This window comes from Pseudophryne corroboree, chromosome 8 (genome assembly GCF_028390025.1).
Source record: "Pseudophryne corroboree isolate aPseCor3 chromosome 8, aPseCor3.hap2, whole genome shotgun sequence".
NCBI lineage: Eukaryota > Metazoa > Chordata > Amphibia > Anura > Myobatrachidae > Pseudophryne > Pseudophryne corroboree.
Window position 1 is genome coordinate 437,421,551 of NC_086451.1, and position 72,089 is coordinate 437,493,639.

General features: G+C 47.5%; 1 protein-coding gene, 1 long non-coding RNA gene and 1 pseudogene across 2 annotated transcripts in view; 2 read left to right on the plus strand and 1 right to left on the minus strand.

Annotated features, from left to right (window-relative positions):
* Positions 1-14,830: 14,830 nt before the first annotated feature.
* LOC134949479 (suppressor APC domain-containing protein 2-like) lies at positions 14,831-58,311 on the plus strand. Its single transcript, XM_063938073.1, has 6 exons — positions 14,831-14,896; positions 24,025-24,149; positions 34,019-34,153; positions 35,618-35,716; positions 37,934-38,017; positions 57,489-58,311. Exons 3-6 carry the CDS (start codon positions 34,028-34,030, stop codon positions 57,591-57,593), a joined length of 414 nt encoding a protein of 137 aa, XP_063794143.1. The 5' UTR covers positions 14,831-14,896; positions 24,025-24,149; positions 34,019-34,027; the 3' UTR covers positions 57,594-58,311.
* LOC134953841 (U8 small nucleolar RNA) lies at positions 38,822-38,946 on the plus strand (annotated as a pseudogene).
* Positions 58,312-65,091: 6,780 nt separating the features above from the next.
* LOC134947932 (uncharacterized) overlaps positions 65,092-72,089 on the minus strand; it is a 9,477-nt gene continuing 2,479 nt past the window's right edge. The window contains exon 2 of the long non-coding RNA XR_010182868.1: positions 65,092-65,478. This is a non-coding gene — a long non-coding RNA (uncharacterized LOC134947932). The remainder of the gene's footprint in view (positions 65,479-72,089) is intronic.

The following is a 72,089-nucleotide window of genomic DNA, read 5'->3' on the forward strand; positions in this document are numbered from 1 at the left end:
CTAAAAGGTCTCAATCATTACGTCACTTACCACAGATTCAAGATGGAATCTCTCAGGTCAGTAATTGCAGGGTTAGAGCCACAGGAATTCATGATTGCACTGGATCTCAAAGATGCGTACTTACACATTCCGATTTGGCCACCTCACCAGAGTTTCTTAAGGTTTGCAATAAGGCGAGACCATTACCAGTTTCAGGCTCTGCCGTTTGGCCTCTCATCAGCGCCTCGGGTATTCACCAAGGTAATGTCCGTGATGATAGCTCATCTCAGGTCCCTAGGAGTAATAATTGTTCCGTATTTGGACGATCTACTCATAAAGGCTCCGTCTCAACAATTGCTTCTCCAGCATGCTTTGCTAACGTACAATGTACTAGTTCAGCACGGTTGGATAGTCAGTTTAAAGAAATCACATCTAATTCCGTGTCAACGACTTCAATTCCTAGGGATGATTCTCGATACAGTAAATCAAAAGGTTTACCTGCCACAACAGAAAGTACAGGTCATTCGTCATCTGGTGCAATTAGTGCTCAAGCCACGCACAGTCTCAGTACATTTGTGCATTCGCCTTTTAGGCACAATGGTGGCGGCTTTCGAAGCACTTCAGTTCGGAAGATTTCACTCACGTCCGTTTCAACTGGAGGTGTTAGCGCAATGGTCGGGATCACATCTGCAGATGCACCACAGGGTGAGATTGTCGCCACAAGTCAGGGTGTCTCTTCTCTGGTGGTTAAAAATACACAATCTATCTGCAGGGAGACGATTCGGCGTCGTGAATTGGATAATTCTGTCAACAGACGCAAGTCTCAGAGGTTGGGGAGCTGTAGTTCAGAGTTATCGGCTCCAGGGCCTCTGGGCAGATCACGAAAGATCGCTATCCATAAATGTTCTGGAACTCAGGGCGATTTACAATGCTCTAAGACAAGCAGTGTACATGTTTCGTTTTCAGACTGTTCAGGTGCAGTCAGACAATGCGACGGCAGTCGCATACATAAACAAACAAGGAGGAACGAGAAGCCGCATGGCAATGCGGGAAGTAGCTCGGATCCTCAGATGGGCCGAATATCACCAGGTGATATTGTCGGCAGTGTTCATTCCGGGAGTGGACAACTGGGAGGCAGATTTTCTCAGTCGTCGGGATTTTCATCCAGGAGAGTGGGCATTAAATCCAGAAGTGTTTCAGATGTTGATCCAGAGGTGGGGTTACCCTCAGGTGGATCTGATGGCATCCCGCCACAATCATCAGGTGTCACGATATGTGTCCAGAACAAGAGATCCAAGGGCAGTGGCGGTGGATGCTCTCACAGCCGCGTGGCCGTACAGCCTCGTGTATCTGTTTCCACCGTTTCCGCTGCTCCCGCTGTTGCTAAAACGGATCAAGAGAGGGTCCGTCACAGTCATACTAATAGCGCCTCATTGGCCTCGGAGAACTTGGTTCTCGGATCTCCTCGGTTTACTCGCAGACGATCAGTGGCCACTCCCACTACGTCCGGACCTGTTACAACAAGGTCCGTTCCTTTACCCCGATTTAGCGCGGCTGCGTTTGACGGGTGGCTGTTGAAAAGGCCATCTTGAGAAGAGAGGGCATTCCGGAGTCTGTTATACCAACCATGGTACGAGCTAGGAAGCCGGTTACGGCAGCTCATTATTACAGAATCTGGCGTACTTATATAGGTTGGTGTGAAGCTCGGAAGTTTCCGACATCATCTTTTAATTTATCCCGTCTTTTGTTATTTTTACAGATGGGGTTAGATGGAGGACTACGTCTTTCCACACTAAAGGTGCAGGTATCTGCGTTGTCAATTTACTTTCAAAGGAAATTGGCCTCGTTGCCGTCAATACATACGTTTCTACAGGGTGTAATGAGGATACAGCCTCCTTTCATTCCACCTACAGCACCATGGGACTTGAATCTGGTTTTAGATTTCTTACAGTCCGATTACTTTGAACCCTTACAACAAGTGGATATTAAATTTCTCACTTGGAAAACGATTTTTCTTTTAGCCTTAGCTTCGGCTAGGCGTGTTTCAGATCTGGGTGCCTTGTCGTGCAAGTCACCGTATTTAGTTTTTCATGATGACAGAGCGGAACTTCGGACGAATCCCGCTTTTCTACCAAAGGTAGTGTCGTCTTTTCACATCAATCAACCAATAGTAGTTCCGGTATTAACAGAGAATGCTGAAACGTTGGATGTGGTTCGCGCATTACGCGTCTATGTATCCCGAACGTCTACGGTTCGTAAGACGGATACGTTGTTTGTTCTCTATGATGCGGCTAAGAGGGGTTGACCAGCCTCTAAGCAGACCTTATCCAGATGGATCAAACTGACCATACGTCAGGCTTACCTTCATGCTAGGTTACAGCCACCTACATCAGTAACAGCTCATTCCACACGTTCTGTGGGAACGTCATGGGCAGCGAGTCGTGGGGCTTCTACGACACAGCTTTGCCGTGCGGCTACTTGGTCTTCAGTGCACACGTTTGTGCGCTTTTACAAGTTTGATACGTTCGCGGCATCAGCATCTAGCTTTGGCCGTTTAGTGTTACAGGTGCCAAACAGCTCTCCCGCCACGGAGGAAACTTTGGTACATCCCAAGAGTACTCCAGTGACCCCTAGTGGATGAAAAAGAAAATAGGATTTTGGTACTTACCAGGTAAATCCTTTTCTTTGAATCCATAGGGGGCACTGGACGCCCACCCAGAGCAGTTTATCTGTTTTAGGAAGTTCAATGGTTCTTATGGTAACACACTTTCACGACTGGTTTAAATTTAACAAAGGTTAATCAGTTAGGGTGTCAACTGTTTAGTTGTCTGTTACGTTTTGTGTCAACTTTATTGTTGTCCGTGAGATTATAGGTAATTCTCCTTTTGTCAATCTCTCTATCGATCCTGTTCGGCTCAGTAAAAAACACTGAAGTGCTCGAGGATATGGAGGGGAGGAGTAGTCTCAAAAATTAATTTATTCAGTGCCTTCTTCCGGTGGAAGCCGTCCATATCCCAAGAGTACTCCAGTGCCCCCTATGGATTCAAAGAAAAGGATTTACCTGGTAAGTACCAAAATCCTATTTTTTTTATCCAAGAGAGGTATGTGTGTTTTGTGAACCACAACAAAAAGGATTGGGTAAGAAAATTTGACAGTCATTATGTTGACTTTTCATCCTGATGACCTCGTGGTGACTTACCTTCTCCTGGCAGCTGTAGCTGCCTCTTCTGGATGTCATGTGATGACCACTTCCAGGTCAGACCACCGTTCCTCCTGCATTCTGATAAGTATTTCTTAGATAAACTCAACCCTAAGCCTATCCCTAGTGCCTAACCCTTACCCCACCACTACAGCCTGACCCTACCTCTAGTGCCTAACACTACCACCCCACACACAGCCTAACCATACCTCTAGTGCCTAATCCTAACTCTAGTGTCTAACCCTAACCCCCACAACTGCAGCCTAACACTATCTCTAGTACCTAACCCTACGCCAGCCACACAGTCTAACACTACCTCTAGTGCCTAACCCCCACAACTGCATCTTAACCCTCCCCCCCAGCCTAACCATATCTCTAGTGCCTAATCCTACGCCCCCCACACAGCCTAACACTACCTCTAGTGCCTAGCACTAGCCCCCCAACACACACAAAGCCTAACCCTGCCTCTAGTGCCTAATCCCCACTGCTGCAGCCTAACCCTTCTCCCCCACACAACCTAATCCTACCTCTAGTGCCTAACCTTAACCCCCCACCACAGCCTAACCCTTCCTCTAGTGCATATCCCTACCCCCCCCCCCCCCGACACACACAGCCTAACCCTACCTCTAGTGCCTTACCCAACCCCACAACACAGCCTAACCCTATTTCTAGTACATATCCCTAACCCCCCAACACAGCCTAGCCCTACCTCTAGTGCCTAACCCTAACCCCCCCACCACAGCCTAACCCTACCCACCCCCACGCAGCTTAACACTAACCCTATCTCTAGTGCCTAAACTTAACCCTCTCCCCCCCCAAGCCAGATTAAAGGGGCGGGGGGGATGTAGGGCATACTGTACTCCCGGGCTCAACTCTGTCAGGAAGTCCCCTGGACGGTGGACACTGACATCACTAGCTTTCCCTCTTATGCAGCAGCAGAACCAAGAAGCCAGAATGCGTGCAGAACAGTATGCAGTGCAGGCAGAGACACAGGAGAATCAGGTTTCATGAGATATCGACAGAGCTTCCCGACCAGAGGTGAGATAGGAAGTGGAGAGAGCTGTAAGTGACACAGCGATCCCAGCTTCTCCTCCTCCCTGCTTGGGTGTCTGGGTCCTGTGTAACCTGTTATCTAATGAAAGTTAGAGAGAGACCTCCTGAGTCCAGTCCCAGTATGTAAGTAGCAGAGAGGCTGGTGTTATTCTTGCATGTGACAAAATAAAATATAGATTTTTTTTCTATGTGTATGTTAAGGTTGTTTAGGTTGTCTTTGTTCCACTACAAGAAAATTTTATAAAATAGCTTTCTCTCAATTAGTTGGAGCTATAAACAGTACCCAGGCATTATTAAACTATTACAGGTTGAGTATCCCTTATCCAAAATGCTTGGGACCAGAGGTATTTTGGATATGGGATTTTTCCGTATTTTGGAATAATTGCATACTATAATGAGATATCATGGCGATGGGACCTAAATCTAAGCACAGAATGCATTTATGTTACATATACACCAGATACACACAGCCTGAAGGTAATTTTAGACAATATTTTTTATAACTTTGTGCATTAAACAAAGTGTGTGTACATTCACACAATTCACTTATGTTTCATGGGGGTAATTCCAAGTTGATCGCAGCAGGAATTTTTTTAGCAGTTGGGCAAAACCATGTGCACTGCAGGGAAGGCAGATTTAACATGTGCAGAGAGAGTTAGATTTGGGTGTGGTGTGTTCAATCTGCAATCTAATTTGCAGTGTAAAAATAAAGCAGCCAGTATTTACCCTGCACAGAAATAAAATAACCCACCCAAATCGAACTCTTTCTGCACATGTTATATCTGCCTCCCCTGCAGTGCACATTGGCCCTCATTCCGAGTCGTTCGCTCGGTAATTTTCATCGCATCGCAGTGAAATTCCGCTTAGTACGCATGCGCAATAATCGCACTGCGACTGCGCCAAGTAATTTTACAATGAAGATAGTATTTTTACTCACGGCTTTTTCTTCGCTCCGGCGATCGTAGTGTGATTGACAGGAAATGGGTGTTACTGGGCGGAAACACGGCGTTTTAGGGGCGTGTGGATAAAAACGCTACCGTTTCCGGAAAAAACGCAGGAGTGGCCGGAGAAACGGGGGAGTGTCTGGGCGAACGCTGGGTGTGTTTATGACGTCAAACCAGGAACGACAAGCACTGAACTGATCGCAGATGCCGAGTAAGTCTGAAGCTACTCTGAAACTGCTAAGTAGTTTGTAATCGCAATATTGCGAATACATCGGTCGCAATTTTAAGAAGCTAAGATACACTCCCAATAGGCGTAGGCTTAGAGTGAGCAACTCTGCTAAATTCGCCTTGCGAGCGATCAACTCGGAATGAGGGCCATAGTTTTGCCCAATTGCTATCAAAAATCCTGCTGCGATCAACTTGGAATTACGCCCCATATACACCTTAAACACACAGCCTGAAGGTCATTTAATACAATATTTTTAATAACTTTGTGTATTAAACAAAGTTTGTGTACATTGAGCCATCAGAAAACAAAGGTTTCACTAACTCACTCTCACTCAAAAAAGTCCGTATTTTCTAATATTCCGTATTTCGGAATATTTGGGTATGGGATACTCAACCTGTAGTTTAAATCTAATATACACCATTGGTTTAAATTTAATATACACAATTCATACCTCTCAACGTGACCCATTCCAGGAGGGACAAAATGCTCTCTACCTGGACTTCCCTCTTAATTTATGATTGCAATCACCTGTGTTGAAGTACCTTTCTTATCAATTAAATAGTTCAACACAGGTCACACCAATCATAGGTAGAGAGAATTTTGTCCCTCCTGGAATGGGTCATGTTGGGAGGTATGCACAATTTAATATCCCCCCCCCCTCCCTTCCACCGGGGCCCCCCTTGTCTTAAGTGCCCCGGGCACCCCCAAGGCTTAATCCAGCCCTGACCCCGCCGCAGCCTAACCCTACCCACCCCCCACACAGGCTAACCCTATCTCTAGTGCCTAACCCTCCACCGAAGTCTACCCCTACTCCCCCCAGCCTTACCCTACTATTGCTACAATGCTCACATTTCAGAATGTTGACGTGTTGCACGTTGACATTCTAACAATGTCGACATAATAACTGTCAGCATCATTATTGTTGACTGTTTGACTACATCCCAACAAGTGGGATTCAGTGCTGCGGCACGTACACTTTAGTTATGGGGTATACTGTGGTGTTTACGTTGGGAATATACCAGTCTGAAAGGTTACTCCCAGCTCAGATTTATAATGATGTGACGGTGCGTTATGGACAGACGGAGATGTTGCATGACAGCGGTGAGACATTGAGCTGCCTTACATTGGCTGTTCCTGGTTGCATACACTGGGTATGATGTACTGTGCGTGCTCAGTCACACTCTCCTGCTTCATTCTGTATGTAGATTAGCAGCATCCAGCACTTACAGCTCCTTACACCAAGAGGCAGACTCAGGAGCATGTTCCATGAAGTCATGCGTTACTAAGCCGTACATATCGCAAAATATTTTTTTAGATAAAATCAGACCAGCCTGCAAAATTAATTACCTGTCAGGTCATGGATATCTTGCACTAAGGGGGTTATTCAGAGTCCTTTAGCAGTTTTTCCTAAATTACCAAAAACTGCTAAGGATTAAATTGCATGGGGGGGCGCCCACAATGTGTAGCGTCACCCTGCAGTGCAATCACAATTACATTGCAGACAGTGTAGGAGGCTGCCGGTATCCGTAAGTACAGCATAGGAGGCTGCCTGTGGCCATAAGGACAGTATAGGAGGCTGCCTGTGGTCTTAAGGACAGTGTAGGAGGCTGCTTGTGGCCTTAAGGACAGTGTAGGAGGCTGCCTGTGGTAGTTAGGACAATGTAGGAGGCTACCTGTGGCCGTTAGGACAGCATAAGAGGCTACCTGTGGCCATTAGGACAGCGTAGGAGGCTACCTGTGTCCATTAGGATAGCGTAGGAGGCTGCCTGTGGCCATTAGGACAGCATAGGAGGCTGCCTGTGGCCGCTAGGACAGCATAGGAGGCTGCCGGTGGCCTTAAGGACAGCGTATGAGACTGCCAGTGGCCGTGAGATAGTGTAGGAGGCTGCAGTGGTAGTAAAGACAGTGTAGGAGGCTGCCAGTGGCTGTAAGGACAGTGTAGGAGGCTGCAGTGGCTGTAAGGACAGTGTAGGAGGCTGCAGTGGCAGTAAGGACAGTGTAGGAGGCTGCCAGTGGCTGTAAGGAGAGTGTAGGAGGCTACAGTGGCAGTAAGGACAATGTAGGAGGCTACAGTGGCAGTAAGGATAGTGTAGGAGGCTGCCAGTGGCAGTAAGGATAGTGTAGGAGGCTGCCAGTGGCAGTAAGGACAATGTAGGAGGCTACAGTGGCAGTAAGGATAGTGTAGGAGGCTGCCAGTGGCAGTAAGGACAGTGTAGGAGGCTACAGTGGCAGTAAGGACAATGTAGGAAGCTGCAGTGGCAGTAAGGATAGTGTAAGAGGCTACAGTGGCAGTAAGGACAATGTAGGAAGCTGCAGTGGCAGTAAGGATAGTGTAAGAGGCTACAGTGGCAGTAAGGACAATGTAGGAAGCTGCAGTGGCAGTAAGGATAGTGTAGGAGGCTGCCAGTGGCAGTAAGGACAGTGTAGGAGGCTACAGTGGCAGTAAGGACAATGTAGGAAGCTGCAGTGGCAGTAAGGATAGTGTAGGAGGCTGCCAGTGGCTGTAAGGAGAGTGTAGGAGGCTGCAGTGGCAGTAAGGACAGTGTAGGAGGCTACAGTGGCAGTAAGGACAATGTAGGAAGCTGCAGTGGCAGTAAGGACAATGTAGGAAGCTGCAGTGGCAGTAAGGATAGTGTAGGAGGCTGCCAGTGGCTGTAAGGACAGTGTAGGAGGCTACAGTGGCAGTAAGGACAATGTAGGAAGCTGCAGTGGCAGTAAGGATAGTGTAGGAGGCTGCCAGTGGCTGTAAGGACAGTGTAGGAGGCTACAGTGGCAGTGTGGACAGTGTAGAAGGCTGCAGCGGCAGTAAGGGCAGTATACAAGGCTGTTATAAGGTTCACACAGTTGAATATTACAACTTTCTCTATCGTCCTAAGTGGATGCTGGGGTTCCTGAAAGGACCATGGGGAATAGCGGCTCCGCAGGAGACAGGGCACAAAAAAGTAAAGCTTTACTAGGTCAGGTGGTGTGCACTGGCTCCTCCCCTATGACCCTCCTCCAGACTCCAGTTAGATTTTGTGCCCGAACGAGAAGGGTGCAATCTAGGTGGCTCTCCTAAAGAGCTGCTTAGAGAAAGTTTAGTTTAGGTTTTTTTACTTTACAGTGAGTCCTGCTGGCAACAGGATCACTGCAACGAGGGACTTAGGGGAGAAGTAGTAAACTCACCTGCGTGCAGAGTGGATTTGCTGCTTGGCTACTGGACACCATTAGCTCCAGAGGGATCGAACACAGGCCCAGCCATGGAGTCCGGTCCCGGAGCCGCGCCGCCGACCCCCTTGCAGATGCTGAAGCGTGAAGAGGTCCAGAAACCGGCGGCTGAAGACTCCTCAGTCTTCATAAGGTAGCGCACAGCACTGCAGCTGTGCGCCATTTTCCTCTCAGCACACTTCACACGGCAGTCACTGAGGGTGCAGAGCGCTGGGGGGGGGCGCTCTGAGAGGCAAATAAAAACCTTATAAAAGGCTAAAAATACCTCACATATAGCCCACAGGGGCTATATGGAGATATTTAACCCCTGCCTGACTAAAATAATAGCGGGAGAAGAACCCGCCGAGAAAGGGGCGGGGCCTATCTCCTCAGCACACGGCGCCATTTTCTGTCACAGCTCCGCTGGTCAGGACGGCTCCCAGGTCTCTCCCCTGCACTGCACTACAGAAACAGGGTAAAACAGAGAGGGGGGGCACATTAATGGCTATATATTGTATATATTAAAGCAGCTATAAGGGAGCACTTAATTATAAGGCTATCCCTGTTATATATAGCGCTTTTTGGTGTGTGCTGGCAGACTCTCCCTCTGTCTCCCCAAAAGGGCTAGTGGGTCCTGTCTTCATTAGAGCATTCCCTGTGTGTTTGCTGTGTGTGTCGGTACGTGGTGTCGACATGTATGAGGACGATATTGGTGTGGAGGCGGAGCAATTGCCAAATATGCAGATGTCACCCCCCAGGGGGTCGACACCAGAATGGATGCCTTTATTTGTGGAATTACGTGATAGTTTATCTTCACTTAAACAGTCGGTTGAGGACATGAGGCGGCCGGACAATCAATTAATGCCTGTCCAGGCGCCTCAAACACCGTCAGGGGCTGTAAAACGCCCTTTGCCTCAGTCGGTCGACACAGACCCAGACACAGGCACTGATTCTAGTGACGACGGTGGAAATTCAAACGTATTTTCCAGTAGGGCCACACGTTATATGATTTTGGCAATGAAGGAGACGTTACATTTAGCTGATACTACAGATACCGTAAAACAGGGTATTATGTATGGTGTGAAAAAACTACCAACAGTTTTTCCTGAATCAGAAGAGTTAAATGACGTGTGTGATGAAGCGTGGGTTGCTCCTGATAGAAAGTTGATAATTTAAAAAAAAATTATTGGCATTATACCCTTTCCCGCCAGAGGTTAGGGCGCGCTGGGAAACACCCCCTAAGGTGGACAAGGCGCTCACACGCTTATCTAAACAAGTGGCGTTACCCTCTCCTGAGACGGCCGCACTTAAGGATCCATCAGATAGGAGGATGGAAGTTATTCAAAAGAGTATATACACACATGCAGGTGTTATACTACGACCAGCTATAGCAACTGCCTGGATGTGCAGTGCTGGAGTAGTTTGGTCAGAATCCCTGATTGAAAATATTGATACCCTAGATAGGGACAAGGTTTTGCTGTCGTTAGAACAAATAAAGGATGCATTTATCTATATGCGTGATGCACAGAGAGATATCTGCACACTGGCATCTCGGGTGAGTGCTATGTCCATTTCAGCCAGAAGAGCCTTATGGACACGACAGTGGACAGGTGATGCGGATTCAAAACGTCATATGGAAGTTTTGCCGTATAAAGGGGAGGAGTTATTTGGAGTCGGTCTATCAGACTTGGTGGCCACGGCTACTGCCGGGAAATCCACCTTTTTACCTCAAGTCACTCCCCAACAGAAAAAGGCACCGACCTTTCAACCGCAGCCCTTTCGCTCCTACAAAAATAAGAGAGCAAAGGGCTTGTCGTACCTGCCACGAGGCAGAGGCAGAGGGAAGAGACACCAACAGGCAGCTCCTTCCCAGGAACAGAAGCCCTCCCCGGCTCCTGCAAAAACCTCAGCATGACGCTGGGGCCTCTCAAGCGGACTCGGGGACAGTGGGCGGCCGTCTCAAAAATTACAGCGCGCAGTGGGCTCACTCGCAGGTAGACCCCTGGATCCTGCAGATAATATCTCAGGGGTACAGGTTGGAATTAGAGACGGATCCTCCTCATCGTTTCCTGAAGTCTGCGTTACCAACCGTCTCGTCCGAAAGGGAGATGGTTTTGGACGCCATTCACAAGCTGTACTCTCAGCAGGTGATAGTCAAAGTACCCCTCTTACAACAAGGAAAGGGGTATTATTCCACTCTATTTGTGGTACCGAAGCCGGATGGCTCGGTAAGGCCTATTCTAAATCTAAAGTCCTTGAACATCTACATAAAAAAGTTCAAGTTCAAGATGGAGTCACTCAGAGCAGTGATAGCGAACCTGGAAGAAGGGGACTTTATGGTATCCTTGGACATCAAGGATGCGTATCTCCACGTTCCGATTTACCCCGCACACCAGGGGTACCTCAGGTTCGTTGTTCAAAACTGTCACTATCAGTTTCAGACGCTGCCGTTCGGATTGTCCACGGCGCCTCGGGTCTTTACCAAGGTAATGGCCGAGATGATGATTCTTCTTCGAAGAAAAGGCGTATTAGTTATCCCATACTTGGACGATCTCCTGATAAGGGCAAGGTCCAGAGAACAGCTGGAGACAGGATTAGCACTATCTCAAGAGGTGCTAAGACAACACGGGTGGATTCTGAATATTCCAAAATCCCAATTAATCCCGACAACTCGTCTGCTGTTCCTAGGAATGATTCTGGACACGGTCCAGAAAAAGGTTTTCCTTCCCGAGGAAAAAGCCAAGGAGTTATCCGACCTGGTCAGGAACCTCCTAAAACCAGGAAAGGTGTCAGTACATCAATGCACAAGAGTCCTGGGAAAAATGGTGGCTTCTTACGAAGCAATTCCATTCGGCAGATTCCATGCAAGAATATTCCAAAGGGATCTGTTGGACAAATGGTCAGGGTCGCATCTGCAGATGCACCTGCGAATAACCCTGTCACCAAAGACAAGGGTGTCACTTCTGTGGTGGTTGCAGAAGGCTCACCTATTAGAAGGCCGCAGATTCGGCATTCAGGATTGGATCCTGGTGACCACGGACGCCAGCCTGAGAGGCTGGGGAGCAGTCACACAAGGAAGAAACTTCCAGGGAGTATGGACGAGCCTGGAAAAGTCTCTTCACATAAACATTCTGGAACTAAGAGCAATCTACAATGCTCTAAGCCAGGCGGAACTTCTCCTGCAAGGGAAGCCGGTGTTGATTCAGTCGGACAACATCACGGCGGTCGCCCATGTAAACAGGCAGGGCGGCACAAGAAGCAGGAGTGCAATGGCAGAAGCTGCCAAGATTCTTCGCTGGGCGGAGAATCACGTGATAGCACTGTCAGCAGTGTTCATCCCGGGCGTGGACAACTGGGAAGCAGACTTCCTCAGCAGACACGATCTTCATCCGGGAGAGTGGGGTCTACATCCAGAGGTCTTCAACATGTTAATAGACCGTTGGGAAAGACCAATTGTAGACATGATGGCGTCTCGCCTCAACAAGAAACTGGACAAATATTGCGCCAGGTCAAGAGATCCACAGGCAATAGCTGTGGACGCACTGGTAACTCCTTGGGTGTACCAGTCAGTGTATGTGTTTCCTCCTCTGCCGCTCATACCAAAGGTATTGAAGATCATACGGCAAAGAAGAGTAAGAACAATACTAGTGGTTCCGGATTGGCCGAGAAGAACTTGGTACCCGGAACTTCAAGAGATGCTCACGGACGAACCGTGGCCTCTACCTCTGAGAAGGGACCTGCTACAGCAGGGTCCCTGTCTCTTTCAAGACTTACCGCGGCTGCGTTTGACGGCATGGCGGTTGAACGCCAGATCCTAAAAGGGAAAGGCATTCCAGAAGAAGTCATTCCTACCTTGATTAAGGCACGGAAGGAAGTCACCGTGAAACATTATCACCGCATTTGGCGAAAATATGTTGCGTGGTGCGAGGATCGGAGTGTTCCGACGGAGGAATTTCAACTGGGTCGTTTCCTACATTTCCTACAATCAGGATTGTCTATGGGTCTCAAATTGGGATCCATTAAGGTTCAAATTTCGGCCCTGTCAATATTCTTCCAAAAAGAATTGGCCTCTGTCCCTGAGGTCCAGACTTTTGTCAAAGGAGTACTGCATATACAGCCTCCTGTGGTGCCTCCGGTGGCACCGTGGGATCTAAATGTAGTTTTAGATTTCCTCAAATCCCATTGGTTTGAACCATTGAAAAAGGTGGATTTGAAATATCTCACATGGAAAGTGACTATGTTACTGGCCCTGGCTTCTGCCAGGAGAGTATCTGAATTGGCGGCTTTATCTTATAAAAGCCCTTATCTAATCTTCCATTCGGATAGGGCAGAACTGCGGACTCGTCCGCATTTTCTCCCTAAAGTGGTATCAGCATTTCATCTGAACCAACCTATTGTGGTGCCTGCGGCCACTAGCGACTTGGAGGACTCCAAGTTGTTGGACGTTGTCAGAGCTTTAAAAATATACATTTCAAGGACGGCTGGAGTCAGAAAATCTGACTCGCTGTTTATACTGTATGCACCCAACAAGTTGGGCGCACCTGCTTCTAAGCAGTCGATTGCTCGTTGGATTTGTAACACAATTCAACTTGCACATTCTGTGGCAGGCCTGCCACAGCCTAAAACTGTAAAAGCCCACTCCACAAGGAAGGTGGGCTCATCTTGGGCGGCTGCCCGAGGGGTCTCGGCATTACAACTCTGCCGAGCAGCTACGTGGTCGGGGGAGAACACGTTTGTAAAATTTTACAAATTTGATACCCTGGCAAAGGAGGACCTGGAGTTCTCTCATTCGGTGCTGCAGAGTCATCCGCACTCTCCCGCCCGTTTGGGAGCTTTGGTATAATCCCCATGGTCCTTTCAGGAACCCCAGCATCCACTTAGGACGATAGAGAAAATAAGAATTTACTTACCGATAATTCTATTTCTCGGAGTCCGTAGTGGATGCTGGGCGCCCATCCCAAGTGCGGATTATCTGCAATACTTGTACATAGTTATTGTTAACTAATTCGGGTTATTGTTAAGGAGCCATCTTTAAGAGGCCCTTTCTGTTATCATACTGTTAACTGGGTTTAGATCACAAGTTGTACGGTGTGATTGGTGTGGCTGGTATGAGTCTTACCCGGGATTCAAAATGCCTCCCTTATTGTGTATGCTCGTCCGGGCACAGTACCTAACTGGAGTCTGGAGGAGGGTCATAGGGGGAGGAGCCAGTGCACACCACCTGACCTAGTAAAGCTTTACTTTTTTGTGCCCTGTCTCCTGCGGAGCCGCTATTCCCCATGGTCCTTTCAGGAACCCCAGCATCCACTACGGACTCCGAGAAATAGAATTATCGGTAAGTAAATTCTTATTTTTATTAATAAAAGAAAAATGACCCACATCATTACAGCCATTTCCCATCAATATAACAACACGACATACATGTCAGACATCACTACACACATTTACCACCAATACAAGACCTTAACATACTGTACACCTCCCACTTATGTTGCCGGACGGTGATGGATCTCTGAAATCCATTCCTCCCTTAACTTCTGCACTCAGTCTGAGTGCACTCACCCCTCTCTCTCCTCCAGTTGGCCAGATGTCTCATCTGCAGGATGACGAGCACCGTCCGACATGTGCGCACTGTCCTGATGTACAGTGCAGCAAGGACTCCTGGGAGAAAGGGGGGAAGATAGACGAGTCTGCCTCTCCAACACAGAGCACCAAGGAAAGAAGGTAAGTGTGAGATGGAGGTCTCACATGGAATTACTTTGGGGTTGACAAGGAGGTATACAAATTTTATGGTGAGGGTAGAAGCTCATTTTTTAATTGGTGGGAAATATTATTTTTTGATGGGTTGAATTTATTACATGGTGGAATAATTTTACTTAATAGTGAGGAAATGTTGGTGCCTGTAAATTTAAGGTGGGCTGGATGGGACTTTCTATGTATTTCTGAGTGCTTTACTGAATTTGGGGATAGATAGAGTACTTAAATTCTGAGAAAATCCATTTATTCATGACAGGACACTTTGGTTGGAAACAGGTTTCTGTGTTACCTTTGAGTACTTGTTCTTCAATGGGGGGGAATCTGGGCGATAGGCCTTTGTTTTTAAATGTGAACCCTATGTTCTCCTTGCAGGTAGGGCGGCCTAATTCTTAAACGTCGGAGCTATTGATTGAACTTCAGGGTTTGTTGAAATCATTGTTAGGCTGTCGTTGTTTCATGTACCTATCTAATTTCTCCAAAAAGGGCCTGGACAATCGCCAGCTGAACTTAAGATTAGAGCAGCCGCAGATAATGAAGCTTCAAGGACAGGTAAGAGAGAGCGGAACATTCTGCTTCCTGTCCCGATTCTGTCTGGGAAGTCCTGAAATTGGGTGACTGGCCTGCTCAGTATATGGAAGTAAATAAGTAGGTGGTAGTGGATCAGTAGGCGGTAGTGGATCAGTAGGTGGCAGTAAATCAATAGGTGGTAGTGGATCGTAGGTGGCAGTGAGTCAGTAGGCGGTAGTGGATCAGTAGGCAGTAGGAGATAATGGATCAGTAGGTGGCAGTGGATCAGTAGGCAGTAGGAGATAATGGATCAGTAGGTTGCAGTGGATCAGTAGGCAGTAGGAGATAATGGATCAGTAGGTGGCAGTGGATCAGTAGATGGTAGTGGAGATATAGCTGGTAGTGAATCAGTAGGCAGTAGGAGATAATGGCTCAGTAGGCAGAAGTGGCTCAGTTGGTGGTAGTGGATCAGTAGGCAGTAGGAGATAATGGATCAGTAGGTGGTAGTGGATCAGTAGGCAGTAGGAGATAATAGATCAGTAAGTGGCAGTGGATCGGTAGGCAATAGTGGAGATGTAGGTGTAGTGGATCAGTAGACAGTTAGAGATAATAGATTAGTAGGCAGAAGTGGATCAGCAGGTTGTAGTGGATCAGTAGGCGGCAGTGAATCAGGCGGTAGTGGATCAGTAGGCAGTAGGAGATAATGGATCATTAGGTGGCAGTGGATCAGTAGGCAGTAGGAGATAATAGATCAGTAAGCGGTAGTGGATTAGTAGGCAGAAGGAGATAATGGATCAGTAGGTGGTAGTGTATCAATAGGCAGTAGGAGATAATGGATCAGTAGGTGGCAGTGGATCAGTAGGCAGTAGTGGAGATGTAGGTAGTAGTGGATCAGTAGGCAGTTAGAGATAATGGATTAGTAGGCAGAAGTGGATCAGTAGGTGATCACTATCCACTGATCAGTAGGCGGCAGTGGATCAGTAGACAATAATGGATCATTAGGTGGCAGTGGATCAATAGGCAGCAGGAGATAATGGATTGGTAAGTGGAAGAGGATTAGTAGGCAGTAGGAGATAATAGATCAGTAGGTGGCAGTGGATCAGTAGGTGGTAGTGGAGATGTAGCTAGTAGTGGCTCAGTAGACCGCAGGAGATAATGGATCAGTAGGCAGAAGTGGCTCAGTAGGTGGTAGTGGATCAGCACATGGTTGTGGATCAGTAGGCAGTAGGAGATAATGGATCAGTAGTTGGCAGTGGATCGGTAGGCAACAGTGGAGATGTAGGTGGTGGTGGATCAGTTGGCAGTAGGAGATAATGGATCAGTAGGCAGAAGTGGAGGAGTAGGTGGTAGTGGATCAGTAGGCGATAGTGGATCAGTAGGTGGCAGTAAATCAGTAGCTTGTAGTGGATCAGTAGACGGCAGCAAATCAGTATGCGGTAGTTGATCAGTAGGCGGCAGTGTAGCAGCAGGTGGTAGTGGATCAGTAAGTGGTAGTGGATCAGTAGGTGATAGCAGATCAGTAGGAGGTAATGGATCAGTAGGTGGTAGTGGATCAGTAGGCAGAAGTGGATCAGCAGGCGGTAGCAGATCAGTAGGTGGCAGTGGATCAGTAGGCAGTAGTGGATTGGTAGGCAGTAGTGGATCAGTAGGTGGCAGTGGATCAGTAGGCAGTAGTGGATCAGTAGGTGGCAGTGGATCAGTAGGCAGTAGTGGGTCAGTAGACGGCGGTGAATAAGTAGATGGTAGTGAATAAGTAGGAAAGTAATTCTTTGCAATTTGTAACAAATGAATTCTATGCAAAATTGGTGTGTGTCTGTGTAATGGCCATATTCTCACATAATACAAAGTGATGGAAAGGAGTTTAATAAATGTTACTCAATAAATTGTATGTACCCAGTTTTCCTGTTAATTATCATCAGACCAAACTATTTGCAGGTTCAGCTATTAAACAGCCGAATTGTACTCTGTTTTATCTGATATCAGAAAATAAAATATTTAATTGGTGTTACATCATTAGATGCAGAAGTCAGAAGGGCGTGTGGCTGTGTCAGAGGGAGATGGACAGGTGGATTGGGAGGAAGGAGGGACGGAAGAGACAGAGAGGGACAAAGGGGGAGATAGACAAAGGACAGAAGGGACATGGGATGGGGGATGGGAGAGAACTATGTTTCTGGTCCCGTCTGGTCCACAGTCCCCTGTGTTTAATGAGACACTGCACATGTGACAGTCTCTAAAAGCGGCATGAAACATCACAAGCCACAAAACAGGAGAAAGAGGTAGAGACTTAGCAAGAATCACAGAGAGATTAAACTGGGTGGGAGGAAGAGAGGAGAGGCAGCTCACTGGCCCATAAACAGACCAAGAGATCGGGAAAGAAGAGGAGTTAAGGAGAAAGTGGGAGACAGACAGCCACCAAAGCTAATCCGACAGGGAGAGAAGGATCAGGAGACAGCTTTTCTGACAGATGAAGAGACTGGAGGAGACAGACAGGCTAGCAGGAGAGAGAGAGAGTGAGTAAGGAAAGAGAGAGAGAAAGAAAGAGTAAGTAAGGAGAGAGAGAGAGAGAGAGAGTGCTAGCTCTGCTGGCACAGTGACAGTGTACTAGAGACTGACCACAGGGACAGCAGTAGCTGTAATACAGGCAGAGATTATTGCTGGTCACATAGAGAGATACACTAATGTGTGGGATAAGGGCAGTGTGACAGAGATAATCATCTGTATTACAGTGAGCAGGCAGAGGTCAGGCACACCGCACAGGAAGACAAACACTTGCTGGGGCAAAGATACTTTATTGTACTCTATGAGAAGCAGCGAGAGGGGAGTAGTCACTGTATAGGCAGATAGAATAATATACAGTACACTTACAGTGGACAGTGCAGAGAGTCATACAGTAATTGCATGGGAGTGTGCCAAACTCTTCTACTCTGTGCAATAGCTGTATAGGAGGTGGCTGTAGTTATATGTATTTATAGAGAGAGATTTCTAAATGACTATGAACACACTGCTAGTTTCTGGCCCTACCTCTCCCCTGGGTGGCCCTAGTCCTTCCTCTCCCACCGTTGACCCCTCTCCCTCAGGTGCACAGGCCCCCGGTCCCTCTTCTCTTCCTTGTCCTTCCCGGGGCTTTCTCCGCAGCCTCCGTATTCTATACAGCATCCTGGAGGAGGAAGGGGGTGGCCAGGTGCACGTGCAGGACATTGAGGGTCTCTGGGGGGGACCGAACCTTATCTCCAGGGTGCCACAGGCTCTGAGAGATGCAACGGCTTCAAGTGGAGGATACCTGAGCTTTCCCCGGCTGGTGAGGGGGCTGACGCAGGCGCTGACAGCAGGAGAACCCCAGGATACAGCTACGCCCAGAAAGAGAGGTGAGTTTGAAGGACCTGGTGGGTCTTCTGGTTTTCCCATTCATTCCTGCTACTGTTATCCATGATTTGCTCCCTCTGTTATAAAACTTTTCTCTCCTCTCCGTCCTCATCTTGTGTTCTACCACTGTCCGCTGCAGTCTCCCACTCCTTCATCCCTCCCTGGTCTGACACTCCTGTATCATAGCCCTCGGTAATCTGCACCATCTGTCTGGGAGTAATCTGTGTGTTGGGAGAAAATGGGCAGAACTTGAAGGGATTAATAGTTCATGACATGAAAATGACTTCACACACAGCCTGTCATTCCCAATAGATCAAGGACACACTCTGGAAATACACGCCATACAAATATATCAAACCAAACCGCTGAACAACACATCAATCTTATTAGGGCATATTTATAATTAAAAAAATGAAACATTATAAATTGCAGCGCAGACCTGTAGGTAATTGGATTAGGGTACCTGAGATGGGATCCGATTAGGATCCCCCCTATCCGAAATACGAAATATTCCGTAATCCATACAGTTTTTGAGCGTGACTGATCTAGTGACACCTTTGCTTTCTGTTGGTTCAGTGTACACAGACTTTGTTTAACGCACAAAATTATTTAAAGTAATGTATAAAATGACCTTCAGGCTGTGTGTATAAGGTCTATAGGAAACATAAATGCATTCTGTGTTATAGGTCCTACACACTGGCCGACATCAGCCAAAGATATGAACGATCTCGTTCATAAATGAACGAGATACCGTTCATATCTTTCAGTGTGGAGGCACAAGCGATAAACGATGCGCGGCCCTGCGCTCGTTCATCGCTGGTCCCCCGTCGGCTGTACATGCAGGCAAATATGGACGATCTCGTCCATATTTGCCTGCACTTCAATGCAGCCGGGTGATGGGGGGAGTGAAGAATCTTCACTCCCCCCGTCACTGCCCCCCCGCCGCCGGGTCACCCGTCGGCCGTATCCGTCGTCGGGCAGCTCGGCGGCGGAACGGCCAATGTGTAGGGCCCTTTAGACATGGGTCCCATCCCCAAGATATCTCATTATTGTATGCAATTATTCCAAAATGAGGAAAAATCCAAAATACTTCTGGTCCCAAGCATTACAGATATTGGAGACTCTTCCTGTAATGTGTATCACAGCACATAATGGTTCCCATTTATACAAACGCACACCGCTGGCGGCGTGTACTGTAAACCCGATATTCAGAACACAGCGCTGCCCGGCGCACTCAGACAGAGCAGCCAAAATATAGGGGGTTATTCAGAGTTGTTAGCAAACCAAAAAAGTTAGCAATTGGGCACAACCATGTTGCACTACAGGTGGGACATGTGCAGAGAGAGTTAGATTTGGGTGGGTTATATTTTTTCTGTGCAGGGTAAATACTGGCTGCTTAATTTCTACACTGCAATTTAGATTTCAGTTTGAACACGCCCCACCCAAATCTAACTCTCTCTGCACATGTTACAACTGCCCCCACCCTCCCTGCAGTGCAGCATGGTTTTGCCCAATTGCAAACTTTTTTGGTTTGCTAACAACTCTGAATAACAACCATGGGGGTAATTCCAAGTTGATCGCAGCAGGAAATTTTTTAGCAATTGGGCAAAACCATGTGCACTGCAGGGGGGGTAGATATAACATTTGCAGAAAGAGTTAGATTTGGGTGGGTTATAGTGTTTCTGTGTAGGGTAAATACTGGCTGCTTTATTTTTACACTGTAAATTAGATTGCAGATTGAACACACCCCACCCAAATCTACCTCTCTGTGCACATGTTAAATCTGCCTCCCCTGCAGTGCACATGGTTTTGCCCAACTGCTAAAAAATTTCCTGCTGCGATCAACTTGGAATTACCCCCCATATTCCGATTCTGATTGGATGATTGCAATCCTTGGACCAAACATGTACTGGACTTTGGATCAGTTGGACCCAGATCTAAATACCCGTGATGAGGTGTACTCCAAGATATGCCTGTATGGGGTGTAGTAGGGTATGCCGGCGGTCGGGCTCCCGGCGACCAGCATACCGGTGCCGGGAGGCCGACCGCCGGCTTACCGACAGTGTGGCGAGCGCAAATGAGCCCCTTGCGGGCTCGCTGCGCTCGCCACGCTGCGGACTATTTTATTCTCCCTCCAGGGGGGTCGTGGACTCCCACGAGGGAGAATAAGTGTCGGTATGCCAGCTGTCGGGATTTCGGCGCCGGTATACTGTGCGCCGGGATACCGACAGCCGGCATACTGAAGACCACCCGCCTGTATGTGGGTAACAATCATTTACACAGCATTACCTCCATTCAGGATAAGAATAACACTGACAATCGGGTTCAGTATGTATAACAGGGTTCTCGACTCTCTGTCGGTATTCCGACTGCCGGGATCCCAACAGCCGGCACCTTAACCGCATTCCTGACAATCACCCACTAGCTTACAGAAGATAAATAGTCACACAAAGGAATAGCCAGCAATGCACACTTTGTTAGGAGTGTCCTTTAGGTAATAATAAGTATAATACTGTATTAAAGATCTTTACTAGCATTACATGTATGTGCAGGAGACTCCCAGGCTGCGGTGAGACTGCCCAGAGCTTGAGACAGCAGCTGATGTTCCCTGACTACAGGTTAGCACAGGGATGGGGAACCTTCGGCCCTCCAGGTGTTGTTGAACTACACATACCAGCATGCCTTGCTACAGTTTGCTATATGGCCATGCTAAAACTGTTGCAGGGCATGCTGGGATATGTAGTTCAACAACAGCTGGAGGGCCGAAGGTTCCCCATCCCCGAGTTAGCAGCTGTCTGCGGGACATTTTGAATTGAAAGAAAATAATATGATACCCCTTGTGGTGAGTGGTGATATTACACCATTTACACCAGCCAGGAGCATCTGATGCAAATATGAGGCATTATGTAAATCACAATGTCCTAATACCGTCAGGGCTTATTGCAGAGGTAATTACATCTTCAACAAGCACTGTTTTAGGAGGAAAAAAACAAACCTTGGAATTATTCATGGGTGGTCACCAGAGAACGGCCTGCAAAAATGATTCTTAGGTCCAGGATGGAGGGGAGGGGGCGGGGTCTCCCCCAGCCAGGTTTCGCTAAACTCAGGGGCATGCTTATTTGAAAGGGGGAAGTCCAATGACATGACCTCTTAGCACTTATTGTCTCGTAATCCCCACCTTGCAACATAAATAATTACTGATTTCGGGATGTGACCAGCCCAAAATCTCTCAAAATAGGCTCATCAGCAAAAGTGTTAAATGGCGATATGCTCCTTAGCCTGTTGCATGTAGATACGTCACACCTAATACTATATCAGGCCATACAACCCCCAATGTGTCATGTTTACTGACTTTAATTGTAACATATTCTTTCCATGTTCCATTTTACTCTTTAATAAATGCTTACTTATATTCCCAGTGACATCTCTAGTCCTATCCACCATAACATCCAACCTACAGTGTCTCATACAGCATACCTATTGTACGCCAGCAACACACAACTATCAGCATTATAGACCTATGTGGACATATAGTTATATCAGGGCTTATACAGCCACTTCCTCCATGTCTTTATGGTGTACTTAGGTCTGGAGTCCATCTACAGGATGGTCAGATAGAAGTATAGTGACAATGGCTATTATAAGATGCGTACATGTCATTATTGCACATTGGTACCACGCGTGGTCACATAAAGTCTTAGTCTTGTGTCCACACGCAGCTTCCGTCACATTGTACTCCTACGGCACCATGCGCTTAGTGCGTCAGGCAAGCATTGGCCAACCACAGTAAGAGCCTATTTACATACATGTTACCCAGCTAGTCCTGGTCACAGACGCATATGTCGCTACTGTATATACGCATTATTTTTCATTCTGTACGCAGCAGGAAGGTATCCGGATGATAGGTCGACAGTCAATAGATCGACCCCATATGGTCGACATGTACAGTATGTGGTCCATTCTCGACACACATTTCCTTTACCATCCAATGTGGAATACGATTGCCGAGCGCAGCGGTAGCAGAGCAAGGCACCGTGCCCGAAGCGTGGCGAGCGGAGCCGTACACTAATTGGAGTTTCATGTGGTTTAACTTTGAAAATGACACTAAAAAACAAAACAAAAAAACTTGTGTCGACCATTTCCACATTGGCCTTTTGACTGGGTTGACTTTTTGTACCTATTGACCGTTTCAAGTGTCTACCTTTTACATTTTGACCTATTGACCTTGCTGACCTTTTATACCTTGACGGCCAGTTGCATGTCGAGCATACTGTATGGGGTCAACTTATTGATTGTCGATCTAAAGTAATACGGGGCGACCAAATGACCCACATCCGGCAGGAAAGCGGGTTCCCATTTGATTTTTAAAGACAACAGTTATTTGTATGTAACTGAATTTTATTTGAACTTTTATTTAGTGTTTGTGTCTGTATTGTATTGTGTTGTGTTTGTACATGATGATTGTAACTTTGCATTTATTAATAACATTGTCCAGAAACTTCTTGACGGTATTGGGTAACGTGACTTTACATACGCTTAGCTAACACTACCAATCCGACGCTTTTGTTACAGCTGGCATAAACCTGGCGCATACGCTGTGGTTGCAGACTGGACCCACCTTGCGGTGTCTGCCGCTCAGAGTACAGGACACACATAACTGCAATTTGTTCCCCGCATACTGGGGGTTATTCACAGGTGTTAGCAAACCAAAAATGTTAGCAATAGCCCAAAACCATGTGCACTGCGGGGGGGGGGGGGGGGGGGGGGGGGGGGGGGGCACACAGATATAACACGTGCAGAGAGAGTTAGATTTGGGTGGGTTATATTGTTTCTGTGCAGGGTAAATACTGGCTGCTTTATTTTTACACTGCAATTTAGATTTCAGTTTGAACACACCACACCCAAATCTAATAGGCCCTACACACTGGGCGATAATATTCAAAGATATGAACGAGATACTGTTCATTCATGAACGAGATACCGTTCATATCTTTGAGTGTGGAGGCACCAGCGATGAACGATGCGCGGCCCTTCGCTCGTTCATCGCTGGTTTCCCGTCGGCTGTACATGCAGGACAAAATGGACAATCTCGTCCATATTTGCTTGCACTTCTATGGAGCCGGGTGACGGGAGGAGTGAAGAAACTTAACTCCCCCATCACTGTCCCCCCCCCGCCGCCGGGTCGCCTTTCGGCCGTATCCGCCGTCGGTCAGCTCGGCGGCCGATCGATCAATAAGTAGGGCCCTTAACTCTCTCTGCACATGTTACATCTGCCCCACCTGCATCGAAGTCGCCAAAGTCACCGAATTATGTCTCAACCTGAGTACTGGCGGTCTGCACTTCATAGCATGTGCACATCCTTTATTGCAGCCATGTATTTGCAGTCCTAGAGGAGACAGGTGATATATATATACCTACAGTCCCTGACATTGGTGGTTCCAGATGCATTAGGGTTTGTACGTTTCATGTTGTAATCCTATAATTACCTCCAGTCCTAGAAATATCTGGTTCTGAATAATATGGCATTTGCTCATAACTGGTGATTAGCCGGCTGTATATAGATCCAGCCTTACAGATGGCAATCTCTCTATACAGAGCCCTGAAGTGAACTCTTCATTCCAGCGGAACAGATGCAGGTTGATAAGATGGGAACAGATGGGGGGATCAAAACATTAATTACAGAGAGAGACATATCAAGCCTCTTATAATAAACATCCTTCTGATGCCGGCTTCTCTCATCCCCTTTACATGTAACAGAAATGAGAAGTATTAATAAATAGTAATAAGTGTCTCTCTCTCTCTCCCAGGCTGTAAAGGTGTCACGCGTTCCCGGAGCATCCACAGCGATGTCCCCTCCGCCGCCGCACGCCTCACCCGCCAAGAGCAGCGCAACCGGCGCCACACGCTGACGAGCGGAATCGACTACAACACGGTACCTGGCGCTGAGACGCATTCATGTCCATTTGTTTTGAATAGGGCAGTGATGGCTAACCTTGACACTCCAGCTGTTGTTGAACTACGTATCCCAGCATGCACTGCTACAGTTTTGCTGTTTGGCCATGCTAAAACTGATATAGGGTATAAGTAAGTAGGTCACGAATGTCCGGGACCACTGCAGAGTGTATTTGTCCCCAATTCACTCGGGTGCACTAGGCCTTACTCCTTTCTCCCTTCATCGCCCCCCACCCCCTCCCACGGAGGCCTAGGAAGGATGAACTGAAGACGGGAGAGTAGAGGGTGGATGACAGGGGGCTGTGAGAGTGGTAGACAGATAAGGGAGGGGTGGGAAAGCGCGGCTGACGAGGGAGTGTCAGCTCTGCTCGCATAACTTCTCCATTCACACGGAGCTGCTGTTTGGGAGCAACAGGCGGACAAGTCTCCGGCCAGGCAGCAGGGGCAGGGGACAGGGCTGCGGGCATTTGGTCACATCAGGGTCTGAGGGAGTTATAGGCAGGAGAGTAACCACGCAGGTGACTGTAGGTGGATATAACGGTGGCTATCTGAGGGGAATACTGAAGGAGTTAGAGGAAGGAGCAGAGGATTACAGAGGGGACGGTGAGAAGTGAGAGGCAGGGAGGAGGGAAGGGGGGCTGGGGAGGGACATACAGGTATGTACACAGACACGCCTAGGACACCCTAGGGAGTGTATACATACACCCACTGCTATTACAGCCACATGTTCAGCTTGCAGGCAGACACTGACATACATGTATGCACTCACACATGCTCAGGAACATGCATGCACACACTGACACGCACAGCACATTGCCAGGAAGACAGCCCTGGGTGAGAGACTAGATACACACACGCATAGCCACATACATGCCAGCAGAAAGCGTCCCCTTGGTGTTAGATGTCCTCTGCCCCCCACACACATGTTTTGCATGGCTGTACAGGCGTCTTACACCATCCTCATCCTCCCACTGCACAGCAGCCGAGAGGCCCTGTCCTTCTACCTGTGGGTGAGTCTCCGTGTCATACCTGTCCGTCTGTCTGTCTGTGTAATGTCCCTCTGTCTGTCCTGCCAGCCTGTGGTCTCCCTTCCCCTGTCACCGCTAATCTCTCCGCCACATGCTGCAAATCTGATAATCTGCTATAGGGCTGTACTGTCCCAGCCTGTCACCCTGCAGGCATACAGCAGATACAGTACCGTACGTATGTGCCTCCTCTCTTACACACTGCTGGGTCACCCTCATAACCCCACAGACGGGGTGTTTATGTAACACACCCGCCTCTTTAAACCCATTGTTTGTATTTTTTCCTTTCTCCTACAATGGAATGAAGGTGCCCTGGTTTTATGAGCAGGGCTGGGAGTGTAATGTCCCGGTGAGGATGTGCTTTCATGTGGCTGTGCGCTAGTCTCTACCATGATCTGACATATAATTATCATGCCTGCGTTGTGTTTTCAGCAGGAGATGATTCATTATGCAGGAGCCGCAGTCCCCAAGTGGCAAAGTTATGTTCAGACACCGCCATTATCACATTCCTGCATTACTGGCCTTGTACGGCTCTGTCCACGGGGGAGATGCATCGAGCCTTGGAGAGTGATAACGTGCAGAAGTTGCCCAAAGCAGCCGATCAGCTTGTGACTGACATTTATGTAGCACAGCCTTTGAAATGACAGTTTGAAGCTGATTATTTGCTACAAGCAACTACTCCACTTTATTCGTCTCCACTGCTTGATACAACTCCCCCTATGTAAGATGCGCCCCCTCCCCTATCTACAGCAAGATGTTACAGCTGCCAGTGCACTGTGTGTACTTCTTTCCCGTGCCCTCATTTCTGTGCCCACCCACATAGGGTATACTGTACATGTGATATACTACAGTACCCATGTAAATTATTATTTTTGGATCTTTCTTAGCACAGCTCCACAATACATTGCCCATCCCTGCATTACACAGAGCTTTCCCTACCGCTGCCGCTCCTTCCGTACTCCGTGATATCACAGCATAGAACGTTCAAGTGTTATCACAGCATAGAACATTCAAGTGTTATCACAGCATAGAACATTCAAGTGTTATCACAGCATAGAACATTCAAGTGTTATCACAGCATAGAACATTCAAGTGTTATCACAGCACAGCCAAGTATTCAGGATAAAGGTGACAAGAAAATGAAAACCGTTATCAAATATGTAATAACTAGTTATCAGCCAGTCAGCGCAGGCGGCTGTGCACACCCGAACGGAGAAACACTTGAATTGCTCCATCAGACGCCATCTAGTGGCCGCCGACACCAGGGCTGGATTAAGGCAGATGGGGGCCCAAAGCTTTGGACGTCCAGAGCGGAGCAGCAGCAGAGACAGCGTACTGGAGCACACAGGCACTGTCTCACGGGATTCAACAGCACAATTTGAGGGGGCCCTTAGTGTGTGGGGGCCCCTGGATGGCCACCCCTGTCGCCCCTCCCTTAATCCGGCCCTGGACGGTGTGCAAAAAACTTGAATTCCCCCCATAGAGGTGAGGAGCAGTGTTAGCCTTTATTATATAGGAAAATGTGGTAAAATGGTAAGTTTGAATATCAAAGGAGTGATTTATCAAGCAAAGCATTTTCTTTTTGTACTATTTCACTGTATATGAAAAAGGAGTATATATACAGTTGAGTATACTATTGGATGGAAATTGGTCCCAATATTTATCATTTCTTGTCATGGCAAAAGTACATTATTTTGGTATTTTAGCCTCACCTATGGGGGCTGCTTTTGCAATCAATAACAGTGGCCCGCAGCAGATGTCTCCTGCAGACCCTCGTACATACTGTACAGTCACGGGATGTTTCATATTTGCAAGTAGCCCCACCATAAAATCCTTTATCTCGCAAATATTGTTTGATAAATATCTCCAAAGAATGATAAGCTTGTTTAGCAAGTATCGCTGCGAGTATTATACCATCACAAGGTATGCATTCTTATCACAATCTCAGGATGGCAATTACAGATTAATATCACAAAAAAAAAGCTTTCTTGAATATTTAAAAAAATAAAATTTTGTTTAATTGGAAAAGGAGGTAACCTGTATGCATGGGTTGGGGTATAAGATGCTGGCGGTCAGAATACCGACTGCGGCATCCCGATGATTAGAATCCCTGGGAAATGTAAGTATACTTACCTTCCCCCTCCTGGCCCCCTAACCCCTCCTGCAGCCTAAACTTAACTCGCCCCCCCCCCTCCCCCCCACAGCCTAACACTCCCTGGGGAGGGTGCCTAAACCTAACACCCCCTCCGCAGCCTAAACCTAACCCCCCTGGGGCGCAACCTATCCCTAGGCCTCCCCCGCAGCCTAAACTTATCCCCCCTCGCGCACAGCTTACCTGTCCAGCATGGCGGTATGTGGTCATTCAGGATCCTGGCTGTTCGGATTCCGGCGCCGGGCTGGAGACCTATTCGGTATACCGGTGTCGGCATTTCAAATAGTGTCGGGATTCGGGCGTCGATATTCTGACTGCTGGGATCCCGACCGGATCCCGTACGCACAATAGTGCAGGAGCAGATTATTCAGGTCAGATAGTTTTAAAGTTACTTATTCCCTCTGTTTCTGAGTCGCACGCAGTTGCATCTGCGTACGTTCCTCACACTTGTTAGCAAACAGCGCATGCGTCGGGGCCCTACATACGCATCTTACAGCAATTACTATCACTGTTTATAGGTTAATGAATCATTATGGTGCACAGACTGCGGTCTAGCCTCCAATTAGCTACTGGAGAGATTCACCAACTTGGAGATGAATTTGACCAGATTTTGGTGGTTGGAGAATGACGATATAGATAACGGGTCTTCGGGCTGCGCGGTCCTCAGCACTAACACCCTCCTCAAATCCTGTCCCCCACCCCTGTTAAATAAGGAGGACAGCTTAATGGGTGAAGGTCAGGACACAGCTTTATCTTTATGCTTCCTGTGTGACTGGTCCCAGTGTTACTATTGTAGGTCTCAGTCAGTAACATTACATTGTGTATTACATTGCTGTATTGTACAGTGATAAGATGATACATTCGCCTCCTGCTGCCATCACCTCCCATCATTTATACAGTAGCTGATACATAACAAGTGCTGAAAGTTCAGTGATACTGGGTGGGATGTACTAAAGGAAAACGGGGGTTTTACCGCATTTTCAAATGTACTAAGACCCTACCGCCGTTTTTTCGCCGTCCAGGGTATCGCCATCTCTGGACGGCAATACCCTATAGAAGCCAATGGGCTTCTTATCGCTGACCGCCGCAACCTGCCGCCTCCGCCACCTCCCTCTCCCGGCATACCTTCCTCCAATCAGCCCTGGTACCGGAAGGTAATCTCCTCCTCCCCCTAGCAATGCAGTCAGAGGTCCTTCCAGCTGCAGGGGGGAGGAGGAGGCGCCGGGGGCAGCCTGCTGCTGCTTCCTGGCGTGTAGGCAGTGTGGAGACCCCTGGGAGGTGACGGAGACCCCCCGCAGACCACCTCACAGGTATCGCGGGGGGCCTCCATCACCGCATTGCGATATTGATCGCATATGTTAGTACATATGCGATCAACAGCGCTGCGATAAGCGGCAATGTATCTTAATACATCCCGCCCAATGTATGGTAGGACAGATAGTCACGAGGGATCTATTCATGAAGCAGTGAAAAGAGTGGAGAAGTGAAGCCAGTGGAGAAGTTGCCCAACCAATCAGTTGCTCTGTATAATTGTATAGTATGCAAATGATAAATGTTACTTCAAAGCTGATTGGTTGCCATGGGCAACTTCTCCACTGGCTCACTACTCCACACTTTTCACTGCTACTGTATGGTAGTCTATTCATGAAGCAGTGAAAAAGTGTGGAGAAGTGAGCCAGTGGAGAAGTTGCCCATGGCAACCAATCAGCTTTGAAGTAACATTTATAATTAGTATACTATACAATTGTACGGAGCAGCTGATTGGTTGCCATGGGCAACTTCTCCACAGGCTCTCTTCTCCACACTTTCCACTGCTTCATGAATAGACACCATAGTCACTGAGTGTCCAGCGGAATTTCCCATGTGGGTTCCACATTACGCAGGATGATGTTACCGTGCCTATGTGTGCCGGCACGTCGGTGGCGTCTCTTACTGCTTGTTAGACATAGTACGATGCAGGATTTATATCCTACATGCTGGAGTTATCTTGTTATCTCACTTTTTGCATTTATTACAGTGTTGCCTGTATCTATCATTGTCCAAATATCGTTATACATTAACATTTACTATTTGCTTATTGCAAAATTCCTAAAAAAGGATTTGTCCCAAGTACCAATCTCATCCTCCAATATTTCATGTATTTGTTTATCCAGAATTTTGATACAAGTCACCATGACATGTACAGACATCTTTGCGGAATGTGAAAAATTCTGACATTTGTGGTTTTATTATAACATTATAAGTATTGCAAAATCTGAGGCTTTATTAACATAATAATTATAAGGAAAATGATGCTACCAGGGACTATAAACAGGGTCCATTGTGCGGCATCATCAGATAATGCAATATGGAGGACGGCTGAGGAGGCATTTTAAGACTCTTCTTGAGCAATACTGTAGATTATTTATATATAGACTAGTTACCAGCCCGTCAAAATGTCAGATCATAACGGTAATGCCAGCGCCGGCGGCTGTGCGTGCCCGAATGGAGCAACACTTGAATTGCTCTATTGGGTGCCATCTAGTGGCCACTTGTGTGATAGCCGAGCAGCGGCCGGTCCATCAGTCATTTTAAAAGCATTGCACACCAGGCCGTCTCATCACATAAGCAAGCAGTTTATTCACAGTTCAGACATGGTTATCACGACAGTAACATTTAACTTCTTTTTCTTCTCAACAGCACAATATTCATATGGGTTACATCAGGTTACATCTCCTTTCATTTGCTTCACTGGCAATAACAGCATTTACAGTGATGTGGCAGCATTACAGTACAGTACATACCAGCGCAGTCTCTGGGAATCAGTAGTGCGGCTTCCGCAAACTGAGATTCATTTCAGTGTGCTCTCCCCCATTCGCTAGGGGCTCTATCTAAACGGGATCTCTCATGGACACGTTACTGGGGGCCTTCCGCCAAACGTGGTTTCCTACCACTCACCCAACTCGTCCTCTCCTGCAGACTCACACCTCCCGTCCTGCTTCTGGGGTACCCCTGAAGGGGAAGATCCCCTTTATTTCTTCCACTGATTGTTCATGCTGTAACTTCTCTCACACTGCAAATCTGGATATCTCTTGCTCTTCCTAGCAGCACCTACATGCTGTTCCATAATGCCAGGGACTGTGGAGTTATAGATGCTTGTTCCACAGTCCCCAGACTGCGTTTCTCCTGGACACTAGCCTGTGCCCTCCATCTCAGTCCTCAGCTCACCCTCAACTGTCCTGTGCTTTGTTCCTTTTGCTAAAATCCCCCTGCACTTCCTGTCCTAACCCCCTAGATGTGGCAGGGTCTGCCAGAACTGGTTTTGGGGACATAAAACTCCCCCACTCACTGATAAGAATTAAATGGCTTTTGGAACTTTCTAATATCTCTTGTCTCCTAACATTCCAGTATGCCACACTTGTATTCCCCCTCTAGAGGTGAGAAACAGTGGTAGCCTATATATATAAAATATAAAAATATAAAAGACTCACCTCTAGTCTCCAAACCTTCAAACGCTCCCTGAAAACTCACCTCTTCAGACAAGCCTATCAAATCCCAGACCCACCCACATAACCTTCAGTGCTTCCCTATATCTAATTACATCCTCTCTGTACAGTACACATAACATCACATATTTTGTCTTTCTTTACTCTCACACCCTCCTGACCCTTTGCCAACATTGCGGGGTGATCATATCATACAACCCATTAAGAACCTAGCAATCTGACCATGGACCATTATGCAATAGACAGCACCTATTCTTGTGTCTCAATGCCTATTTCCCTATAGATTGTAAGCTTGCGAGCAGGGCCTTCCTACCTCTATGTCTGTCTGTCAACGCCCAGTTTTGCTCTATAACTGTTGTTCTAATTGTAAAGTGTAACGGAATATGCTGCGCTATATAAGAAACTGCTAATAAATAATAAATAAATAAATAAATAAAGATATAGATATAGAATTTTACAGCCATTACCTCACTTCACTGAGCCGGGATTTTTCTCTCTCAGCAGCATTTCTTCCATTGCTACAGATAAGTCTGTCACGTCTTCATGTTAGAGGGTTTTTCTAAAAGAAAGACTGCGTAGGTCATGAATGTGGCCGAGACAGCATAAACTCACCGGCTGGGCATGCGGCACGCCTCTTAATGCATCACTCTGGCATGGAAGGGGTTACAGTTTTTTGTGGGAGGAACGTAAGGGAAACTGCCTGGATTGTGATTGGCTGGATTCTGTATAGGGGCTGGTCTGACATATATATATATATATATATATATATATATATATATATATATATATATATATATATATATATATATATATATATATAGTCTTCAGACCTAGGACAGCCTGTCTCTTTCCTGGTTTTACCGTGACCCACCCGCCCGCCCTGGAGAGTTGTTTTTTTGTTGCTCCCCTGGAGTTGTTTGTGTCGGCTTTTGGTGGCCGGTTTCTGAACGGTTATTTTAGTTTAACTTAAGAAGTTTATCGTTAGTAAGTTCAGGTGAACTTTTAGGTAATTTTATAGTCTTATTATTAATTGATGGGCACCACCGTACCTGGTGGGCACATATGATAGATCATAAACATGTGTGGATATCGGGGCCGGTGGCCCTATTTTTTCCCCCGTAGGGGCGGAGCGTACCTCCGTCCCTAAAACTGTTGGTGGGCAGGGGTAGTGGCAGAAGGTCGACCACTGGCCTTGGATTTTTGGATTTTCGATGTCTGGGATGGAGGCAGGAGGCCAATCCCGGAACATCTGGGGCAGAAGGCCCCCTCACACATATGTTTTTATTGCTCGGGATGGAGGCAGGAGGCCAATCCCGGAACATCTGGGGCAGAAGGCCCCCTCACACACACATGTTTATTGCTCTATTTCGTCATATCATTTTGGATTACCCTTATTAAGTTCTTTATCATGCTTAACCGTTCTTCTCCCCGCCACCTTAGTTAGAGAGGGAAGTCTGCATTCTAGTTTTAGTATTAATAGGCCTCCCTCTCAGTCAAAATAAAGAGCTGACCCCTTTCACGCCAATTACGGTTGTTGTGTCTTTATTTACTAAGATAAGTGTGCTTGAGTGGAGTGCGTATGCATCTGACGTGTGAAGTTTATGACCTACAGTAAACATTCAGTACAATGTTTTTTTATTTATTTTTTCTGATTATTTTACGGTTTCTGATCTTGAATTATGGGAGACTCAGCATTTACCGTCTGTGTGTACGCACTTTATCCTGTTCTCTGTGGTTACCATATGTGCTTTGCCCCCCATTATTGTACTGTACTTTACCATTGGCTATATAGGCTAATGAGGGGGAAAGCACATTTACCTATTACCAGTTACCTATTACCAGCACAAATATTCCGCAGCTTACAGTCTATGGCCCAGATTTATCAAGCCTCGGAGAGGGATAAATCGCACGGTGATAAAGTACCAACCAGCTCCTGTCACTTTACAGACGTGTGTTTGAAAAATGACAGGAGCTGATTGGTTGGTGCTTTTACACCGAGCAATTTTTCACTCTCAAAGGCTTAATAAATCTGGGCCTGTATTCCTTAGCACATGGACACACATACACCCTAGAATTGGCCAATTAACCTATGTATGTTATTGGTGTGTAGCTGGAAATAGTAGCACCTAGAAGAGAGGAGTGCAAACGTATGGAGAACATATAGGGTGGGATTCAATTCTTTTCACCCCTTTCCACACCCGTTCTGTTTCTGCCCTCAGGGACGTCGTATCATTATTTCAGCTCGCTACCCCCAGAGTAGTGAGGCACCCAACCCTTTACACAGCTAAACCTGATTACTATGGGCACAATATGTGCTATAACGGAGATCATTTTAGAAAGGAAATTGGGCGTGATATATCATTTGAATCTCACCCATAGACTCCGCACAGTCAGGAATTGAACTCATGACTTCAGGGCTGTGAGGCAGTGATGCTAACCACCACACTGCCGTGCTGAAATGCATTCACCAACTCTGATTTGTTTCAAAACGTAAAACGGTCTATACTAGTGTATTGTCAGGGGATGAAATTAAAAGAGCAGTGCTTAGTCATTGCTGGCATTGAACGGAAGAACAACTTGTTTGTGTGTGTGTGTGTGTGTGTGTGTGTGTGTGTGTGTGTGTGTGTGTGTGTGTGTGTGTGTGTGTATACACGATTCTAAATGGAACGGCACTCAGAGGCTTTTTTTATGCAAAAAACGTGTATTAAAAGTTCAATAATACATCAATGCAGTATATCAACGTTTCGGTGCCGACACGCACCGTCGTCAGGATATGATGTATAGTATAAGTATGTCTTTCTATGCTTATACTATACATCATATCCTGACGACGGTGCGTGTCGGCACCGAAACGTTGATATACTGCATTGATGTATTATTGAACTTTTAATACACGTTTTTTGCATAAAAAAAGCCTCTGAGTGCCGTTCCATTTAGAATCGTATACCAGCAGTGCACACTGCTTTTGGATCAGGACACCGGGGTAATTGGATCTTTTATTGAGTGCCGGACCCAAACAACTTATATATATATATATATTAGTTTTATGTGTAGTGACATGTACACTGTATAATCTGCCTTTCCCATCCATGTGACAGCACCTCTGTCCTAGGAGAGTCTGCCCTTCCCCTCTTTGCTGCACCGTAACGCAGTGACCTACCGTGACAGCTGTCACTTTCTCCCACAGTTACGTCGCATGAAAGAACTGGAACAGGAGCGAGATGCTCTGCTAGATGGCGTGCAGCTGGTGGACAGAGCCCGGGAATGGTACAGAGAACGGTTGCAAGAAGCGGAACAGCAGAGGGGATGGCAGTGCACATTGGTACGGCACATTCGACTTGTATGTTGCTGTTACACTTAGAGGGGAGATGTATCAAGCCTTCTAAAGAGTGGCGATGTTGCCCGTAGCAACCAACCAATCCGCTTCTACCTATCGTTTTATAGCATGTACTATATTTGGTAGATACTAGCTAGACACTGGTTAGTTGCTATGGGCAACTTCTCCACTCTTTAGAAGGATGATAAATGTGCCACTTAATCATACGTTCCTTATGCTGTAAAGCTCCCCCTATGGGCGGTATTCAATTCTTTTCACCCCCTTTTACACCCGATCTGTTTCTGCTGATGGGTGTGATCAGGGGCGGATTGGGAACAAAAAGCGGCCCTGGAAAAATTTGTACTAGTGGCCCCACATGGGCAGCACCAGAGGTGTAAGGTCTACCCATGGGCCATGGCAGCAGCACCCTCCCCCCAAGACTTTCCAGATAGTGGGGATGTCTAGCATCAAGGGGGAAGTTAAAAAGGAAATACAATTACATATTATGAGCACATTATATGATACAACTTTAGAATTTAGGAAACTATATCATTCTTTAGAAAGATATATTTTCTTGCTTATTACAACAACCGTATCCCAATCACTATTCACTCAATCTTATATGTCAGCCAAGCAGGCAGACAGAGCATACACTAGATCACAGGTTCTCAAACTCGGTCCTCAGGACCCCACACAGTGCATGTTTTGCAGGTAACCCAGCAGGTGCACAGGTGTATTAATTACTCACTGACATGTTTTAAAAGGTCCACAGGTGGAGCTAATTATTTTACTTGCGCTTCTGTGAGGAGACATGCAAAACATGCACTGTGTGGGGTCCTGAGGACCGAGTTTGAGAACCTGTGCACTAGATCATCTGCAATCACAGGCTAAGTGGCAAAGTAATTTTCATATATGCAAATTATTTTGCATCTTATTCATTATGTCTATAAATAGGACCACATGTCCTCAAACAAAACCGGCCCCCCGCGGGTGCGTCAGCCCACCGGGAATCTTCCATATAAGCCCTATGGCCAATCCGCCTCTGGGTGTGATATAATCATGTCAGCTCGCTACCGCTGGGGTAGCGAGGGCGCCCAGCCCTTTCTACACAGCTAAACCAGATTACTATGGGCGCGACATGCGCGATAACGGGGACCACTTTAGAAAGGAGATTGGGAGTGATATATCATTTGAATACCGCCCTATAGGTTTCCTCTCAAAGGATCAGATGTACTAAGCCTTTGGGAGTGATCAAGTGGAGAGACAAACCACCAACCAATCAGCTCCTGTCATTTTCCAAATTTATCTCTCTCCAAGGCTTTAGTACAGATCCCCCCACTATGTTTTCTTGTGAGAAAGAGGAAGATGCTCTTCCCGCAATGGGCAATGACTGAAGATGACTGTTCTCCCCACATCTATCATGTCTTATACTGCCTTTATATGAAATTGATCTCCCTTTTCTATCATTAGGACAAGGCTCCGCCGCTTCCGCATCTCGGCTCCGCGCTTTTGGTGCAGATCCAGGAAGTCAACAGGTTCCTGAGTGACCTGGTTTCCTCTCCAGAAAAGGTGCCAGCCCCCATACAATGTGACCATAACTAGGCCCCTTATCCCTTCGTCTGTCTTCTAGGAAAGGGAAATGTTTTACACCTTGTTCAAGTTCAACATTCCTAGCGGTTAATTTACTAAAGCTTCTAAAATGAAAAGTGGTGATGTTGCTCATAGAAACCAATCAGATTCTGTCATTTTCTAGGATGCAACAGAGAAATGATAGAGAGAATCTGAGTGGTTGCTATTGGCAACATCACCACATTTCATTTTTAGAAGCTTTAGTAAATTTAATCTGTAGTGTTGCTTGCAACCTATATATACTAGCAACGTATTGTGAGACTGGATTTAGCAGCAAAAGATGGAGTTCCAGAACATAACTTTACCTGGTGACCCAATATTCAGCTTCAGTAATATGCCAAGGAATGCCGCAATTAATGATGAATATGTCACAGGAAGAAAGTACAGCTGCATAAATATGGAATTTGCTACCAAACTATTGTCCCTTTATAATACCAGGGGCCCAGAACAAATGTCATTACACTTTGGTCTCGGCCCAGTATCACAAAAGTTATGTCACAGCCAAGGATGTTTCTAGCCAATTTGGCTCCCAGTGCAAGATTTAAAAATGCGCGCCCCCCCCCCCCATAGATATAGAAAACACAAATTTGTGCGTGCTGAATGCACGCACTTTCGCGGTGAGGGGGCGTAGCCTCACTTAAATGGCCATGGTCTAGCTAAAAATGTCCGTGGCCTTGCAGGAAAAGACTTCCTTACACCCCAGTTTTTGACCCTGCACCAACAGACCTCGGCCACCACAGGGAGAAAAACAATTCCACTATATTAAGCCCCACACAGTAATGCCCTTTGAACCAGATTATGCCACACACCGCAATGCCCATGATACATTATGCCCTACAGTAAAGCTTCTAAATACTTTTAAAATTTCCTGCTTGTTATCAAGGGTTTCACGTGCTTGGTGTCATGCTCGTTGCCAGGGGTTTCATGCTCTGGGATCCATGCTTGTTGCCACGGGTTTAATGCTCTGGGACGGGTGTCATGCTCGTTGCCAGGGGTTTCATGCTCTGGGATCCATGCTCGTTGCCAAGGGTTTTATGCTCTGGGATGGGTGTCATGCTCATTGCCAGGGGTGGGTAATGCTTGTTGCCAGGGGTGGGTAATGCTAGTAGTTGTCAGGTCTCTGGAGTAATGCTAGTCGTTGCCAGGGGTCCATAATGCTAGTTACCAGGGGTGGGTAATGACAGAGGTAGGTAATGATAGGCATGGGGTGTGTAATGCTTGTTGCCATACCCTCCAAATGTACCTTTTTTGGCAGGTACAGGACCTTTTTTTATGGTCTGTACCGATTTTTGACTCTCTAAACCTCCATTGAAAGTATAAGAAAAGGGGTGTGGCCACGCCCCCTTTGCCCGTGGTCATGCCCCCTTTTTGAATATGTACTGATTTTTATGTGTAAAATGTTGGAGGGTATGCTTGTTGCCAGGGGTGTGTAATGCTAGTAGTTGTCAGGGCTCAGGGGTAATGCTAGTACTTGCCAGAGGTACGTAATGCTAGTTGCCAGGGGAGTGTAATGACAGGCCAGGGTTGTGTAATACTTGTTGCCAGAGGTAATGCTAGTTGCCAGGGCTCCGGGGTAATGCTAATAGTTGCCAGGGGTGCGTAATGCTAGTTGTTAAGGGTGGGTAATGCCAGGGGTGTGTAATGACAGGCCAGGGGCGTGTAATGTTTGTTGCCAGAGGTAATGCTAGTTGTCAGGGCTCCGGGGTAATGCTAGTAGTTGCCAGGGGTGCGTAATGTTAGTTGCCAGGGGTGGGTAATGACAGGCCAGGGGCGTGTAATGACAAGCCAGGGGTGTGTAATGCTTGCCAGCCCGCCAATCCTGCCAGCCCGCCAATTGTTCCCCCTTCTTCCCCGCCTGCCTGTCATAGTTCTCCGCTCGGGGGGCGAAGTTTCGTGAAATGTCATGTTGCATCGTGACGTCATGACGCAAATGCATCATTCCTGAAAACTCCGCCCCCCGAGTGGAGTAATAATGACAGGGAGGGGGAGAACCCGGAGCATCAAAAAGTGCCGCGGTGGGCGCCCCGTGCGACTGCACGGCTGGCCCGCTGCACGAAATGGCACTGGTCACAGCTGGCATTCTATATATGTGTGTCTCACTGATGTGACATGTGTCTTTTCTCCACACTTATTAATCTGTCCTCTCTGTACATTAAGGGCCCTCGGAGACAGTCCCCCCATTCAACAAAGCACCCTGACGCCATCACCACACTGAGATACCAGAACCAGCTGCTGACAAGGGTGAGTAGACGTGGCCTGTGTCACATGGCTGTTACCGTACGGCCCGGTGTAGGCAGAGCAGCACTGTAGTGAATTCCAGTTGGAGATGCTGTGCAGGTGATGTACAGGTGTGTCCTCATAGCCTGTGACTCCAGCGCGCCAAACAGCCCCTCTCGGCGCACCAAGTCCTGAGTGACTCTGCGTCTTTTGCTGAAAATGTTCATTTCTCCTTCATCCACTAGGGGCCACTGGAGCGTAGTTACAATGGGGGAAATAGTAGGCAGTAATTGGGAGCTGGCACTTTAAAAATTCTCACACTGTGGCTAGCTCCTCCCCTACTATCTCCCCTCCAAGCCAGTCTTAGTTAGTGCCCGAGGTGAGCTGGTTCACTTGGGTTTAGCTGAAGAAATTTTTTCTTTTTTCTTTATTATTTTATTTTTCTTCACACACACGCACGGACTGGCAGCTCTGCCACTACCAGTCTGCACCGCGGGAGCTGCCGGCGGGGTCCCATCGCAGCTGCGTGCGGCTCGGGATGGGCCCCGGCTGAGGGAGACACTGAGCTCTCCTGAGTTGGCGGACACCGCTGCGTGCGGCGCGTGTCGGGACCACTCCATCCAGCAGAAGATTCCAGCAGCTGGGCAGCAGTAAGTATATGCGGCCGGACACCGCTGCGTGCGGCGCGTGTCGGGGCCGATCCACCAAGAACAGCAGCAGTGGTGAGTGAGCTGTACTTTATTTGTGGTGGATTTATGTTTTTAGAGCACTGTTTATTGTTGTACAACCCACTCCAGAAGGGCTCTCTGGGGCTGTAATGTACTGAGTGCTTCATTGTATCCTTACCTGTTCCTCCTTATGGAGAAACAGACATGATGAATGGGGGAGGCCGAGTATGTGATATACAGATCCCCTGCAACCCTGACTGACAACGGAGTGTGTGTCATTCTGAATGATCATAATGGGGCATTGTCTGTAAATTGGTGCGGGCCCCCCCCCTCCGCTCCCCCAGCTTCCCACACCCCCCGCATGGATCCCCGCTCAGCGCGACTCACAGAGCCGGCACAGGGATCCTGCTGGAGCGCAAACCAATTTTTAAATTAAGGCGCCTTGTACGGAGGGGGCGGAGCTAAGTCCTGCTCTGTACAGCGGGCTCAGCGCTCCCTGCTCCCCGGCGGCGACTCGCGCTCTGTACAGCGCAACACTCCCCGGCGGCGGCTCGCAGATACAGGGCTCTACTAGCTCTGTATAGCGGACTCAACACTCCCCGCTCCCCGGCGGTGACTCGCAGGTCCAGCGGAGGGTACAGGGCGCTTCCCACTTCGGTAAATGTAGTTTCTCTAACGTCCTAGTGGATGCTGGGGACTCCGTCAGGACCATGGGGAATAGCGGGCTCCGCAGGAGACAGGGCACATCTAAAAAAGCTTTTTAGGTCACATGGTGTGTACTGGCTCCTCCCCCTATGACCCTCCTCCAAGCCTCAGTTAGGTTTTTGTGCCCGTCCGAGAAGGGTGCAAACTGGATGGCTCTCTTAAGGAGCTGTTTAGTGAAGTTTTTTTTTAGGTTTCTAATCAGTGATTCCTGCTGGCGACAGGATCACTGCAACGAGGGACTTAGGGGAGAGACTTGCAACTCACCTGCGTGCAGGAGGATTGAAGTTTTAGGCTACTGGACACTGAGCTCCAGAGGGAGTCGGAACACAGGTCAGCCTGGGGTTCGTCCCGGAGCCGCGCCGCCGATCCCCCTTACAGACGCTGAAGAAAGACGGCGGAACGGAGGTCCGGAAACAGGCGGCAGAAGACTTCACAGTCTTCAGAGAGGTAGCGCACAGCACTGCAGCTGTGCGCCATTGTTGTCACACGGCTCACTGACACGGTCACGGAGGGTGCAGGGCGCTGCTGGGGGCGCCCTGGGCAGCAATATAAATACCTATTTGGCAAATAAATACATCACATATAGCCATTAAGGCTATATGTATGTATTTTAACCCAGGCCAGTTATTAAAAAACCGGGAGGAAAAGCCCGCCGAAAAGGGGGCGGAGCTTATTCTCCTCAGCACACGGCGCCATTTTCCTGATCAGCTCCGCTGGTGAGGAAGGCTCCCACTCTCCCCTGCACTGCACTACAGAAACAGGGTTAAAAGAGAAGGGGGGCATAAATTGGCGATATAATTATATATTAAGAGCGCATATATAGAAACAACACCTTCTAGGGTTGTTATATACATTATAGCGCTTTTGGTGTGTGCTGACAAACTCTCCCTCTGTCTCCCCAAAGGGCTAGTGGGTCCTGTCCTCTATCAGAGCATTCCCTGTGTGTGTGCTGTATGTCGGTACGTGTGTGTCGACATGTATGAGGAAAATGTTGGTGAGGAGGCGGAGCAAATTGCCTGTAATGTTGATGTCACTCTCTAGGGAGTCGACACCGGAATGGATGGTCTACTTATGGAATTACGTGATAATGTCAACACGCTGCAAGACGGTTGACGACATGAGATGGCCGGCGGACAAATTAGTACCGGTCCAGGCGTCTCAGACACCGTCAGGGGCTTGTAAAAACGCCCATTTACCTCAGTCGGTCGACAGACACAGACATGGACACTGACCCCAGTGTCGACGGTGAAGAAACATACGTAATTTTCCTTTAGGGCCACGAGTTACATGTTAAGGGCAATGAAGGAGCTGTTACATATTTCTGATACTACAAGTACCACAAATAAGGGTATTTTGTAGGGTGTGAATAAACTACTTGTAGTTTTGCCTGAATCAGATAAATTAAATGAAGTGTGTGATGATACGTGGGGTTCCTCCGATAGAAAGTTATGGGCGGTATACCCTTTCCCGCCAGAAGTAAGGGCGAGTTGGGAAACACACCTTAGGGTGGATAAGGCGCTCACACGCTTATAAAAACAGGGCGTTACCGTCTCTAGATACGGCCGCCCTCAAGAAGCCAGCTGATAGGAAGCTGAAAAATTTCATGACAGTATATACACACATACTGGTGTTATACTACGACCAGCAATCGCCTCAGCCTGGATGTGCAGCGCTGAGGGGGCTTGGTCGGATTTCCTGACTGAAAATTTTGATACCCTTGACAGGGACAAGATTTTATTGACTATAGAGCATTTTAAGGATGCATTTCTATATATGCGTGATGCGCAGAGGGATATTTACATTCTGGCATCAAGAGTAAATGTGATGTACATATCTGCCAGACGAAGACACGACAGTGGTCAGGTGAGGCAGATTCCAGACGGCATGTGGAAGTATTGCCGTATAAAGGGGCGGTCCATCGGACCTGGTGGCCATGGCAACAGCTGAAAAATCCACCTTTTGTTACCCCGAATCACATATCGGCAAAAAAGGACACAGTCTTTTCAGTCTCAGTCCTTTCGTCCCCATACGGGCAGGCGGGCAAAGGCCAGTCATATCTGCCCAGGGGTAGAGGAAAGGGAAGAAGACTGCAGCAAGCAGCCCATTCCCAGGAACAGAAGCCCCTCACAGCTTCTGCCAAGTCCGCAGCATAACGCTGGGGCCGTACAAGCGGACTCAGGTGCGGTAGGGGGTCATCTCAAGAGTTTCAGTACGCAGGGGGCTCACTCGCAAGGGAGCTCCGGGATCCTACATGTAGTATCCCAGGTGTACATTGGAAATTCGAGACATCTTCCCCTCACACAATTCACAGGCTGTATTCCCAGCAGGTGATAATCAAAGTACCCCTCTTACAACATGAAAGGGGGTAGTATTCCACACTATATTGTGGTACCGAAGCCAGACGGCTCGGTGAGATCTGAAATATTTGAACACTTACATACAAGCGTTCAAATCAAGATGGAGTCACTCAGAGCAGTGATAGCAAACCAGGAAGAAGGGGACGATATGGTGTCACTGGATATCAGGGACGCTTACCTACAGGTCCAAATTTGCCCTTCTCACCAAGGGTACTTCAGGTTCCTGGTACAGAACTGTCACTATCAGTTCAGACGCTGCCGTTTGGGTTGTCCACGGCGCCCCGGGTCTTTACCAAGGTAATGGCCGGAATGATGATTTTTCTTAAAAGGAAACATGGACGCTTTCCTGATAAGGGCAAGGTCCAGAGAACAGTTGGAGGTCGGAGTAGCACTATCTTAAGTAGTTCTACGACAGCACGAGTGGATTCTAAATATTCCAAAATCGCAGCGTTTTCCGACGACACGTCTACTGTTCCTAGGGATGATTCTGGACACAGTCCAGAAAAACGTGTTTCTCCCAGTGGAGAAAGCCAGGGAGTTATCCGAGCTAATCGGAATCCTCCTAAAACCAGGAAAAGTGTCAGTGCATCATTGCACAAGAGTCCTGGTAAAAATGGTGGCTTATTACGAAGCAATTCCATTCGGCAGATTTCCCGCAAGAACTCTTCAGTGGGATCTGCTGGACAAATGGTCCGGATCGCATCCTCAGATGCATCAGCGGATAACCCTATATCCAAGGACAAGGGTGTCTCTCCTGTGGTGATTACAGAGTGCTGATCTTCTAGAGGGCCGCAAATTCGGCATTCAGGATTGGATGCCGGTGACCACGGAGGCCAGCCTGAGAGGCTGGGGAACAGTCACACAGGGAAAAAATTTCCAGGGAAGTGTGATTAAGTCTGGAGAATTCTCTCCGCATAAATAAGCTTAGAGCAAATTTATAATGTTCTAAACTTAGCTAGACCTCTGCTTCAAGGTCAGCCGGTATTGATCCAGTGGGATAACATCACGGCAGTCGCCCACGTAAACAGAAAGGGCGGCACAAGAAGCAGGAGGGCAGTGACAAAACTGCAAGGATTTTTCGCTAGGCGGAAAATCATGTGATAGCACTGTCAGCAGTGTTCTTTCCGGGAGGGGACGACTGGGAAGCAGACTTCCTCAGCAGGCATGACCTCCACCCGGGAGAGTGGAAACTTCATAGGGAAGTTTTTCAACATGATTGTGGACCGTTGGCAAAGACCAAAGGTGGACATGATGGCGTCCCGCCCGAACAAAAAACGGGACAGGTATTCCGCCAGGTCATGAGACCTTCAGGCGATAGCTGTGGATGTTCTGGTAACACCGTGGGTGTACCAGTCAGTGTATGTGTTCCCTCCTCTGTTTCTCATAACCAAGGTATTGAGAATTATAAGACATAGAGGAGTATGAACTATACTAGTGGCTCCGGATTGGCCAAGAGGAACTTGGTACCCGGAACTTCAAGAAATGCTCACAGAGAACTAAGGGCCTGGGGAGCTAAGAAGGGACTTGCTTCAGCAAGTACCATGTCTATTCCAAGACTTACCGCGGCTGCGTTTGACGGCATGGCGGTTGAATGCCGGATCCTGAAGGGAAAAGGCATTCCATAAGAGGTCATACCTACCCTGGTCAAAGCCAGGAAGGAGGTGACCGCACAACGTCATCACCACATGTGGTGAAAATATGTTGCGTGGGTGAGGCCGGGAAGGCTCCACGACGGAAATTCAACTAGGTCGATTTCTACACTTCCTGAAAACAGGAGTGTTTTGGGCCTCAAATTGGGGTTCATTAACATTTAAATTTCGGCCCTGTAGATTTTCTTCCAGAAAGAATTGACTTCAGTTCCTGAAGTCCAGATTGTAAAGGGTGTATTGCATATACAGCTTTTTTGTGCCTCTAGGGGCACCGTGAGGTTTCAACATAGTGTTGGGATTTCTTAAAATCATTGGTTTGAACAGCTCAAATCTGTGGATTTGAAATATCTCACATGGAAAGTGACCATGCTGTTGACCAATATCTCACATGGGAAGTGACCATGTGTTAGCCCTGGCCTCGGCCAGGCGATTGTCAGAATGGGCGGCTTTGTCTTACAAAAGCCCATATTAAAATTTTCCATTTGAACAGGGCAGAACTGGGACTCGTCTCCAGTTTCTTCCTAAAGGGGTGTCAGCGTTTTCACCTGAAACAACCTGTTGTGGTGCCTGCGGCTACTGGGGACTTGGAGGACTCCAAGTTGCTAGACGTTGTCAGGGCCCTAAAAATATATATATATATATATATATATATATAGTTAGGACGGCTGGAGTCAGAAAGTCTGACTTGCTGTTTATATTGTATGCACCCAACAAGCTGGGTGCTCCTGCTTCTAAGCAGTCTATTGCACGCTGGATTTGTAGTACAATTCAGCTTGCACATTCTGTGGCAGGCCTGCCACAGCCGAAATATGTAGATGCCCATTCCACAAGGAAGGTGGGCTCATCCTGGGCGGCTGCCCGAGGAGTCTCGGCATTACAACTTTGCCGAGCAGCTACGTGGTCAGGGGAGAACACGTTTGTAAAAATTTACAAATTTGATACTCTGGCTAAGGAGGACCTGGAGTTCTCTCATTCGGTGCTGCAGAGTCATCCGCACTCTCCCGCCCGTTTGGGAGCTTTGGTATAATCCCCATGGTCCTGACGGAGTCCCCAGCATCCACTAGGACGTTAGAGAAAATAAGAATTTACTTACCGATAATTCTATTTCTCGTAGTCCGTAGTGGATGCTGGGCGCCCATCCCAAGTGCGGATTGTCTGCAATGCTTGTACATAGTTATTGTTACAAAAATCGGGTTATTACTATTGTTGTGAGCCATCTTTTCAGAGGCTACTTCGTTTTGTTATCATACTGTTAACTGGGTTCAGATCACAAGTTGTACGGTGTGATGGGTGTGGCTGGTATGAGTCTTACCCGGGATTCAAGATCCTTCCTTATTGTGTACGCTCGTCCGGGCACAGTACCTAACTGAGGCTTGGAGGAGGGTCATAGGGGGAGGAGCCAGTACACACCATGTGACCTAAAAAGCTTTTTTAGATGTGCCCTGTCTCCTGCGGAGCCCGCTATTCCCCATGGTCCTGACGGAGTCCCCAGCATCCACTACGGACTACGAGAAATAGAATTATCGGTAAGTAAATTCTTATTTTTTAAATAAGGCGCCATAACCGGGGGGCGGAGCTAACTCCCGCTCTGTACAGCGGGCTCAGCGCTCTCCGCTCCCCGGCCACTGTTATAGTGTAGTGGCCATTTATCTGAGTTCATTGATTAATGCGGGGAACATGTTTTATGCTGTGCGGCAGCGCAGACAGGTGGTGCTGGTGAGAGTGTAATATACACTATGCAGTCAGAGTGGCTCAGCACTAATCCAGTTATCCATTATATTGATTTTATCTCATAGCCCAGAGGAGTTTCACTCTGGCGGCCATTTCCTCCCTGCAGGGGAAACCTCTGCCACATCCAGGTACAGACCTGGCTTCATATTTGCAGTGTCTCCTATAGCCTAGTGGGCTAATCTTGCATACTCAGAGACAAATAGATAAGGTCCCATGTATATTGGATGTTCAGTTATAAGAGTTAACACCGCCTTGCCACATAACATTTCTCCCCAGCTTTTATCACTGGCTAACCGCCATTTGGGGTGACCATCCGGGTTCTCCTTCCCTTTATTATTCCTTTATGTCACTTGTAATTTGGGGAATGTGTATGGCATCAGATAGTAGCGGGGACATCTGAACACAGGGACCAGGGTTGTGATCCCAACACAAACCTACTTTAAAGCTCCTACTCTGTCACTGCAGGTTATACTGCAGACATTACATAGGGCTAAGCAAGTCAGAGAAATACCTGTTAGGTGGGGATTGTGCGGGGCAGCCATCTCTTCAACCCTCAACGCAGGGCGGGGTGTTGCCTTCCCTTTATTATTCCTTGGTGTCACTAGTTACTAATGCTATTTGTAATTTGGGAATATGTGTAAGGCATCAGACAAATAGCGCTGTAGCTCAGTACGCTAGTAGCGGGTATCTGAACAGAGGTTTGAATCCAAAAAAAAAAAAAAAAAAAAACAACAACTTTAAGGTGAGTTCTTATAGCCTAGGGCTAAGACTCCTGTCCCACAGCGCAGCGCTACTGGTTCAGGTCTCCGCTGCTCCAGAAAGTTTATTTGAATCGTGTCGGTCACACATTATAGTGCAGACCTTACATAGGGCTGTGTGTATTTAACCCACCTTTTTCTCCTTTCGTTTGTCTCACCTGGGATAGTCAAAGAATTCCCTCTTAGGTGTAAGGTAGGCGGTGGAGCCATCTGCTTAACCCTCCACGCACCTGCAGGACACTCCTGTTTGAACAGCTCAGATTATGCAGGTAATGTCACTCTTAACCAGAGACCTTATATGTCATTTCACCTCTCCAGGTTTCTAAAGGAACCTTGTTAACCTTCCATGTTACAATACTGATGATGTCTGTTTTCTGTGGAGTCTGAACCAGTGTCTCAGAATATCCAGGTGCATTATACAGCAGTTCGTCTGATACTGCAGGTAAAGGAGGCGGACACGTCAAGTCCATCAGGGTACAACGCCGATGACGAAATGACAGCGACTGGTCCAGTAACGGATGAGCTGGGCAGGCTCCGGTAGACACCCGAATACACAATTTCAGGTATCAAACAATGTTTGTTTTCCTATCCTTTCCCCGCAGACGGCAGGAAATGGTATCAGTACCTCTCCAGGGTATACCCCTCGATGTATCGCCGGTCCAACAAGCTGCCGTTTTTTTCCTGAGGCAACCTTGCTCAGGCATCCATCGAACGCACATATACGGCAGCGGGGTTCTACCTTGTCCGGAGCAGGTAGGTTGTGGAACAATTGTCCTCTAGGTTACAGGATGTTTCGCATCAGGATCAATTGATACTTTGGTACGGGTCAGAATCACGATTCTGCTTTATGTTCTTTGGAGGTCTTCACGTCTGCAGACTCGGAACCTGAATTTTCGCTTGGGCTGTCTTAACCCGACGACCTCTGGGGCTGCGACAGTGACAGGTGAACATGAAATCCTACGGGGCAGATGGTTCAGGGGAAGGAACTTTCTGCAGGATTTCTTGAACCATTGGAGGTAAGTCCACTTTGCTTTCTCCTACTACTGCCCCAGCTCCAAGACAGACCTTTACCGGTCTTTCCTTTAGATTTTTCCGTGCCCTTTCAAGTTTTCGACTCCACACGGGCGATATCTCCGTCGCCAGGGGATCTCAGGGCAAAAAGCTGAAGCAGAGTCTGACTTTAAGTCATCCTATACACCTACTACAGGTCAAACCTTCCTACCACCTGGAGGGTCCCAGGGTAGGCGCATGTCGGGGTCCTACGGAGAGTACTGAGAAGGCTTGGGCGGTTACAGACTAAATTTTGAAGTACAACCGTCTCAGGAGTCGAGAGTCATACTGCAGTCGGCGCTCCATATGCTTCTAACCGCAAAGGAGGTTGATCCCTATTTTTCAGATATCATTTGAATCGGGACAGTTCTCAGGCCTTTGTTTTCTTTTCACGTTCCGAAGCCTGTGGGCTCGGCCAGGCCTATTCTGGCCTTAGAATCCTTTCAGTCTGTGATTGCTAGTTTTGGACAAGATAGGGAGTTTTACGTGTCCCTTGTCTGCAGGGAGGCCTGTTTACTGATTTCCGTTGGGTTTCCTCAACGGGCTTTTCTCAGATTCGCATTACAGGATACTCATTTTCACTGTCAGTCCACTTCCATTCGGTCTCTCTTCCACTCACACAGGGTTCAGGAAGATCACTGAATAAATCTTTCCCAAGGGCAGGAAGTACGTTGGTCCCCTAATGGGACAATCTACTACTACGATCCCACTTTGTACATTAGGTGGCTTCTGAATATCCGGAGGATCCAGGAGCTTCTGGTTCGACACGGATCCAAAATTATGCTCCTCGTAGACATTTCTCAACACGGTCCGTCGGAGGATTTTTCCTTCCTCGGCACCAGGTACTCTATTTCTTCAGTCAAGCTGCAAAGCAATGACTGGTCGCCTGCATTCCCCTCTGAGCGGGGGACAACAATCTTCTTTCCAGGTCAAGCCGCCAGATCAGACTCCCGGGTGAGGGGACATTCCCCGGAGTTTTGTCAACTGGTCCACTGTTGGCGGAGATTTCGGATCGACCTCAGGGCGTTCTGACTGACTCTTTAACCCTTTCCGACTCTCGAACGTGAGCTCTGGCGGCAGTAGCCGAGTATGCCCTCAGGGCTCCTGGGAGTTTTCTGGTTATTCTATCCTGCCTCCTTTTCTATTTCTACCTCTCTTTCGGTAACACAGGAGGAAAATATGCGTGCTAGTCCTCTCGGTGGCTCCGGTTGGGCCACGCATGACTTGAAGATACAGCTACACCTGTTGTCAGTAGAGGAGCCTTGGCTCCTACCTCGACTGGACTGTCTACTTCAACAGGGCCCTTTTCTTTATTCAATCTTACACTGTTTTCATTTAACCGTGTGACTGTTCACGAGACCTCAGAAGGGACGAGTTCCCTAGTTCGGTTAGGCCTACTGGGCCCCGATTTCAGAAGTCTGTTACCTCTTCTCGCTTTTGCCACTTTTGGAAAACTGTATGGGACATACTAAGGATAAAAGGGGTTTTCCCCTTCTTTCAGTTACCATTCAGCCGCCATCTTTGGTTTCTCTGGGAGTTTTTGCTCCGCTGCGCTTCAAACCACAGTGACCTGAATTTTAGGTCTCTGCCTTTTTCGTTTTTCTTCCAAAAGAGATTAGCCTGGCGGCCGTAAGTTCGGGCTCTCTTTCAGGGAGTTCTCTATTGACAACTCCCCCGGCTGAGCTTCGGCCTCAGCGGTCGTTTCTTCCAAAGGGGATGTCCGTTTTTCATATAAATCTGACACTAGTGTTTTTCGGTCCTCTTTGACTGTTGTCAGGGCTCACCGACTCTCTCTACAGCGGTCTTAGGCTATTCGACGAAGGGCTTTTCTTCTTTGTTCTGTACGATGCTCCCGTACTAAATAGCCGGGGTCCCAGCATATGCTGGGCTGTTGGATACATCTGACCATCAGACAGTCTTCTTGGCGGTTGCTCAGGAGCCTCCGTTTTCCACTTCAGCGCACTTTACGCGCGTTGTGGGACCTTCGTGGGCAGCTGCCCGTGGGGTCTCCATGAATACTTTATGTCGGGCGGACCGCCATTCGTTTTGTCAAATTCTACAAGTTTTACACTTTTGCGGCCTCTGCATTACAGTTGGCCGAGCGGTTTTACAGGACTCTCAGCGCTCTCCCACCCGTTCTGGGAGCTCTGGGACGTCCCCATTGTAACTACGCTCCAGTGGCCCCTAGTGGATGAAGGAGAAATCAGGATTTTGGTACTTACCGATAAATCCCTTTCTCCGATTCCACAGGGGCCACTGGACGCCCGCCCAGCGCTGTTCCTCCTTGTTTTTTTTGCTTAACGTTTGCAGATCACCATATGACTGCTTGTTGAGTTCGGGCTAGCCGGTTGTTTGTTAAGTTCTGTTCCAGGTTTGGTCTGTGTTATCCTGGTTTACAGGGCTTCATTAACCTCCTCTACCTTACGGTTTGTTTATTCCAGCTCTCCTCGGGCACAGTTTTACGTAGACTGGCTTGGAGGGGAGAAGCTAGCCACAGTGTGAGAATTTTTAAAGTGCCAGCTCCCAATTACTGCCTACTATTTCCCCCATTGTAACTACGCTCCAGTGGCCCCTGTGGAATCGGAGAAAGGGATTTATCGGTAAGTACCAAAATCCTGATTTTATAAAACTACTCTAGTTTATCACACTGATCACTGATGAGTCTGAATCTGTATAGGAAGCGCCATGATACAGTGCCCATAGCTTTTTCTCATGCTTCATCTGTGACTTTGTACGTGTGTAAAGCTATTTCTTATGTGGTTATAGTACAGATGTAACTAGAAATGTTTCTCCCCTAAGCCAAAACATTCTCTGCCCCCCCCCCCCCCCCTCCCCAACCAACCAACCAACCACTAGCAAAGTGATGAATCTGTGCGCACCACAAAATGGGCGTGGCCTTGCTGAAATGGGTGTGGCTTTGCATAAAGGGGCGTAGCATTGCAGGAAAAGACTACCTTATACCCCAGTTTTGCAACCTGCACACCCAGACGTTGGCCACCACAGGAAAAATAATAATCCTGATTTATGCCCCTTACATTATTTGTCATTTTTCCTCCTTATAGTAATGCCCAGTATACATTATGCCACATACTGCAATGGCCCTTACACATTATGCCACACACCATAATGCCCCTTACACATTATGCCACACACCATAATGCCCATTACACAATATGCCACACACCATAATGCCACACCGTAATGCCTGTGACACATTATATGACACGCATCACAATGCCCTTTATACATTATGCTACACACTGCAATGCCCCTGATACATTATAGCACATACAATGCTTGTGACACATTATGACACACACTGCAATAACCCTGAGACATTATACCACATACCACAATGCCCGTGATATAGTATACCACACACCGTAATGCCTGTGACACATACCGCAATGACCATTATACCCTATGCCACACACCGCAATGCCCGTTATACATTATGCCACATACTGCAATGCCCCTAAGACATTATACCACATACCACAATGCCCGTGATATAGTATACCACACACCATAATGCCTATGACACATTATGACATACACTGCAATGTCCGTGATACATTATGCCACACACCACAATGCCCATTACACATTAAATCCTACAGTAAGGCTTCTAATTACTTTGAAATTATCTGCTCGTTGCCAGGGGTTTCATGCTCTTGGTTCCATGCACGGTGCCAGGGGTTTTCATGCTCAGGGTGTCATACTCGTTGCCAGGGGTTTCATGCAGTAGGTGTTATGCTTGTTGTCAGAGGTATCATGTCTTGGGTTTCAAGCTTGTTGCCAGGGGGTAATATTCGTTGCCAGAGGTTTCATGCACTGGGTGTCATGCTCGTTGCTAGGGGGTAATGTTTGTTGCCAGGGATTTCATGAGCTGGGTGTTGTGCTTGTAACCAGGGGGTAATGCTTGTTGCTAGGGCAGTGCTCCAAGTGGCACATATGCTCCCAGTGCCAGGTAATTCCCCCCCAGTGCCAAATAAGCCCCCCCAGTTCCAGGTACACCTATACCCCCCCCAGTGCCAAATATGCTCCCCCAGTGCCAGGTACACATATACTCCCAGTGCCAAATATGCTCCCCCAGAGCCAGGTACACATATACTCCCAGTGCCAAATATGCTCCCCCAGTGCCAGGTACACATATGACCCCCCAGTGCCAAATATGCTCCCCCAGTGCCAAATATGCCCCCCCCCTCCCCCCTCCCAGTGCCAGGTACAATCAGAGCTCACGAACGGGCACTTCATTTAACAGACACGGCGCTGCCGCCGAAGCCCCAGGATTGACACAGAGGAGAGGCGCGCACTGTGCCCTCCTTTCCAAAACAGAAGCAGTGTTGGAGGCGGCGCCCCCGCAGCCTTGCACGCCTCCAAGCGACCGCAAGGGCTGTGGGGCCATAGTTACACCACTGTTATAGTCGCAGCCCGGCGTCTGTAGTACATTGGTGCTGTGTTTGCAATGCGAATAACATGCAAAATTTAAAGGATAAGACTGTACCAGTACGGTAAACCGCTCAGCGCGGCTCAGTAACTCCCAACGTCTTGTGCCGTATGGTGTATTGAGACTAGGTGTATGAGGGCACATTATTATTATTATTTCTCTGACGTCCTAGTGGATGCTGGGAACTCCGAAAGGACCATGGGGAATAGCGGCTCCGCAGGAGACTGGGCACAAAAGTAAAAGCTTTAGGACTACCTGGTGTGCACTGGCTCCTCCCCCTATGACCCTCCTCCAAGCCTCAGTTAGATTTTTGTGCCCGAACGAGAAGGGTGCACACTAGGTGGCTCTCCTGAGCTGCTTAGTGAAAAAGTTTAAGTATAGGTTTTTTATTTTCAGTGAATCCTGCTGGCAACAGGTTCACTGCACCGGACACGACCTTCACCTGGGGGAGTGGGGACTTCACCCAGAAGTCTTCCACATGATTGTGAACCGTTGGGAAAAACCAAAGGTGGACATGATGGCGTCCCGCCTCAACAAAAAACTGGACAGATATTGCGCCAGGTCAAGGGACCCTCAGGCAATAGCTGTGGACGCTCTGGTAACACCGTGGGTGTACCAGTCAGTGTATGTGTTCCCTCCTCTGCCTCTCATACCCAAGGTACTGAGAATCATAAGAAGGAGAGGAGTAAGGACTATACTCGTGGCTCCGGATTGGCCAAGAAGGACTTGGTACCCGGAACTTCAAGAGATGCTCACGGAGGACCCGTGGCCTCTACCTCTAAGAAAGGACCTGCTCCAGCAGGGACCCTGTCTGTTCCAAGACTTACCGCGGCTGCGTTTGACGGCATGGCGGTTGAACGCCGGATCCTGAAGGAAAAAGGCATTCCGGATGAAGTCATCCCTACCCTGATCAAAGCCAGGAAGGATGTAACTGTGCAACATTATCACCGTATTTGGCGTTAATATGTTGCGTGGTGTGAGGCCAGGAAGGCCCCTACAGAGGAATTTCAACTGGGTCGTTTCCTGCAAACAGGACTGTCTATGGGCCTAAAATTAGGGTCCATTAAGGTTCAAATTTCGGCCCTGTCGATATTCTTCCAGAAAGAACTAGCTTCAGTTCCTGAAGTTCAGACGTTTGTCAAGGGGGTACTGCATATACAGCCTCCTTTTGTGCCTCCAGTGGCACCTTGGGATCTCAATGTAGTTTTGGGGTTCCTAAAATCACATTGGTTTGAACCACTCACCACTGTGGACTTAAAATATCTCACATGGAAAGTGGTAATGCTGTTAGCCCTGGCTTCAGCCAGGCGTGTCTCAGAATTGGCGGCTTTATCCTATAAAAGCCCTTACCTAATTTTTCATACGGACAGGGCAGAATTGAGGACTCGTCCTCAATTTCTCCCTAAGGTGGTTTCAGCGTTTCACTTAAACCAGCCTATTGTGGTACCTGCGGCTACTAGGGACTTGGAGGATTCCAAGTTGCTGGACGTAGTCAGGGCCCTGAAAATATATGTTTCCAGGACGGCTGGAGTCAGAAAATCTGACTCGCTGTTTATCCTGTATGCACCCAACAAGCTGGGTCTTCCTGCTTCTAAGCAGACTATTGCTCGTTGGATTTGTAGTACAATTCAGCTTGCACATTCTGTGGCAGGCCTGCCACAGCCAAAATCTGTAAAAGCCCATTCCACGCGGAAAGTGGGCTCATCTTGGGCGGCTGCCCGAGGGGTCTCGGCTTTACAACTTTGCCGAGCAGCTACTTGGTCAGGGGCAAACACGTTTGCTAAATTCTACAAATTTGATACCCTGGCTGAGGAGGACCTGGAGTTCTCTCATTCGGTGCTGCAGAGTCATCCGCACTCTCCCGCCCGTTTGGGAGCTTTGGTATAATCCCCATGGTCCTTTCGGAGTTCCCAGCATCCACTAGGACGTCAGAGAAAATAAGAATTTACTTACCGATAATTCTATTTCTCATAGTCCGTAGTGGATGCTGGGCGCCCATCCCAAGTGCGGATTGCCTGCAATACTTGTACATAGTTATTGTTACAAAAATCGGGTTATTATTGTTGTGAGCCATCTTTTCAGAGGCTCCTCTGTTATCATGCTGTTAACTGGGTTCAGATCACAAGTTGTACGGTGTGATTGGTGTGGCTGGTATGAGTCTTACCCGGGATTCAAAATCCTTCCTTATTGTGTACGCTCGTCCGGGCACAGTATCCTAACTGAGGCTTGGAGGAGGGTCATAGGGGGAGGAGCCAGTGCACACCAGGTAGTCCTAAAGCTTTTACTTTTGTGCCCAGTCTCCTGCGGAGCCGCTATTCCCCCATGGTCCTTTCGGAGTTCCCAGCATCCACTACGGACTATGAGAAATAGAATTATCGGTAAGTAAATTCTTATTTTATATGGCGCCACAAGGGTTCTGCAGCGCCTAAGTACATAAACAAATCAGCAAAACAAGAAAACAGAGACAAGACAATGCAGGATAAGTACATGGTTTATAGACGTTTCTGCATCAGACATGACAGTGAAATAAGCATCAGGGTGGCAGACACCGAGGGCTAGGTGCCGTTGTAGGGAGTATGGAGTAGAAGATAGTCTAAGAGAGGGAAAGGCAGATGAGGGGAGAGGGTCCTGCTCAGGAGAGCTTACATTCTGAAGGGGATGGGCAGACAGGCAGGGGTGACACAGCTGGGGTAGGCAGTGAGGCATGTAACAGAGGGTGAGGATGAGAGACAGCGGGGTGTGAGTGGGTCTTGAGAGCCTGTTTGAAGTGTTGCAGAGAGGTGGAGAGTCTGATAGGGAGAGGTAGACATCTGTACACATTACCAGTACTTGGCTGCCACAATACTCCACCACCACCATCTCCTGCCTTCATACACACACAGTAACTGTGCAACCATGACCCAAAATGGTCCCAGTAAGAGATTTATTTTGCCAGTAACAGACTAGTAATGTTATCAGGCTCATCACAGCATTCTACACACGGACCACAGCAGACGCCCACAAAGGGCTGACACATTACCCGGTAGCTTAATTTAACCAAACAATAGTATTATTGGATTCGGTATGATTTCCCGATGGAAGGGATCCCGTTGGTCAGAATCCTGACAGCGGCACCCCAACCATGAAAATGCCAACTGCCCCCCCGGTAAAGACCCCAACCCTCCCCTATTCCCTTCCCTAACCCTTTCTTATAGGTGCCTAAACCCAACCTTCCCCGCTGCCTAACCCTGACCTCCCCTTATTAGTGCTTAACCGTGACCCTCCCTCCCTGGTACCTAACCATAACCTTCCCCCCACTGCACCCTTATCCCCCTGCTAGTGCCTAAGCCTACACCCCACCCCCTGCAGCACGACGCAAGGACGTCCCACTGTAACTATGATGGGGATTCCTGCTGTCGGTATTTTTATGCCAAGATTCTGACCTCAGTCTGCATTTATGCCGTCGTTTGGGATTCTGGTGTCGGTATTTTGACTACCGGGATCCCATCCGTCGGTATATTAACTGCATTCCGTTTTATTCTATTGACAATTCGGAAATGTATTTAAACACCGCCTAATAAATCTCAGCGCTGTAATATGACAAAATAGCACGGGAGGAAACATACTGTATACTGTAGGGCAGCACGGATGGTGTAATAGTTAGCATTACTGCCTCACAGCACTGTGGTCATGGGTTCCATTCCCACCATGGCCCTAACTGTGTGGAGTTTGTATATTCTCCCCGTACTTGCGTGGGTTTCCTCTGGGTACTCCGGTTTCCTCCCACATTCCAAAAATATACTGGTAGGTTAATTGGCTCCTAACAAAATAAAATAACCATAGTATGAATGTGTGTGCGTGTACATGTGGTAGGGAATATAGATTGTAAGCTCCACTGGCGCAGGGACTGATGTGAATGGGCAAATATTCTCTCTGTACAGTGCTGCAGAATATGTGTGCGCTATATAAATAACTGGTAATATACATCACCGGTAGTTCTGCATGACCCTTGTGGTGCAGGAGCAGGAAATATAATCATGGTGGACAGAGCCGTCTTAACAGCAGTGTGGGCCCCTGGGCACAGCAATGCACTGGGACCCCTGCCCACCCATCAGCGGTAGGGGTGGGGGTGCTATCAGCGGCAGCTGTGATGTCCCGCGGGTGGTAGGGGGTGTTCTATCTTCCGCTCAGCATGTAGGACCTGGAGAAATAATTTCTGCTAATTACTCCTTTACTGCACAGATGGTGGGAGATGGGGCGGGAGGGAGAACACTAAACTGTAGAAGGGGCATTGTGCTGAATGAAGGGGCCGCAGTACTTGACTTCCAGGGTGGTAGGGGGTGTAATACACAGGAGAGGGGTCAATATTTGAGTGGGCTTAATATTCATAATTTTCTTGTGTGATGGCAGCTTGCTTTACTGCAAATATCTCCAGTTCCTGGAAATAGATTTCTTAGCTTTAATGGGATAAAAAAAACTAGAGAGTCCAACCTTTCAGGAGATACTGGGGACACCTGTTAGGAGGCACTGGGGACACCTTTCAGGAGATACTGGGGACACCTGTCAGGAGGTACTGGGGACACCTGTCAGGAGGTACTGGGGACACCTGTCAGGAGGTACTGGGGACACCTGTCAGGAGGTACTGGGGACACCTGTCAGAAGGTACTGGGGACACCTGTCAGGAGGTACTGGGGACACCTTTCAGGAGGTACTGGGGACACCTGTCAGGAGGTACTGGGGACACCTGTCAGGAGGTACTGGGGACACCTGTCAGGAGGTACTGGGGACACCTTTCAGGAGGTACTGGGGACACCTTTCATGAGGTACTGGGGACACCTGTCAGGAGGTACTGGGGACTTGGGGATCAGAGGTCAGGAACCAGAGCAATCCACCAACGAAAATATAAAACTGCATACCAGGCGTGTGGAGCTGGAGCAGGGACCAGCTGCTGGAAGGCTAATATATCTGGTTCTGGGCATAATAGAGACAAGCTGCCAGTGTCCAGTGAATGGGGAGAGTCCCAGCTTTTATAGTATACCCTCAGAACTACTCTAAGTCAGACAGAACTCGAGATATCTGGCTGGGAAGAGCAATTAAGAGGCTTGGATGGGGACCACTGCTTTGAAGTCAGATATCTCCGGTTCCCCAGGGCCGATTTTCAAAAATCTGGTACCCCTGGAAAGAGGGGACCCTCAGCTATCAGCCTAAGGCCCTTTTACTCCTGGGGCCCTTGGGCAAGAGCCCATTGAGCCCATACGAAAAGACGGCCCTGATGGTGGAATCAGAAAAAGGAGTATACTGACACATGATTCATTCATTTATTTTTAAATATAAAAGTATAAATGTGTCAGATTATTCTTGACCTGGCTGAGAATGGTTTGTGCATACAGCCTGTATATTCTACCCCAGTATAGCACACCCTGTGTTTCCTATTCCTACATAGGGTACACAGTTAGTGTGGCCATGGGGGTCATTCCGAGTTGATCACTCGCTAGCTAGTTTTAGCAGCCGTGCAAACGCTATGCCGCCACCCACTGGGGAGTGTATTTTAGCTTAGCAAAAGTGCGAACGCCTGTGCAGCCAAGCTCTGCAAAAACAGTTTGTGCAGTTTCTGAGTTGCTCTGAACCTACTCAGCGCTTGCGATCACTTCAGCCTATTCGTGTCCGGATTTGACGTCATACACCCACCCAGCGAACGCCCAGCCACACCTGCGTTTTTTCGGACACGCCTGCGTTTTTGCAAACACTCCCTGAAAACGGTCAGTTGACACCCAGTAACGCCCCTTTTCTGTCAATCGTCTAGCGGCGGCCAGTGCGAAGAAAATCTTCGCTAGAACCTGAGCACAACCACAAAGGGCTTTGTACCCGTACGTTGTGCGTGTGCATTGCAGGGCATGCGCAGAAATGCATTTTTTTCACCTGATTGCTGCGCTGCGAAAATCAGCAACGAGCGATCAACTCGGAATGACCCCCCGTGTGAGGAAATACAGTATGTATGTATTAGGGGAATGCATGGGAGTAGTAGATTGCTCTGTATATTTGGTACAGGATTGTGTGTAGGGGGAGACGGGAATAACAGAGGGGGAAGGTTAGGGTAGAACACAGGTGTGATGATGGAGTGGAATAATACATTGATCTGTCCTTTCAGGAGCTCTCGGTGCAGAATGAAAGGATGTGGAAGCTGCAGAGAGAGAATGAGGCTCTATACCGGGAGCTAGAGAAGCGTCACATACACAGAGCCACCTTTATATGAGAGCAGCTACGCACGCTGACACCAGACCCTTAGATGGCAGGACACAGAGGAGCATGGTTATGCTCAGAGAGGACTCCAGCCTGCCATGCACCACCTGGTCACAGGACCGGCCACAGATGTATAGCACAGTTATGTAAACACCTGCAGAGCATTACTACCCATGTGACAATAGCTTTGCAGAACTTGGGTGTGTTGCTATCAAGAGATGTTCCAAGACCCGCCTAATATTACAGACCCTACGTGACTTCCTACAGCCAGGATACTGCTCTGTTCCTCATCTCGCAAGGCCTCTGCAGAGCATTACTCCCTGTCTCACATCACATGCACCGTATCACGTCCCCTCTACAGGTGTCTCCTCTTCCCCATCACAACAATGTCACTGCAGAAAGTGGTATCCTGCTATACAGAATGAGGTGTGTAAAAAGAGAGATTTGAGTATCCCTGGTAATTGGCGCACTAAGAGCAGCGCACCGATTGATTCACCACAGTTGACCATCACCAAAAGTTCAAACAACTCCAACATACTACACAACAATTTGTAGGACTCAAATGGAAGGCGCTTCTTAATAGAGATGAGCGGATTCGGTTTTACTCGGATTTACTCGGTTCTCAAAACGGCATCTTATTGGCTCACGGATGTCTCGTGTTTTGGATAGCCAATCAGATGCCGTTTGGGGACAGAGTAAATCCGAGTAAAACCGAATCCGCTCATCTCTACTTCTTAACAATTAAAAATACCGCTGTAAAATATGAAATACATCGCTGTGGTTGTTGATGGAGGGGATCTCTGTTACACCGTTCAGGAACCTTTTCTCCTTTGTCAGGTGTCCACTCTCAAGGTGATGTCAACCCGTAAAAAGACAATGATATAGATAATGATATAGTAAAATTTGTATGCAAAGAAAAATAACTCAAGTCTTTCTTATTGTGTGATGATCACACAAGATGTTCAAAAGAAGGTGGATTAGTCCACCATCAAGGAGCGTACCCTGACTCGCACTTCAAGAGATGTATCATACATATAAAGGTATCTTTATCCACCACAGTGTATGGAGCACCAACATGTAGTAGACCCCTTAGATGGTAAGTAAGCGTACCCCACTCACACAACTAGAGGATCAATCGAAGCACATAAAGGCTTCTTTTGTTTTCAAGAGAATATTCTTAATGCAGATGTGGGGCCTACCCTACTCACGGGAGAATCAGCTGTATTCAAACGTATCTGGGCTTCTTTCAAAGCCACACAGTGTATATGGTCATCATAATTCACATCCTCATGAGTGTAACTTCCCGAGATGAGCGCCATAAATAGATTCAGCAGCAAAGATCCATAAAAAAATGTTTTTAATTTTATTAAAAAACCTCGCACAACTGAGGTAAAAAAATAAATATACAAGTTGAAAAATAAAACATTTTACTCTCTGAGAGTGTGGACTATCTTTTTATACCACTTAGGCATGAACTAAATTATTTTCTTCTATATTTTTAAGACAATATCTTTCATGGAATTCTGTTTTGATAAACCACCACCATCTTGCCGAGGCCTGCGAGTCTTGGTGTACTGTCAATTTTTTCTCAGTGTACGGTCGATTTTTTCTCGTTGTACTGTCAAATGTTTTATTTTTTTACCTCATTTGTGCGAGGTTTTTTAATAAAATAAAAAAACTTTTTATGGATCTTTGCTGCTAAATCCATTTATGGCGCTCATCTCGGGAAGTTACACTCATGAGGATGTTAATTATGATGACCATATACACAGTGTGGCTTTGAAAGAAACCCAGATACGTTTGAATACAGCTAATTCTCCCGTGAGTAGGGAAGGCCCCACATCTACATTAAGAATATTCTCTTGAAAACAAAAGAAACCTTTATGCGCTTCGACTGATCCTCTTGTTGTGTGAGTGGGGTACGCTTACTTACCATCTAAGGGGTCTACTAGATAAAGATACCTTTATATGTATGATACATCTCTTGAAGTGTGAGTCAGGGTATGCCCCTTGATTGGACTAGTCCGTCCACCTTCTTTTGAACATCTCGTGTGATTATCACACAATAAGAAAGACTTGAGTTATTTTTCTTTGTATAAAAACTTTACTACACCTATATATCATTGTCTTTTTACGTGCTGACATCACCTTGAGAGTGGACACCTGACAAAGGAGAAAAGGTTCCTGAACGGTGTAACAGAGATCCTCTCCATCAACAACCACAGCAATGTATTTCATATTTTACAACGGTATTTTGAATTGTTAATAAGCGCCTTCCATTTGAGTCCTACAAATTGTTGTGTAGAATGAGGTGTGTGCCTGATCCATACCTCTCACATGATGGAGCTCTCACTCTGCCTCTACCTCCTCCCCAAGCACAGTCATGTTGTTCCGTAAAGCTATGCACCGTGGTGGACACTGGCACATACTGAGGTACATTCTTGTTGCATTGTGGTTTATTTCCCTTGACGTTGCCGTGAGAGGTTATATTGACATTTTATAATGGATCACACATGGTGGAGCCTAAATAACTACAGCAGCTCTACAAGATCCTAAATGCTAGACCAGCTATGAGGAGAAACGAGTGACGACTGCCTGACCAAAACACGTGGTGCTCACCCATAGGCAGGATCCAGGATCATCTAAAGCAGAGGTTCCCAAACTCGGTCCTCAAGGACCCCCACCAGATCATGTTTTCCAGGTCACCTAGCAGGTGTACAGGTGTATCATTACTCACTGACACGTTTTAAAAGGTCCACAGCTGGAGGTAATTATTTCACTTGTGACTCTGTGAGGGGACATGAAAAATGCAAGTTGTTGGGGGCCCTTGAGGACAGAGTTTGGGAACCTTTGCACTCACAAAGGTGAACGCTAGAAATCAGATGTAAATAGTCATAACATGGTTTAGTGACTTGTGGGTTTTTCAGCCCTTTTTGATGGATTTTTATAAAAAAAAAATAAATAAATAAAAAAAAAAAAAAATTACTGATAACTATGATTTTTTTTTCTGTTTACGACAGAACTATACAATAGTGGTTCACAATACTGTTTAAGTCACTGATTTATATGGATATTATTATTAACATTTACTTAGAGCAGCAGCAATTTACAATTGTGAACAAAGCCGTAATAACAGGGTAAGAACAGGTAAGAGGGCCCTGCTCACAAGTTTACACTCTATAGGGAAATTGGAGTTTGAGAATTAGTGCTACAGATGTAGTCACGCTCATAGTGGCTACATCTGGTGATACGTGCACTTCCGGCCGAAATGCACGTTTTGCTGCACTATACACTTGGTAATGTGGCATGTGCGTATCTAAGGTGCACGTGCACAGAGAAGTGGCAAACGAGCCGCACTCGCGCCTAGATGTAGCCATGATGAGCGTGGCTACATCTGTACATAGGGGGTGATTCCGAGTTGTTCGCTCGCTAGCTGCTTTTAGAAGCATTGCACACGCTAAGCCTACTGGGAGTGTATCTTAGCATAGCAGAATTGCTAACGAAAGCTTCGCTAATTTTCTCGTAACGATTACCCCGCAGTTTCTGAGTAGCTCCAGACTTACTCTGCCATTGCGACCAGCTCAGTCCTTTTCGTTCCTGGTTTGACGTCACACATACACCCAGCGTTCGCCCAGTGACTCCCCCGTTTCTCCAGCCACTCCTGCGTTTTGCAACTCGAACGCCTGCGTTTTTACGCACACTCCCATAAAACGGCCAGTTTCCGCCCAGAAACACCCACTTCCTGTCAATCACACTACGATCAGCACGGCGATGAAAAAGCTTTGTTATGCCGTGAGTAAAATACCTAACTTGTGTAAAATAACTAAGCGCATGCGCTCTGCGAACCTTGCGCATGCGCAGTAAGCGACTAATTGCAGTATAGCGAAAATCGGCAACGAGCGAACAACTCGGAATAACCCCCCTAATGCGAATGGTCCTACCAGATTGTAAAGGTTCTTGTTGGGCCATATGATGTGCTTGGGGTGAGCACAGGAGACAGGGACTGACTGGTTTGTGAGGTATAGTATCAAGGAGAGGTAGTAGAGTAGGAAGATGAGAGTACTTCATCTTCATTTGCAGGATGAAAAGAGAAGGTGCCAGAGGGTTCAGGGAAGGAACAGAGCAGTTTGCTGGCTGAGAAGAGACCATGTTATGTCAGATCTTATCAGTCCTGTCCTTGAAGTAGGAAACAATCTTGGGTACTGATAGCAGCCAGTTGGTTAAAGGCCTGTATTCACGGGCAGATGTAGGGAGAGATGTGTGCTCATTTCACCCCAGCGGGTGAAATTAGTAACCTGGTAGATTGAGCCTGCATGCAGGCCAATCTAGCACAAGCGATAGCGTTGCGCGTGGCTGTGCATCGCTATCACTGTGGGGGGTACACGCGGAGAGATCATTCTTAAAATCTAAGCAATCTAGTCAGATTGCTTAGATTTTGGGCTGGGATCGCTCCGTGAGTACCCCCCTTAAGAGTGCGGGGGAGAGAAGAGATATAAATATATTAAAAGGCGCTTGGGGTTAGCGGAGATAAGGGATTGTAAATAGGGACATATTAAGGCTTGGAAGCCTCCCTCCAATAAATTGGCCCCTTAATTTGCCCCGGCCCCCAGTATGGGCACAGTGCACCCCCTGGTGGCCCATCCCTCATCAGCAGCACAGACGTGGTGTGTCACATAATGCTGATGAAGGGACTCAGGAGCTGCTGTATACAGACTGTCTGTGCATGCAGAGCCACCCCGACCCCTGTCTGGGAACAGCTGGGCACCTGTTCTTGGCAATTGTATGGTCAGACTGAACCCAGTGATTGCGATGAGCGAAAAAAGTGGGTCCCAGGGACCCCTCACTTTAAAAAATTGGGGTCCTACTTCACTTTATCTGGGTCACATAATAATTTATTGTAATTAAATCTATTAAGTGGTCATCAGACCTCTACACATACCCTTTAAATAGACTTCAGCCTCTATATGTGTCCTTTAAGGTCCCTCAGACCGCCCCACATGGAATTAGACCATTCTACATACCCGTAAAATTCCCATCAGATTTCCCACATGCCCTCAGACATCCCCCCCATTTATACTGACATTACACATATATACAGTGGTGGAACTAGTAAGTGGTGGGCCCAGGTACAAAAACATACTCTGGGTCCCCCATTCACACGCCTCGCCCCACCTATGCTAAAGATAAGAAAGACGGTTAGTACATTCATGCCCGTGGCTGTGCTCACTCCACAGCAGCGTTTTCCCCACAGGCACCCTTCTATGCCCCAAATGCACCCAGTGTCTAAATGACATGCTCCCTCCACAGCAGCGTGTACCCCACTGCACATCGCTGCACTACACCCCCCTCCCACATACTACATCACTGCACTACAGTCCCCTTATATGCTACAAGACATTGTTGTACTACATCACTTCACCCTATATGCGGCATTACATCACCCTATACTGTATATACACTGCACTACATCCCTCCTATACCCCCACTACATTACTGTACTACATACCTCTATATGCCGCACTACACTACATTCCTCCATATGCTGAACTACATCACTCCATCCCTTCATACGCTGAACTTCTACACTACATCCCCCCCATGTGCTGCACTACATCACTATAACTCCCTCCCTATACGCTGCACTAAATCATTACAGTACACTACAATACATCCTTCCAGATACCGTCCCAGCGCCTCTGTCCTATGGAGCTCTAACAGGGTAGAATGAGGGCATAGGCAGGCTAGCGTGGAAGAGGGGAGCAAATTAAAATTGCTGATGACAAGGTGGAGGGTAAGAAGAGGGCGAGCCTAGACTTCGGAGCCGGAGAGCAGATTATAATATAGAGAGGGTCATACAAGTGCAGACGAGGTGGCGACGGACCCCGTTTGGGAAAAATGGAGGCGTGTCACCACCAATTAGGGAGCGTGAATAGGCCAGGTATCTCCGCTGTAGGATGGAGATTTAATGGCCTCTGTGACGGGCGTCTTGGGGGGAACCATTGGTGCAGCAAGCTGCCTGATGGTGAGTGCTTTGATCCGATTCTGCGTCCTAGGATGCAGGTAGGATCAGTAGTGCAGCAGGTGGTGTCTACATGTAATAGACGCCTCCTGGTGCATCACCGTCACCATACAGCACCTCCGACCGCACCTGAATGACCACCATAGAGCAGCAGGTTAGAGGGGAAAGAGCGGCATTGCAGCATTATAGAAGTGGTGAAGGCGGCGGGCTAAGTCCTGCAGAAGCTGCCCACTACTCTTCTCCAGTCTGACTGTCCTATACCTGCCCCTGCCACCCTCAGCCGCCTACTGTCTCGCAACCTACTGCTGGCACCTTCCGCGGGTATGACTCCGGCATGCTGCTTTCTCCGCAGTCTTCTGACTGGTGTGTCTCACGGATGGGGAACTGTGACTTTCCCCAGTAATGTAACAGCCACATCCCCTGCCCGGAGGTGACAGCTCTCCAGCCATGCATAGCTGGATGCCGCCGGATAAATAGGGTCTGGTGCGAAGGTGAGGGAGGGAGATCACATTCTCTCAGCCACGCACAGCAGGCTGCCGCCAGAGGGAGATCACACTCAGGGGTCTATTTACTAAGACATTGTACCAGCCAATCAGCTCCTGTCAGGTCACAGGCTGTTTTTGAAAAATGACAGTTAGGAGCTGATTGGCTGGTACTTTCTCTCTGTGCACTTTATCTCCATCTAAGGCTTAGTAAATAGGCCCCTCAGTCTCCCAGCCACGAGGTAGGGAGTGAGGAGAGCGGAGGACGGGAGATGAACAGTGAGACAGCACAGGACACGGACAGCGCTGTTGGTTAATTTTCGGGTCCACATTGTCAATTCTGAGGTAAAATACGCGCTATAGTGCATTTTTGCGATCACTGGAACCTGAGTATGGGCCCCAGGGCAACCACCCATGTCCCTCACCCTATAATCCGGCACAGATTTAAGTACGTTTGCAGTGCCTAGAACCATTTGTTAGGGGTCTCTATGTGAGTAAGCCAGTGGTAGTAGATTTACACCATTGCAGCTTTACTTTACGTGAGTTTCTGTAGATGCGGTGTGACTACAGAATGCCATGGTTGACCTCCAGTTCTAGGACTTCGATATGGGTATGAGGAGGCGTGCTCGAGTTTAGTAACTCTACTATAATGATATACAGATGGAGCCATGCTCATCTATCCCTTTTCTAAGATTAACTGAGCCAGGGCAGTCGGACTTAATCCTTTGCTGTATTGTAGCTGAGAACAATAGATGAAAGGCTTATACTAATAAGCCTTGGTGCACCTAGGTGCAGCAGAGAAGGCTAGATGAGCGTGGCTCCATCTGGATATTTCTACCAATGTTGTCTTTATATTATTGCAGTCACACTTACGTATGTACAGTGGCTTTAGGGACACAGCTGGGAACAGCGCTTCATGTTGTACTCTGCATTGTGTAAGAATAAGGTTTGGGTTATGCATCTACTGACTGCGGCAAAGGGCAGAGGCTGCAGCAAGAAACACACAGACATTACAGCGACGGATTTATTCTTATCCAGGCTCTACGACCAGAATAAATGTGTACGATACAGGGAAACAGTTACTCTGTTACTACCAGCGATTACCCCAGTACAGTGGTAGCGCACCAATCACACGCACAGCAGCATCTGGTGTATAATCCGCCTGCTCACCTGAGGAGTGAGTGACAACGCTGAGGAAAGGCCAGTACTCGCTAGAAATCTGCATGTAATTATCAGTTCGGTTCATAGGATCGGGTATTGGAGTCAGACTCCGGTAGGGTGCCATTTTCTTCTTTATAAACTGGCGTAACAGGATCACAGGTGGTTTGGTCGTATTCTAAGGTGTCATTGAGATTATCTGGGCCCAGCCGATAGTGTCTGCTCTTATCTACAGAGACCTAGGAGAAATAAGGACACATAATAAACGACTGCCTTAGTAAGCAGAGTACAATATACATCACAGCACTTCCGCTCATCACCAAGTAAAAATCAACAGTATTGCGCAGAACGTGCGTGCTCGGATTTTTTTTAATGTGTCGTTACAAAGCCACAGTCTACTGATTTACATTAAAAAAGGGACACTATGTTCTAGAACATAGGTTCTCACAGTGCATGTTTTGCAGGTAACCCAGCAGGTGCACAAGTGTATTAATTACTCACTGACACATTTTAAAAGGTCCACGGGTGGAGCTAATTATTTAACTTGTGATTCTGTGAGGGGACCTGCAAAACATGCACCGTGTGGGGTCCTGAGGACCGAGTTTGAGAATCTGTGTTCTAGAATGTAGAGCACAAAGGGCACACCTGAAGACAAGTAACGAGCTTTCCACTGACTACCTACCTACCCCCCCCCCCCCCCCCCCATTGCTTTGTATGGGTTGACACTAGAAATAGGTCGACACAGCCATTAGGTCGATATGAAAAAAGGTTGACATGGGTTTTTAATTTTTTTGGTGTTGTGTTCTTTGTAAAGTGACTGGAAACCCCAATTACATTCCTCCCAACATGACCCTATCCAGGAGGGACAGAATGTTCTGCTCCTGGACTTCCCTCTTAATTCATGATTGCCATCACCTGTGCTGAAACACCTTTCTTATCCATTATCCTGTTCAACACAGGTGCCTGCAATCATAAATTAAGAAGGAAGTCCAGGAGCAGAACATTCTGTCCCTCCTGGAGAGGGTCATGTTGGGAGGTATGCAATGAGTGCACTGTGTACCCACGCGTCGCTCGCCATGCTTCAGGCAAGGCGCCTCGCTCCGCTACCCCTGCGCTCAGCACAGGTTACCGCTCCCAATCATAGTCCATGTGGATCGTGAAGTATGAAAAAGTACAACAACAAAAAAAAGTGAAACATGCATGCCGACCTATTTCTAGTGGCAACCTATTCACTGTTGACGTATTCAGTGTCGACCCAGAGTCCAGATACTGCTGCACCATACTTGCCTACATGACCCTCTCCATGAGGGAGAAATAAACGTTATGGTAAGAACTTACCGTTGATAACGTGATTTCTTTTATGTCCACAGGTATCCACAGGATAACATTGGGATATTGTCGAGCGACAGTGAAAATGGCACCAACACGGTCACGAGCTTTCTGGCCTCCCAGGATGCATTGGGGCCTCCACTATATAGTCCCGCCCACTGACTCAGTCAGATCAGTTCTTTCCACAGCGATTATAGGCAGGAACATTAGGTAGAGACCTGTACAGGCGATAAGAACACACATGCACACCCTTCCATACAAGAAGGAAGAGGTTTTTAGTGTTTGTCTAGATCCTCAAATCAGATGCGTCCGGGTGGGATCCCTGTGGATACCTGAGGACATAAGAGAAATCACGTTATCAACGGTAAGTTCTTACCATAACGTTTATTTCTCTGGCTGGGTCCACAGGATTATCCACAGGATAACATTGGGATTCCCAAAGCCATTTTAGTGGTGGGGACGCTCCTGATTGCACAGGAGGACCTTTCGCCCGAAGTCTGCGTCATGAGAGGCAAAAGTATCCAAGGCATAATGTCTGATGAATGTGTTTATGGAAGACCATGTGGCTGCCTTACATATCTGTTCTGCTGATGCACCCTGTTGTGCTGCCCAAGAAGGACCTACCTTACGTGTAGAGTGTGCAGAGACATTAGCCGGAATAGGGAGATCTGCATGAGAATAAGCTTCAGATATTACCACTCGGAGCCATCTCGCCAGCATCTGTTTACTAGCAGGCCAACCTCTCCTATGGAATCCGTAGAGGATGAAGAGGGAATCTGTTTTCCTGATGGCACTAGTACGATCTATATAGATTTTTAAAGACCGGACCACATCCAGTGACGCTTCTCCCGCAGATAGTCCCAATACCTGAAAAGCTGGGACTACAATCTCTTTATTCAGGTGAAACTTTGACACCACCTTTGGAAGATAACTAGATCTCGTTCTGAGAACTGCTCTGTCTGGAAAAAAACTTAGGAAAGGAGACTTACATGACAATGCTCCTAAATCTGACCCTCTTCTGGCTGACGCCATTGCCAGTAAAAAAAGAACTTTAATCGTTAACCACTTAAGATCCGCTCTCTCAAGTGGTTCAAACAAAGGACCCTGGAGAAATTTAAGAACTAAATTCAAATCCCAGGGAGCTGCAGGAGGAACAAATGGAGGTTGAATATGTACTACTCCTTGGAAAAACGTACGTACATCCTGTAGGTCAGCAATCTTCTGCTGAAACCATACAGTCAACGCTGAGACTTCCTCAAGGAAGCAACCTTCAACCCCTTATCCAATCCTGCCTGCAGAAAATCCAAAATTCTAGCTACTTTAAAGGCTCTTGGATTGTAATTTTTTCCAGAACACCAATGAATATAGGCTTGCCATATTCTATGATATACACGGGCCGAAGAAGGCTTTCTTGCTCTAAGCATGGTTTGGATTACTTGCTTTGAAAATCCTTTAGCCTCTAAGATAGAGGTTTCAACAGCCACGCCGTCAAAGACAGGCGATCCAGATGACTGTGACAACAAGGACCCTGCATTAACAGATCTGGACGTTGAGGGAGCAGTATCGGTGCTTCCACGGACATTCTCCACAGATCTGTGTACCAATGCCTTCTTGGCCAAGCTGGAGCTATTAGAATGATTGCTCCTTTTGCCTGTTTTATCTTTCTCACTACTCTGGGTAACAGATATTGGAGGGAACAGATATGCCAGCTGAAACCTCCATTCTACTGACAGTGCGTCTACCAGGACTGCTCCTGGGTCCCTTGTTCTTGATCCGTACCTCGGAACTTTGTTGTTTAGACGAGACGCCATAAGGTCTATCTCCGGTAGACCCCATCTGTTCACCAGTGTCTGAAACACTTCTGGGTGTAGTGCCCATTCGGTTTCCTGAATGGTGTGCCGACTGAGAAAATCCGCTTCCCAATTTAGTACACCCGGGACAAATACTGCTGACAATGCTGGGAGATGGAGTTCTGCCCACTTTAGAATGGGAGTTACTTCCTCCATCAGACTCTTGCCTTGATGATTTAGGTATGCTACTGCCGTCGCATTGTCGGAGCGGATCTGGACTGGTCTTCCTTGTAGATTGTCCTTTGCCTGAACTAGGGCCAAGTAAATGGCTCTTATTTCTAACAGATTTATCGGCAGGCGACTTTCCCTTGCGGTCCATTTTCCCTGGAACCATAGGCTTCCGAGTACCGCCCCCCAACCTTGCAGGCTGGCATCTGTCGTCAGGACTTGCCACTTTTATTCCAAAAGGGTCTCCCCTTGTTTAAATGGTCTGTCTGTAGCCACCATGCTAGAGACCTTTTTACATTTACTGGAATCTTTATCATCTGCTTCTTTGTTTGATGATTTCCGTTCCATTTTGTCAAAATGAGATGCTGCAATGGTCTGGAGTGGAATTGCGCATATTCCACCATGTCGAACATTGATACCATCAGACCCAACAGTCGCATTGCTGCATGGACTGACATTGTCTGGGCTTGCAACGCTTCCTGAGCCATGACCTGCACCTTGACTATTTTCTTCTCTGGTAAGAGAACTCTCTGTAGGTCTGAATCCAATATGGCTCCCAAATGAACCATCCGCTGTGATGGATTCAGGGACGACTTCTCCCAATTTATGAGCCACCCGTGTCTCTGTAAACAAACTATCGTCTGTTGGAGATGGCTCAACAGTAAATCTTGCGACTGTGCTAAGATTAATAGGTCGTCTAGGTATAGGAATATCCTTATCCCTTGTTTGCGCAGACAAGCTGCCATAACCACCATGATCTTGGTAAACACCCTGGGTGCTGTAGCTAGCCCGAAGTGCAGAGCTTGGAACCGGAAGTGTTCCTTGAGGATGGCAAACCTGAGGTAACACTGATGTGATAGTGCTATAGGCACATGTAGGTAAGCATCCCGCACATCCAGAGATACCATATAGTCTCCCGGTTCCATAGCCAACATTATGGAGCGTAACGTCTCCATGTGGAACTTCGGGATCCATATGTAATTGTTCAACATCTTCAGATTTAGAATTGGTTGATATGACCCATTTGGTTTCTGGATTAGAAACAGATTGGAGTAATACCCCTGTCCCTTTTGTGATGGAGGTACTGGGACAATCACACCTGACTGCAGTAATTTTTGGACTGCTTCTTGCAGGGCATTGGCCTTCGACTCTATACGAGACGGGCTGGTGCAAAAAAAAATCTTTGAGGAGGCTGCCTCCTGAATGGGAACCCATACCCCTGAGATACTACCTTCTGCACCCAGGCATCTGTTGTTGACTGTTGCCATGTGTGTGCAAATTGCAGGAGTCGGCCCCCAACCCTGGAATCCTCCAGGCGGAGGCCCGTCTCTTCAGGCTGAGGGCTTTTGTTCAGGTTTGGAAGCTGGCTTTTTGCTAGCCCACTGCTTCCTACCCCTGGATTTAAACTGGGGTTGTTTAGGCTCCTCTTTACCTTTCGCTTTGCTTTGCCAGCGAAATGAGCGAAATTTTAAACCCTTGGACTTAGGGTTGTAGGTAGCCGGAAATCTGACCTTCGATTCAGCCTCTGACTCTAGGATATCCGATAAAGGTTTTCCAAATAATATATTACCCACGAAAGGCAATGCTTCCAATTCCTTCTTGGACTCCGCATCTGCCTTCCAGGTCCGTAGCCAGACTGCTCTGCGAGCGACTACTGCCAGGGCTGAAGCTTTAGAAGCAACAGTGCCTACATCAATGGCTGCTACTTCTAAATACTGGGCAGATTGTCTTAAACGGCAAAGACGATCCTCTTGCTCCCTAGTAGGAGAGGGGATGTCATTCTCTAGTTCCTCTATCCATTCGCCCATTGCCTTTGCTACCCAGGCCGAAGCCATAGCAGGTCTTACCACTGCACCCACAAGAGAAAAAATATTTTTCAATAGGCTCTCTACCCTCCTGTCTGTGACATCATTCAAAGAGGTAGATGAGTGGCAAAGCAGATTTGTGCACAAGTCGCAGAACATGTGCATCTACTTTTGGAGGAACTTCTCTCTTCGAACAATCTCCAGCAGGAAATGGATAATAAGAATCCCATCTCCTAGGAATCTTATACTTTTTACCGGGCGCTGCCCAAGACTCATCCATCATTTCCGTCAACTCCTCTGACGCTGGAAATTCAGCTTTCACTGACTTTGTTCGTTTGAATAGAGGTGCTTTTGCTTTTAACGCTGTCTTGGCTGGTTCTTCCAGAGAAAGCACAGCCTTTACTGCATTAATGAGTTCAGCTACATCATCTGAACTAAAGCTCTGCGACTGATCATCATACAGAGTTGAATCTATTGTTTCCGCATCATCATCCGATGTATCCTCTTGTGTAGTCTGCCATACAGACGTATCTGTCTTAGTCTTACCTACCCCTTGGTTGCTTGTAGAGGCTACTGGAACCAAACCATAGGAAGGGAGCTGCATGTATGGGTTCATAGTGTAACCTAACCCCTGAGGTGGTGCTACTGGAGCTAACCTGTCCGCTATTGAAGACAGAGTGTTTGCAAACATATTCCATGGTGGCTCTACTGGAGGTTGAACTAACTCCTGTTTTTTACTTCGCTGAAAAGCAAAACAGTTTGCACACAAACCCTCATAAGTGACCAATTGAATCATATCAATTACCCCTGACTTACAAGATAAGCATGTTAGGGCTGTAGGAGTGCTTGATAAATTCTCCTCATCACTTTTGCCGCTCACAGACATTTTTTCTGATATTGACTACACAATTTTGTGACTGAACCACACCCTATAATCAGTATATAGAGGTGAAATCAATCTGACCACAGTGCACCTGATTTGAGGGTCAGAACAGGACTGACATTACACAGAAAAGTCAGCACACATACTAGCAGTCAGTCACATGTTAAAGCATTAGACATTGTCATATGAGAATACAACCTCCATAATAACTTATACATAAGTAGGAAAATTGTACTTCTGTTTAACTGGTTCTTTTTCAACATAACATGCAGAAAACACAGTAATATACAGGACTTATATGCAATAGGTACTAAAAATTAACAGTGCACACTAAGAAGTAGAAGGAATTTTTAGTACTGTATACCGTGCCTCCAGGGAGCGGGATACAGGGAGACTCACCACACTTCCATATCCAAGCAAAGACGCTCGAAAGACACTGAGTGGATTCAGACGCTACTGGTGTACACTGCCGCTCTTGGTAACTGATAACGGACACGGACGCTCACCAACGGACACGGACGCTGAGCGACTCCACGTGCATGCAGACACTAAAGGCCTGCGACTCGGTCTGGGCGGGTTTATATCCAGTGTACACAACCGCAGCGTCTAAGCTGCGACCGAGTACCCTCGTGGTAGCGTCTGAGCCGGAAGTGAGGTCATTCAGTTCATGAAACGAGAGACCCACGGGAACTGGCCATGAACTCGGAGGAGGGACGGCCAGGAGAGCGTCTGAAACCCCCTGTTGACTTAAACTCCCAGGATCACGGCCTCACCTAGTCCTGGCGCCTATGATCCCCGGAGCGTAGCGCTGTCAC

Bases quoted from the DNA above. Each gene is read 5' to 3' on its own strand.
- LOC134949479 (XM_063938073.1), top strand. From the start codon at position 34,028: ATGAAAGAACTGGAACAGGAGCGAGATGCTCTGCTAGATGGCGTGCAG. The intron at 35,717-37,933 runs GTGCCAGCCCCC...CTGTACATTAAG, and splicing joins TGGTTTCCTCTCCAGAAAAG to GGCCCTCGGAGACAGTCCCC. The intron at 38,018-57,488 runs GTGAGTAGACGT...CTGTCCTTTCAG, and splicing joins AGAACCAGCTGCTGACAAGG to GAGCTCTCGGTGCAGAATGA.